General features: G+C 46.4%; 1 long non-coding RNA gene across 1 annotated transcript; it reads left to right on the plus strand.

Annotated features, from left to right (window-relative positions):
• Positions 1–828: 828 nt before the first annotated feature.
• LOC311585756 lies at positions 829–42,378 on the plus strand. Its single transcript, XR_014775340.1, has 4 exons — positions 829–979; positions 14,845–15,031; positions 40,676–40,875; positions 40,967–42,378. It is a non-coding gene; the product is annotated as an uncharacterized lncRNA (long non-coding RNA).
• Positions 42,379–72,089: the final 29,711 nt, after the last annotated feature.

Consider the following 72,089-nt stretch of genomic DNA (forward strand, 5'->3'; position numbering starts at 1 on the left):
ACCTAGTTCAAAGCCACCTTTTTATGCAGAAGGAAGACTGTGTGACCTCCCTCTAAGTAAATGTGTTTTGTAAGCCCTGGGAATGAATGCTTAAAAAAATGGTCCTGGGCTATATTTCATGTCCAGTCCAACGTGTGGTGTGTGCACAGCTGTTCTGGGCTGGCATGTGGTAGCATATTAAAAGGAAGATTACCATTTCCAATTTTTCCCCTTCTGAAAGCTTGATATGCATATATGAAACTTGTAGAAAAAAAATAGGCATAATGAGACAGGGAAGCCAGGTCTCAAGGCACTAGCCAGCACACATCTGGAGTTTCAGCATTCTACAGATAGTTACGTATTCCCAGGAGCCGCTGCTGCCGCCGCCGGAGTGGGAATGGTAGCCTGGTATCCATGGCGAACATCCCTATCTCGCTGTGCCAGGTGTGCATGTGTGTTATTTCTTGAAAAGGCTGTCCTCTGTGGGGGCGGGGAAGAGAGAGGACGAGAGAGGAGAGGAAGGGAAAAAAACAGAAGTGAGGTAATTAGGCGCCACCTTGTCCAGTGGAACTTGTGCCGGCGTCTGGAAAAGGCTGGCTACGGAAGGGCCAGTGCAGTCAGATGATGCGCTCCGAGCCTTCTTGCCTGCCGCCTGCCAATCCACAGTTGTTTCTATGGGTACAAGGCCAGCGAAGAGAAACCCTGGGGTCAGAGAAAAAAACGAACACAAAACAAGCAGGATAGGCCCTGCCGCTTGGTTCTTGTGTACGTTGATATTAGGAATCTGGAAATGTTTTAAACCCCAGAGTCCCTTATTTAAAAGAAGACTTCGAGGGACAGCTTTGAAAATGTGTTCTTATTTTTTACTTTAAAAATCATTTAAGTTTTTGTTGTTGTTGTTGTTTATTTGTTTTTGTTCTTCTGTTTTGACAGTCTTACAATGCAGCCCAGGCTGGACTTCCTGCTTCAGTTTCCTGCCTCCTGAGTGTTGGGATTTCAGGTGTGTGTCCCCACCCTGAGCTTAAGAGTTGTTGCTTATATGGTGGGTGATTGATACAGCAGAATCAGCTAATTGCAAGACAGGGTGGGGGTGGGGGGGTGGTAGTGCAGAAAGAGGAGAGAGAGGAGATGAGGAGGGTCGATAGAGAAAGAGATGAGAGAGCAGAGGGGGGAGAGAGAGGGGTGGGAAGGGGGAGGGAGGGAGGGAGGGAGGGACGGAGGGAGGAGAGAACCAAGATGTCTGGGTTTTATAGTAAAGGGAAGCCCCTGTCCCTGCGCTGGAAAGTTCGGGACGGGGGTGGGGGTGTGTATGTGTGGGGGTGTGTGTGGGGGTGTGTGTGGGTGGGGGTGTGTGTGTGGGGGGTGTGGGGTCCATGCCCTGCAGCAGGTAGAGACCGAGGGATGCCTGAAACTAAACATCCCTGTGACTGATAGGCAGAATTTTATATTCCATTTAACAGAGAGCAAGAGGGAGGAGTTGGGACCTGTGTGTGATCCTACCTCAAAGGAGCAGGAGCAGTTTCCCCAGGAACAGTACATTAGATTCAGAGGATTCATAGATTTTGATTAAGAAAGAAAGAAAGAAAGAAAGAAAGGAAAAAGAAAGAAAGAAAGGAAAAAGAAAGAAAATGAAAAGAGCCACAGGACCACGAGGTTCCAGATGCTTCGTGTAAAACAATGCCCCACAGGGAGGGGAAGTGTGGGGTCCGGCTGGAGGCCACCCTTAGAAGGGCTATAAACAGCAGCTGCTTCTATTGTGTGTGCCAAGCGCTGCCTATTAGGAGAGAGCTCCCAACTCCTTGTTTCTTTCTCTTCAACCAGATGTGACCAAGCAGGAGTTTGTCAATTCAGGGATGGAGGAGTGGACCCCAGATGGTGGGAACCAGGAAGTGGGGCGGCACAGGGAGCTTTCAGGGAAGGCCCTCAGCTCTTCTACTCTGCTTCCTGTCACAGCAGCGCATCTGTATTCCCTCAGCTCAGCTCTCTGCAGCTGAGGCCGAGGGGGAAAGGGTTGCCTGATATGTGTGATCTCCGAGCTCAGATATGGACTGATAAAGGCTACCGGGTGGTTCCCTAAATGGAGAAGTGGTGACGGAAAAACAACTGAAAGGGCCCTGCCGCCCCCTCAGGTGGAGGGCTGCAGAGGCATAAACAAAAGAGCCCCCATTGCTGGGACCAAGCAGGTCCCAGATGATGCAACAGGAGGATGTGGGCTGGAAAAGACAGAGAGGCTTCAGCCAGCTAGCTGCACCTGGCTAAGGCTTCATCAATTCCCTGTTGGCAGGGGCACAGACGTCAACCTCAGAGTGCCACCGCCTCTAGCTAATTAAGCAAGTGTGTTTACTTGTTTGCCATTTAAGAAACGGTGACTTCAGACACTCTTAATCTCTCTTCTCTCAAGGTAGGGGACCTTGGAGGCATACATGAAAACAGCCTTCTAGATAAGTTGCCCGGTGCTAGGATAGCCAAGGGCCAACTCGGAGGAAGAGGTGGCAGAGCTGTTCCTCACAGAGACCACTCCTGCCTTCAGTGCCTGGGGCAGGTCAATGGTCCGTCAGGTGTTTTTCTTTTTCTTTCTTTTTTCTTTCTTTCTTTTTTTTTTTTTTTTTTTGGTTCATCTTATGGAGGTACTCTTCTGAGGTGCCCAAGAATGCTTCATGCTTCCACATCCTTTTTTTTTTTTTTTTGTTCTAGCAATTTCCCAATCACATAGTAGAGGGCTGGGTAGGAATAATTCACAAGCATATTATAGCCAGACTATAGATTTATAGAGGCCTTCATGCAGATCCCAAGAGGTATCAGGACAGCTCTTGCACAAACATTTTATGCTATTCCCAAGAGCATTATTTTGGGTCTCAGATTTGGAGCATGTGTGTGTGTGTGTGTGTGTGTGTGTGTGCAAGCACGTGTGCTCACGTGTGTGCATGATTAAAGATAAAATGTGGTCAACATGATGCTAATTTCAATTTCGTCACTATGAGGCCGGGGAATAGATGAGAAGTAGAAGCCTAACTCTTTCCCCAGGACCCACAGAATGAAAGAGGGCAATCTTGGATAAACAAGTTTACAGGATGAACGATGCATTCACCTCACAGTGTAAGAGGCTTTGTGCATCACAGCAGAGGGGAAGCGGGGCAGCTCATGTCACGATGGCCGGCAAGGAGACACAAGGATTAAAGAATGGAGCCAGGGTAAGACACAGCCTACAAGGACGTCTCCACTTCCCCGCTCGTTGGCACCGCCTCTCAATAAAGCCAGTGTCCAATGACTCCATCATGCAGTCAATTCATCCGACAGACCAGGGTTCTAAGGATCTGATCCCTTCCCAAAATCCCATCATCTGGTCAGCAAGCCCCAACTCTATGGGCCTGTGGGGGGGACATTTCATGTTCATACCAAATGCCACGCAGCAACTGAGGAAAGAAAGAAAACAGATTTGGAAAGACGTTTCCTGAAAATGTAAGAAAGGAAACGAGACCCCCTAGAACACTGTATTAGTCCCATGTAGTAATAGATAAGATAAAAAAGCATTTCAGTAAGAGGAGTGAGCACCGTGGACAGGTCCTCATCACCCAGTGATCCTCCTGGCTACTGCCCCCTCATAACACTGGGCTAAGGTGCACGTGATGTGACCGACTACAGCCAGCTTTTTACATGGGTCCTGGAAATCTGAATTAAGCCCTTCATGCTTACGCAGCCAACTATGTTTCCTACAAGACTGAGGCAGGAGAATTGTGAGTTCAAACCGAACAGACAAATCTGTTCCTTCTCCTGTTCTTTAGACCTATGTGTAATATGAGTTAGGCATGATGGGCCCACTTAAGATCACATGGTGTTATTCTTGCTCCTAGCATGCGCATTGTTAAGTTGTGTGTGAAAAGTACCATCAGTTTCACTCAACTATAGGCACTTGAAGATGGACCACTCAAACTATACGCAATTTATTGTATTTGTCTGTGTGTGTGCATGTGTGTGTGTGCGCGCGCGCGCGCGTGCGCGCGTGTAGTGTGGTCCATTGTCTGGGGGCCTGAGGAGGATGTCAAGCATCCTGTTCTGTTATTCTTCACTTTGTTCGTTTTGCACAAGGTTTCTTCCTGAGCCTGGATCCAGGTGGGTGGCTAGGGAGCCCTAGTAATCCTCCTGGCTGTCACCCCCTCATGGCACTGAGGGTTATGGGAACATGTGGCCATGACTGGCTTTTTACATGGGTCAAACTCTATTGCCTACCCTCCAGCTTTAAGATTAAAAAACAATAGCAACAAATTAAAGAGATCGGTGTGGGTAAGAGCCAAGAGGAAATGCCCCATGGTAAAAGCTCTGCCCTGGCCTTTGGGGGCCAGGAGAGGGGAGGAGCTTGGAGTTGTGGGTGCTGATGCTGGTCTGCATAGACTCGTAGGTGTGGGAAGGGGCTGTCGTGCCTACCTGTCTTGGGACCTAGTGTGCCTGGCCTCTGTAGGCGGCCCTTTCCCCAACCACTCAGGCCTTCCTTCTTCAGAGTGTAGCACGCAGAACTTGAGGATGGGTTTGGCTTTGAACAAGATGATGCCGGCATCATCCCTTTTTACCAGCATCTCTTTTACTTCACTGCCTCTGAGTCTTGGGGCCACCTCCCGGATGGGGGGGGGCACTGTCTTTGTTCTCTCAGTAAGAAGAAAGGAGGAGGGTTTAATGTGAGAGTCACGTATTCGCAGTGCTACGCTGCAGCCTTTCCACTTCTGTGACAGGCTTCCAGTGATCCTGTTAAAACCATCTGATGAGTCAAAATCACATATGGACAAACTTAAATCTAAGAAGTCAACCAAGCAAACACCATCAAGCTTGTTAGGAACGTAGGAGTCTTGAGTCCTCCTCCCTCCATCTCGCCCTACTTTAGAGCCAGCCACTTAGGGCTATGTTTCAGTATTCTTTTTGTATTTAACTTCTGTCTTTCTATTTAATGGGGTAAAATTTTTATTTCATTTTTGTTTGTTTCAAGCAACTGTCTTAGTTTTCTCTGTGTTTTGGCCCACCACCCGGACAGAAATAGCTTAGAAGAGGAAGGACATATTTTGTCCTTCGGTTTTGAGGGCTGTCAGTCTTTCACGGCAAGGAAAGTGACAAGGCAGGTGTGGCACGTGAGGCTGCAGCAGCCTGTGGTGGAGGCCCTGTGTATTTTGGCCTAGAGGGCTCCAGATGGAATAGAGGTGGCGATAGCACTCAAGGCCTGCCACAGCCAGTAGGCTCTGCTAGCTAGGTCACGGCTCACAAAGAGAGCCACCCGCTGGGGACCAGGTGTTCTAACACATGAGCCTGTGGGGGACACTTAGGGTCCAAGTCATAAAGGTACTACCCATGGATGAAGGGACCAAACTTCCTTTTCACTTCTTCCCTTGAGGAAACATTTCCTCTGTGCCATCTTCCCAGGGTAGTTTGCATTATATTGTGGTTCAGTATTAGAATACGTTACTCAAAAACAAGTCTTTCAGGAATTATGATAGTTTTTCTATTTCTCTCTTTGTTTCCCTGGGCCTCATAGGAACAGCTAACAGCCACATGGCCCCTTAGGTACTTGAAATATGAATATGGTGGCTGTATAACTACTTCTTTTAAAAATATACTTGCCTTTATTTTATGTGCATTGTGTTTTGCTTGCATGTTTATCTTGCATGGGTGAAGGGGTCAGATCTTGGAGTTACAGACAGTTGTGAGCTGCCATGTGGGTGCTGGGATTTGAACCTAGGTCCTCTGGAAGAGCCAACTCCTTAACAGCTCAACTATCTCTCCAGCCCCTTGAACTATTTCTTAGTGTTGTTTAATTTGAATTCTTTTACAACTAAATTAAAAACCTTGACAGCTTTTAGTAATGTTTGGAATACCTTTGTTATGTAAATCACCTTCCATTTGTGAATTTAATGAACGCTCTGTACAGCAGAAATCAAGTCTTTCTGAGAAACCTGGGTGGGCGACTTGAGATGGCTGCTAAATGCATATGCACCCTGAAGCTCAACTATTTCATTTGGGAAAAAAAAAAAAGAATATAAGATATCTCCTAACATGTTTATACCAATATTATGCTGAAATAATATTTTGGATAATAGGGAATTGAATATGGTTTGTTGTGAAACTGAATCTGAGCTCAATTTTTAAGATGACAAAGCATTGGAAGTTACACCTGGTGTGCATGTTACATTTTGCAGGAAAGTGCTGTGCCGAGCTAGACTTGTTTTGTTTGGCCTTTTGGTTGCTACGCATTTATCAACCTTTGATTTCATGCCAGTGTTCTGGATCTCCTCTTGGGGTGGCACTGTGTGTCCTCTGACCTTGAAGGGCTCTCCTCTGGCCTGGCAGCTGTCACGCTGATGTCCCTCATTGCCGAGATCTTGGGAATTCCTTTATTTATCTACGTTGCTAAAGCCTAGTTCCTGGCTCTGACTGTCTTTTTTTTCTCCTTGAGCCTCTTGTTTAACGAAGCACCCTTTCCAGTAGTGACCTGAAAAAAAGTTCGTGGGAAGCTATTTTTTTCTTTTTTTCTTTTCAGCATCCTATGTCTTAGAGTGCTGCGCACGCTCTGACACAGCAGTTTAGGGAGGTGAGCCCCAGTATGGAAACAATTATTCAGAAATTGGAAGTCACTGCACCATTGTCTTAGAGCGACTTCGTGCCATTGAGAAATCTCATCCCTTGACTTGTACCAATTGTATGCGCACTTTCTCCAGCAAATGTCCTTCCCTGTCCCTCTGATGGTGTGACTTGCTGTGGGTCATGACTTCCAATTCTGGGAAATGCTCCTGATCTACTTGATCAGTGATTTCTTCTTATTTATTTATTTATTTATTTATTTATTTATTTATTTAAATCCTTGCTCTTGGGAAATCTTTACGGTTTGGATGAACTAGAGAATTATTGGTCTGTCCTGTTCCTTTAGCCATCTCATCATTTTGATTTCCCACCTATGTCTTTTTCTTTCTAAAAATATTTCTGGATCATTCCTTCTTGCTTGTCTGCTCAGCGTATATTACTATACTCTCAAGGCTCTGAAACTCTCTTCAGCTGGTCATCAGCTACTTTTCCTTTTTGACTGCATCACGCTGTGCTGCTCTTGTTGCATGGGCGTTACGTTATCTGGGTCTTGTTTTCAAAAAGAATAGTGATGGTTTTACTATTTTTTTTCCTCTTTCTACTCATTCCCATCTCTGTTTTAGGTCTGCTACTCTCTTTAGAAAGGTAGTAGTGCTCACTTGCTTGGGCAGTTGACTGCCAAGGGTGGGGTCAAGCTTCCTGGCAGGGCAGCTTAGGGGAATTCCCTCAGGACAGCTGCTGTTTTAGGTGTGTTTCCTCCAGAGCTGGTCAGAGTTTCCAGTAGAGACTCTGCCAGCCTCCAGCCTTGGGGGTAGTAGCATCCTGGAAGCCAGCACTGTGGGAGCCAAAGCAGGGGGAGAGCTAGGAATTTCAACACTCAGCACTCACGGCTGTCTGCTTCTTTGAGGCACTCCACACGGCTGTTGGCTACCCCTGCCACAGAGTCTATTTCTGCAACTGCAGAATGCCCCCACAGCTCTGAGGCCCGGGAAAATAATTTTTTATTTGCTTATGACTTTTCGAATCAGGCTTTTGGTGAGCTTGGCTGAATGGTGTGCCTGATCACACGGATGCAGGGACATAGAGCCTGTTCTGTCCCTCCCATGCAGATACTCCTTGGTTTCTCTGTCTCTCAGTCTCTCTCTCTCTCTCTCTCTCTCTCTCTCTCTCTCTCTCTCTCTCTCTCTCTGCTTCTGTCTGTCTTTCCCCATGCTCTCACCTGAGAACACATCTGGCCTGGGTTCCTCACAGCCCGAGGGGGTCTCAATGTAGTCACACTTTGTCACCCTGCCAACTCCCAATGGGCATGAAGCAGAAGCTCCTAGCTGAAGACTGTGGCCACAGAAGACACAGTGTCATTTACAGCCCATCAAACTGGTCAGAGAAATCATAGGCCCTCTCTTTCCTTGACCTGCCCCCTCCCCAGACTTAAGGATGTGAAAAGTAGACTCCTGTTCTTGATGAAAAGAAAGTCACTTGTCAATGACCATGTGGTTATAGGGAGTGTCATCTTTAGAGTTCAATCTGCCTTGATGAGTGCGTGCGTGCGTGCATGCGTGAGAGAGAGAGAGAGAGAGAGAGAGAGAGAGAGAGAGAGAGAGAGAGAGAGAGAGAGTGTGTGTGTGTGTGTGTGTGTGTGTGTATGACATGATGCTTGGATAGGGAGTGTCTTGCAAGGAGTTGGTTCTTTCTTTGCACCAGGACATAGTTCTACTGTTGTGAAGAGACACTATGACCACAGCAACTCTTATAAAAGGAAGCATTTAGTTAGCCGGGCTTACAGGTTCAGAGCTGCTGTCTATTATCATCATGGCAGAAAGCATGGCGGCACACAGGCAGGGCTTGGAGAGGAGCTGAGAGTTCTACATCTAGATCAGCAGGAAGAGAAAGAGAGAGAGAGAGAGAGAGAGAGAGACTGGGCCTATCTTGAGAATCTAAAACCTCAAAGCCCACTCCCAGCGACATGCTTCCTTTAACAAGGCCACACCTCCTAATAGTGCCACTTCCTCTGGGACTATGGAGGCCAATTGGTCCCAAGGATCCAATTGAGGTCATCAGGCAGGGTGACAAGCATTTTTACTCGCTGAGCCATTTTTCTGGCCTGATTCCATCTTTTTTTTTTAAGGAATACAAGGTTCGTTTGGTAGGAGTATTTATTGTTTCTTCTTTATATTGAAAATCCAAAAGAATATTTGTATTGTACCAGCTCATTGACACACACTCATAATACAGCTACTCAGGAAGCTAAGGCAGGGCGATTCTTAGAGTCTGCGATTTCTTTTGTCATGTGCATGTGTGTGACTATATGTGGGTGCATGTATGTTTCAGTATGCATACACATATGTGCACAGGTGTGGTGTGCAGAGGCCAGGGGTTCCTGTTGGGTGTCTTTCTCAATTGTTCTACACTTTACTCACTGAGCTAGCTTTTCTCACTGACCCTAAAGCCTGCTTCCTAATTTGCCAGCTTGCTTCAGGGATCCATCCTGTCTCTGCTTCTGGAGCTCTAGGGTTGCTGGCGGCTCTGTCTTCCCAGTTCTTATGGATGTGCTGGGGAGCCTCAGTGCTTTACCCACTGAGTCACTGCCTCAATCCCTAAATCCAAGAATTTTATGCTATCCTAGGTAACATTGGGAGATCCAGTCTCTGTCTTTCTGTCTCTTTGTCTGTCTCTCTCTGTCTCTGTCTCTCTCTGTCTCTCAGTCTCTCTGTCTCTCACTGTCTCTCTCTGTCTCTCTGTCTCTCACTGTCTCTCTCTGTCTCTGTCTCTCTGTCTCTCTGTCTCTCTCTCTCCCTCTCTGTCTCTCTCTCTCCCTCTCTGGCTCTCTCTCCCTCTCTGTCTCTGTCTCTCTCCCTCTCTGGCTCTCTCTCTGTCTCTGTCTCTCTGTCTCTCTCTCTCCCTCTCTGTCTCTCTGTCTCTGTCTCTCTCTCTCTCTCTCTGTCTCTCTCTTTCTTTCCCTCTCTGTCTCTCTCTCTCCCTCTCTGTCTCTCTCTCCCTCTCTGTCTCTCTCTCTCCCTCTCTGTCTCTCTCTCTGTCTCTGTCTTCAAAGTATATTCTCTCTTTTTGTCTACTAAATCTTTTAAGATAGCCCCATCTCCTTCCTTCTGGTTTTTTGAGACAGGCTTTCTCTGTATCCTTGTCTGTCTTGGAACTCACTCAGTAGACCAGGCTGGCCTTGAACTCACAGAGATCTGCCTGCCTCTGCCTCCTCCGAGTGCTGGGATAAAAGGCATGCACTCCCCCCACCCCAAGGCTTGTGCTCTCTTCTTTTTGAAGGAGATAAGAATTTGTTTATTTGGAGGTTAGAGTGTCTTATCCCTAATTGTCTTAGTTTCTGTTTTCCTCAAGCCAAAGGGGAAATTTTACACTTTTATTAATTTGGTGGTTTTATGTCCCTTATTTGGGAGTCTATTCAGCTGTGAGACAGACAGATGTTGGTCAGCAGACAGATTTGCCTTCAGATACCCCACAGTCTCATTCCCTTCTAGCTCAAGTCTGAGAACGTCTTATCTTTGGGGAGTGTTTTCCTAACTTATCTCTTATATGGTCCTTCTTTGTTGATTTTGAATAGTGGTTGTCAATACTTTGAATTTTATTTTATTATTTAAAAGAGCGCGCACGTGTGTATGTGTGTGTGTGTGTGTGTGTGTGTGTGTGTGTGTGTGTGTGAATGTCAGTGCAGAAGTCTGTGGAGTCCAGAAGCAGGAATCATATCTCATGGAGCTGGAGACTCTTGTGAGCTGCCTGGGTTGTCAGTATGAACTGACCTCTTTCCATCAGCACCAGGGCTCACAGACTTCCTCCAAGTTGCTAGGTATCTGGTACCATATTTTATTTTTTATGTTTGCCTATAGATTTTAAAGCCTTCCATTGGTATAATCCTTATGCACCTTTCATTAGGTTTTTGGGAAGTGGAAAACCTTTAAAACACTCAAATTATCATCTTTCATTTTCATTGGTTATTTTTTATAACCAGGTTAGGTTAGCCAGGCTAGACACAGTCTTTCTAAGAAATGCTTCAAAAACGTGATTATACCAGAGTGGACAGTTTCTCTCTAATGGCTAAGAGGAGGGCAAAGGTCCAAAGCAGTAATTCTACACTAGGATTAGCCCAGCAACACCTAGAGGGCCCAGGGAGTGCTGAGGATAAGATGCCCATTACCAGGCCATACCAAAGAAGCCGTGCTTTTATTGACCCAGTCAGCTTTGTCCTTTGTGTGACCTTGGAATAGTGGTGCATGTTTGTGCCCATGGATGCTTTTGAAATTGAGGAAGAAGCAAGAAAATAGTAGGAGTAAAAAAGGATAACATTACAAGGGAGGAAAAATGCAGAGGGCTTTTCAGGAAGAGAGCTCAGTGCCCCGAGAGGTGCAGAAGTCTCAGGTCTGTGAAAGGTTCGGCCCCCCAGTTGAGCTTTGCATGTTAGTCACATTCTAACTTTACTAGTTATTTTCATTGTTGCTGTGACAGAATACCTGAGAGATGCAAAATCAAAAAAGGAAGGGATTACTTTGACCCACCACAGACAGGAAGAGATGACAGTGGCAGCAGTGTGCGCAGCCAGTAGCATCTGCAGACGGGAAGCAGAGAATGTTGGAGCTTGGCTCACGCTCTCCTTTTCTCCTTCCACTCAGTCAGAGCTCCAGGCCATGGCGGAGATGCTGCCCACACTCATGTTGGGTCTTCTTTGGAAACACCTTCACAGAGATGCCCAGAGGTGTTCTCCTAGGTGACTCTAAATCCCTTCAAGCTGATAACAAACACTGACCATCGTAACTTTATTCCTTCTCATTTTGTCATCCAAGGACATCATTTTACTTTGTAACACTGCATGGCCATAGTGACACATGCTTTCAATCCCAGCATCCTGGCGGCAAAACAGCCAGGCCTCTGGGAGATTCAGGCCAATCGTATCTACACAGGAAGTTCTAGGCCAGCCAAGGCTGCGTTGTGAGCATCTCCCTCAATATAACAACAAAAATAAGCTATAACATCCCATATCTATTCCTTCTCATAATGCAAAAGAAAAAAAAAAAGAAAAAAGAAAAAAGTTTAAAGTCTTCTGAGACTCAAGGCATTTTCCTAGCTGTGAAGTCATATAAAATAAGTAAATTACATACTTCTAAAAACACAGTGACAGTGAATAAACATTCCATTATAAAATGCAGGAATTAGATCACAGCAAGGAAAGACAGGGACAAAACAAGGATGAAACCCAGTCGGGAGCACCTCAAGTCCCACACCTTCCTCTCCCTAGCTTCTGGGGTCTTAGTGACATCATCTGGGTAGCCCCACACTGTTAGTTCTGCTCCCTGAGTCACATAGAGTCACAGAGTCTAGTTTTGGGCTTATTTCACTCTGTGCCTACAGCAGATGTTTCGAAGTTCTGGCATCCCAAGCATCCTTCAGTGTCTGTAGTAATGTAGGCTTCACCTCCCTAGCTTCGTGTAATGGCTTTTCAGAGCCCTCTTGCAGAGAGTCCAAACTGCCACACATTGTTTGAACTCATCGTAGACTTATTACCTTGGTACTGAGGCAGAAGAAACTCAAAATAATAAAACTGATGTTATAAAGGATTTACTAATAGATTATTTTATGCAACATTAAGCCACATAAATGGAATATAGCTAAAGGAGCACCAAAGATAAGTAATATGCAAACTAGGCCTATTATAGACAAGTGAAATTTAGGATGCTAGGATGTAAAGGCCTATTCACCAGTATTGACCAACTATTAGGCTCCATTTCCTGAAGGAAGCTGACTCTGACAGGCAGGTCAACCATTGTTAGGTTCTGGTGTGCCTTTAAGGCCCCTGTGCTTACCAGAAAATACATAACTTTTCCAAGTGAGCAAGATGTCTCTGGTTAACAACTATGCAAAAAGAAAAAGAAAAGAAAAGAAAAGAAAGAGAAAAAACATAGCAACACTGGCATACTTAAAATGATTCTAGCAATATCTTTGCTGTATGAATCTCTGTCCAAGCAGCCACACTTGCAGTTTTCCAACTCTGATGAAATTGTTCAAAGTGTCATCTGAGGTTGGGACCTGAAAGAGATTGAGGGATGACAATGTTGGTGGATTGCTTAAGCCTAAGGTGTATGGATATACCTTAGTAAAATCTTCTGTTGAAGGCCAGCTCTTTCTTGGTCATTAGCCCCACCTGGACAAACACTATTAAAGAGCTTTTCCTTAGTTCCTGACTCCTCCCTGGGAAGGAACAATATTTCTATTATAGTAGAAGGATCTAGAAACCCATAACTTATGACTACAAAACCAGTACCATGTGAATGACATTCCAACTTCTCTTACCAACTGGAAGTGCTGTCTGTCATACTTGTGGTAGACCTTTGCATTTTGCTGGCTGATTTTGGGAAAACATTTCTTTCTCTAGGCAGTTTTTTTTCCCCCAAATGGGATCTCACTTAGCACAGGCTGGCCTTGATCTCACTGTATCACAAGAGCTCCTGACCTTTTTGGTTCTGCTTTCTGAGCACTGAGATTGCCAGTGTGCACAGCCATGTTCAGTTGAGGCAGGGTTTTTGTTTTGTTTTTAAGCAGAAATTTACTGAACAAAACAAAGCAAAGTAGGCAATCCACAGAGAGACTGGAACAGGTTGTTTTGACTGTCCTGGAGGAACAAAGCATCCTTGAAATTGCTTATAAAGAAGCCTCAGTGGCAAATTAGTTTGCATATTTATAAGCTAGAACCTTTGACCAGTGGGGCTTTGCCCTCAAAGCACCTTTCCTCTTGTCGCAGTGCAAACCCAGATTTTCTCCTAATTGGGTCTCTGCTAATCTCTTGAACAGTTCCGCATGCTTCGCAGAGCTTAAACTGAGGCACACTCTCCTTTCTTGCTGGTTGCACTGTCTATACCTTCTGTTTTCAATTTTTTTGTAAACTTTAGTGAACAGTGAGCCATAACCATGTCACAGCCCTGTGGTTATGTTGTTTTGAAATTTCCTCCTCGGCCAAACAACTTAGTCTATCACTTTTAAGTCCATTTTCACTCTGGTACTCAGGACACAGATAGATGCAGCTAGATTTCCTGCTAGACTACAACATGAACAGCCCCTAGTTCAGGTCCCAGTAGCATCTTTATTTACCTCTGAAAGCTCAAGAGCCCGGATTTACTGTCTGCATTTCAGTTGGCAGCCTGGGCTTTCCAACTCCATCCAGAATGCCCCATCAAGCTCTGCTTATAGCCAGGCCCTATGTGGCTCACAACTTCAAATGCTTCCCGAAAGCCATTTCAGAAGGCTCTAGAACCATGTTGGCCAACCTTCTCACAGCCACCCCACTCCTCACCACTACTAAGTTTCTTATTAGTTTTTTCATTGCTGTCACCAGATACTTGACAAAAAGAAACTGAAAGGGGGCTTATGGTGGCTCACAGTTCAAAGGAATGTTACCCATCAGGGCAAAGACGGGGTGAGGCTTGTGGTTTGGCCACAAAGCTGAGTTCCCAGCCTCTCTGAGGGAGGTGGAAAATGAACTCCCACACTAGGTATTACAGTTCGCTCTTTTTAGAATGACACTGCAAGGCTCGGAGACTCAGGAGCTCTACCGGTGTTTCAGCTCCTCATGCCAAGGTCACGGCATAGAAAGCTGACCAACACCCAAAAGCAGCCAAAAGACAGCGGAGTTGTTGGTACCAGAAGGCAATGGAAACTCAGGTGTTCCACAGGCCTGCGATGGTACTGCAGTGTTACAGCTCTCTGGTCTGTCTACCATACCAGGTAGGGCAAGAGAAGCAGGCAGATGCCTGAAGGCAGGTTCTGTGAGATGCAGGCTATCCACAGTGGTTGAGTGGGTCCCAGCAAAGGCAGTTCTGCCATTGCTGCCTGCACCAGGCATTCAGTGGTGGTTTCCCCTCCCCTGCCTTGGAATAAATGGAGTCTCAGATGGTCATGGCAGAGGAAAGATGAGCAACAAAGCCTGAGCTCAAGCACAAGCATGTGAGAAAGACCCCTGCAAGCCAGTTGGCCTTTACTTATAATCCTTGGCCAGTGGGGAGGGGCTTTCTGGGTGTATGTGTCTGATTCGCTAGGGCTAATGGTGCCAGGATACTTAATCTACTGGCAGTGGTACAGTAGCTCATTTACATGCAGTAATACTACGGGGCCCTATCACAAAAAGGAGAGAACAGTACTTGATTATCCTATGTGTGAGGAGATGACTCCTAGGTACAGTTAAGGGCCTTTTGCTAGAAGCTAGGAACTCAGCATTGGGTAGGGGTACTTCCGGGAATTCCCTGTGCTTGTAAAAGTTCTTTATCAAGAAAGGGTCGAGCTCATATTTTTTTTTAGGACTATGTGATGCTCCTTACAAAATCTGGGGTTACCAGATAAGGTGGGGTGAGAACCCAGCTGAGAAAGGAAGTCCAACCTTCATAGATAGAGCTCGAAATGGATATCTGGAGAAGTCAGACTTCGACCTTATCCAGCAGAGTTCCACAAGAGGGCATTTGCGAGAATGGATGCATACAGAGCTCTGGTGAGGCCCATTACGGGAAAATTATTTTTTCCTGGTCAAAAGAATAGAATTTACCTTTGGTCCTGGGTGGAGACATGGCACTTAAAAAAATCATTTTATTACAAATATGTGTGTTTTGCCTGCATGCGTGTTAGTGTACCACAGTGTGCCTGATGCCTGTCGAGGCCAGAAAAAGGTATAATATCCACTAAAACTGGAGCTACAGATGGTTGTGGGCTACCAGGTAAGTGCTGGGTCCTCCAGAAGAGCATCCAGTACTCAATCACTGAGCTGTCACTCCATCTCCAACACACGGCATTTTGATTTTCTCCAAAGACCAGAACGTTGTACACTTTATCTTCTTCCTTAAGAGTTAATCTAGCTAGGCTGGTGAATCACCTGGCCAACAGACCACACTTTGAGAAAGCTGACTCACCTAGACCAAGTTAAGGAGATGGGCAAAATAGCTGTTCAATGAGACAGCACACATCTTCCCAGACACCTTCCCCTATGCAGCCTTTTATGGAGTCCCCATGATTTAGGCTGCCCACTTATCTGAGTCCTAACTCAGAAAAGCACAACTTTTCCTTTTCTTACTGTCTCCTTTTCCTTCATATAGTGGCCACAAGCCTGAGTGCTCTTCCTTGACACTTTGGACTTATTCTCTGAAGCTGCCCCACTTTCCTCCATGTGATTGTTGGTGGTTTTTTTTTTTTTCCCTGAATCTGCTGGACTTACACAAACACACAGACTTCTTTCTTTCTCTCTTTCATCACCAAGTTTGGCTGCCAGCACAAGGAACAACCTCAGTCACCTCTGAAAACAGCTTCTGTGGGGTGACCCCAAGGAAACACTTCCCAGAATATTTCACCTCGATGACGCCGGCAGGTCTCTTCTTAATCACAGCTGATTCTTCAGCCCTAAGTGATCAACATCTATTGTCCCAGCAAAGAAATGCTTTTTACTTTAGTGGTTCTGCTCTGTTGTCAGTCACAGCTGATGCTTCAGCACCAGCCGACCAGATACCAAAGATTCTTCATGCAGAAAGCCCTTTAGAGCTTTTCCTTCCTTCTGAGGTTTCACACACCAGGCCTTCATTGTTTACATCACTCTCAACATTCTTGCTTGGAAGCAAGCTCCTACAGAACAGCTTACTAAGATGACAACACTCAATAGCTTTTCTGGCCCCAAGTTCCAAAGTCATCTCACCATCCACTCCCAAATAATATGGCCAGGTCTGTCACAGCGGTACCTCATTATATTGGTACCAACTTCATTCTGTCTTAGTCACTGCTGTACTGCTCTGAAGACACACCATGATCAAAGCATTTAATTGGGGGCCTTTCCTACAGTTTCAAAGGTGCAATCCATTGTCATCATGGTGGGGACACACCATGCCTGTATGGTGACACATAGGTAGACATGGTGCTGGAGGAGGAGCTGAGAGTTCTACGTCCTGATGCACAAGCAGTGGGAGAAGAGAAAACTGGACTTGGTATGGGCTTCTGAAAACTCCAAACCACCCCACAGTGACATACTTCCTCTAATAAGACCACACTCACTCCAACAAGGCCACACCTCCTAATCCTTCCAAGTCTTCTAAAATAGTGCCATTCCTAAGGACTTTAAATATATGAGCCTATGGGGGCCTGTGGGCTTGGGTTTTTTTCAAACCTATTTTATTTGGAGTTTTTTAATTCCTATACTTCCCTTCCAACTCGCCTACCCTAGCTAGGAGAGAGAAGAGGTTAATGGGAACAGGAGAAGGAGACTTTTTTCAGACTCAGTTCCTTGAACAGATTCCACTCTTCATCATGGTCAGGATTCCAGCAGACCTGTTAAACAGCAAACCATCAATTCAGCAAAAGCAACAGCAACATCAGCAGCTCGAACCCAGAACCTCAAAGCATTCTCCGGAGCGTTTCTCTTTAGGAGCGCCTGAAAGCAGAGAGTGGAACATCCAAGCAGTTAAAAGGCCCAAAACCAAAAAGCCAAGCCTCTGTTGGGTTTGGGTCAAGGGGTTCATATTTACTGCCTCTCAGAGTCCATACCAAGATGTTTATCAGCTGGCAAAGACCGTGTGCCCACATACGGCAGTTCCTCTTGTATCAGACAAACACCACGTGCCCTCTCACAAGTCTGTTTGCAGTGGACAAACATCACACACCCTCACACAAGTCTGTTTCACATTCCACACTTGGGATCAAAACAAAAACATGTTTATATGCACTACAGGGGACATTCTTATTCAAACTACTATACCCAATAATCAAGTTTGTTAAAGACCTCATCTCTAGCCAAAGGCAAAGGAAGTCTCCATCAAAGACATCCTTTATCTTCTCTATGAGATGTTTTCTTAAGTTGATTCCATAAACAACATCCATTGATGTAATTACTATGTGCTTAATACTATTAGACTTTGTGGGTAAGCAAAGATTTTTACCTCTTTCCCTACTTTCCCCAGTGTGGATTGAAAAGACATGTTCTAACTTTTGTGCAGTGTTTGTTATGACACTAAACAGATCTCTTATCCTACAACACCAACTTTGGATATCCAAAGAATAATTAAGGTCTAGAACTGCCTGGAGTTAGTGTAGGTCCCACTGTTACAGGTTCAAGCTCACAGCAGGCTTCTCCACTCAGGGTGCTTGTTGCAAATCTCAAGCTACCAGTATTCTTGCTACCCAACTATAAGTTAAATGCCAAACAGGACCACAGGATGGAGTTCCACAAGCTACCAGGCAGCTGAGAGCTAAGGGAACAGTAAGTATAGGAAGGCTGTGGGGGAACCGCCTTTGTCCTAGATTCAGTGTTGCTTTTGATCAAATATTTCTTGATCCTGAGAATTAGATTACCCTCTTGATGCCTTACAAGGTATGACTGTAAGCAAGGAAGATGATTCTGCAGGTCAGGTGCTTGTCATAGAAGTGTGAGGACCAGAATTTGGTCCTCAGATAAATACTCAGTGGTCACAGTACCCTACCTGGAACTCTAGCCCTGGGGAGTGGACACAGAGGCTCTCTGAAGCAAGTTGGCCAACAGACTAGCCACATTGCCAAGCTGTAGGTTCAAGTGAGAGCGAGATTCTGCCTTAATCTGTAAGGTAGAGAGTGAGTGAGGAAGATGTGTCACATCAACCTCTGGTCTCTGTAGCCGTGTACACACGTGCTGTGTGTACACCCCACATATGAGAGAATGCATATACACACCACATCCACATCCACATGCAGCTCACTCAGTGACGTCGCTTTAGTCTTTCACTTCTGAGCCTCAACTTAGACTCTCACTTTTTTTTCCAAGTCACATTTACAGAATATTTGTCCTCTTCCTGTCTTCTAAAGACAGGAATTTAAAGAAGATAAGTGGTTTAAAGATGGCTGATAAAAACAAAGAGAAAACCAAAACAAAATAAAACAAATCATAGCAACAAAAACCCTGGAGTTATTATGTTAGTTCCCTGTGCGGTATCATGAGAAAAGCCTCCTAGACTCCCACCCACCTCCCAGCATAGGTCCACTGGGGGCATACTCTAGTCACCCGTAAACTAGTCAGTGTTGAACCTGATTAACTTAAAAGCCCTGCCTCTCTTAATGATAAAACACCAAGGTTTGAAAGCGGTTGCTCTCTACAGGGTATGTGCTCTGAATGGAAAAGCAGAATATGGAGATCTCTATCTACTCATCCCAACGCACATGTGGATTGTCAGAGGCTAGTTTTAAAAGACATGAAAGCGGGGCTGGTAAGATGGCTCTGTGGTCCTGAGTTCAATTCCCAGCAACCACATGGTGGCTTACAACCATCTACAGTGTGGTCTGATGCCTCCTTCTGGCCTGCGGGTGTATATGCAGGCAGAGCTCTGTATATATAATAGTAAATAAATCTTTAAAAAGGAGAGATGAAAGCATCACATAGCAGGAGCTTTGAGGTAGGACTTAGTAGATTTCACACACACACACACACACACACACACACACGAATCCCGGTTTAAAGAACCCACATAATACATGTCTCTATCTCTAGCCATATCATCTACATATACTTCCCTAGGTGAGTGAGCAACTGTTACTTGGAACCATCAGTTCTGAATAACATCACAGAAGGGGAGGGGTAGTTAGGGCAGGAAACAAGGTTTCTGGGTCAGAGGGTTCACCGTACTATCGGGCTGCCAAATTCAAATCATATCTCTCTGTCTGTTCTTCCCTCCCTTCCTTCCTCTTTTTCCTTCTTTCATTTGACAAAATATCATGTCTTCCAGGTTGGCCTCAAACTCGTTCTGCAGCTAAGAGTCACATCAAACTCCTGGTCCTCCTGCCTCTACCTCCCAGGTGCTGGGATTGCAGGCATGAGCCACCACATTCTCTTTCCATTTTCTTTCTCCTTTTCTACCTTTCTTTCTTTTTTAATTTAAGTAATTTATTTAGTTCACATCTCAATCGTTATCCTCTTACTTGCGTCTTCCCATTCCCCCTCCCTCCCTCTTTCACCCTCTTTCTATTTCTTTCTGGAAAGAAGCAGGCTATTCTTTTTGGACCTGGGTCCAGGTCTGGTATATACGACTGGAATAGTTTTGTCTCACTCAGTAGCTTTCCAAGCTCCTGTTGAAGTTAGACTAGCTAGCTTCCCCTTGTCCTAGTTAACTGAAAACAAAACAAAACAAAATGAACCCTCCTCCCCCCCATCTCAACAAATCACCCTTGCCCATCTCAGTTCTGGCTAGCAACATAGGTTCCTCGTTCAGTGTTTCAGAACACACAAACACTGCACCTTCAGGGCAGGAGGAGAGAAGGGAGAAGAGAAACCATGACTCAGGCCCCAGACCCAGGATGTATTCAGGGCCAGTAGTGCACAGAGCTGGCAGACAGGTTTGCTTTAGTCATCTGTCCTGTGCCCTAGCCTAGGCAATGGTGAAGACAGCTGCGGAAGCATGCCGCCATTCCTCTGAAGGTCGCATTGACTCACAGCTGATCACAGATGGTCCTCAACTTATGGTGCTGTGACAATGATTATTTAACTTTACAGTTCAAAGTCGATATCCATTTAATAGAATTATGGTTTTGAATTTTGCTCTTCTCTCAGGCTGGAGATTCATAGTATGAGCCTTTCTCCTAACTTGGGCGGTAGCAGGGCACTTGGGTTCCCACTCAGTGCCTGATTCCAAGGGGGCAATGCCATCCGCAGTGACTTGTGTTGCTAAGTTGGGTCAACGATCAGCAAGGTGGAGTCAGTGCTTTCGAGTCAGGGAGAAGACGTTCACTAGGAAGTAAGCCCTACGCAACACAGGGGCACTTATTAGTAACGGCTTAGCCACGGGCGTCTGTTTTTACTTGGCTCCGGCTTTATCATACCTTGGAAATAACTGTATATCACTTACATCATAAGGTTTGCCAATGTCAGAGCTGAATGGCCAATAAAAGATTAAACACAGATTAGTACTGTAAACACTATAAACAAAACAAAACTTACCGCCAGGGAAGCCCTAGGCCCTAGTGGGGCGTTCACTACTGTTGTTTCACTAAATTGACATGATGCCAAAATGCATCCTAAATGCTTGATGTAACCATAAACAAATGCTACTCTCTTCCTTATCCTTATAGACAAACATTAATCTGCAACCACAGAAGCTTCTCCTTATGGGGCGCAGTGATGAGCGCAGAGGCTCACGGCTGCTCATGGATGCTGAGAATAAGAGACCCCTGAGTGCTCAGGCCTAAACGGGACATTTCTAACATTTCCTTTAAGGCCCAGGGACCACCAAGAAAGAGGAGTCAAGAAGAACAAAAGAGCTCAGAGATGGCAAGAAGAGCTGCGAAGCGCATGTATGGCATGACGTAGCCATGGCAAACATGAGTTCGCAATATCTGCAGTTGCCCACACTGGGCCTGCATGAGACTGGCACAGCCAACAGCCAGTCATGAGTCACAGATGGAGTCAGTCATTGCCTTCTGGTGTGTTCTCAAGATGGGCCTGCCAGGTCCCCAAACATAGTTCCAAACCTGTGGCTTCTCAGAGTCTTATGCTTAATATCTACAGGTCTCAAAACAAACAGACAGACAGACAGACAGACAGACAGACAGACAGACAAAGAAGACACAAATGGGAAAGGCCTTCTAGAGAAAAGGAGGAAAGAGACAGGGGTGGGAGAGTTTAAAAAAAAGGGTAGGTGTGGGAATAATCAGAATGTACACATGTGAAGTTATCAAAGATCAAATTTAATCAATAGAAAGGACACACACACACACACACACACACACACACACACACACACACAGCAACTACAACAACAGCACAAAGAATGAGGCACAGGGCATAACCATGTTCATTCTAACCCCTGGAACCGGTTGTCTTATTTAGACAAAAGGTCTTTGTACGTGTGATCTAGGTGAAGAGGTAATTATTCTTTGATGAGCTCCAAATATCATTAGATAAAGTAGCATCATAGACCGGGATGAAGTTTAGTGGCCCCATGTTCTGTCCTTCGCATGCACACATTTGCACAGACAGACAGACAGACATGGAATCTTTATAAATGAGAAGCAAAGGAAGGTGACACAGAGAGTTTTGGGAGGCATGAAAACAAGCAGGCAGAGGTTGGGATGAAGAGGCCAAGAGCAAAGGTATGTGACAAGAAGAGAGAGGGGGCTGTTTCTTCTAGAGACCCTGGAAGGGTGACTTGGATACTGGCAGAGTGATGTTGATTTTGGACTTCTGGCCTCTAGAACTGTGTCCGGATGAGTTTCTGCTGTTTGATTGAGCTACTTGTTATAGCAGCCACAGGAAACTAATACAATGAAAAAAAAAAAAGCTTGTGCTCTAGCATTCAGCTGTCTGGGAAAAGCCAAAGGATTCCTGCTCAGATAAACTGGTTTTTTAATCATAAAATAAAAACACAGAGAATTATGTAGCATGCCAAATATATTAAAATGCAGTTACCAGAACATAAGAACACAAAGAAGTACTGCTCCGAACACATTAACTGGAATGATGCATTTCAAGCATAGGCACACAGCAGATTATTTTATTTTTGAAAAACATAAGGGTGCTTAATGACTGGCTGCCGTGGCTCTGCTCGAGTCAACACTCTGAACAGAGGGGAGGCTTCAGGAGAAAGGGCGGAGGCAGAGTACCATCCACTGTGGGGGCTCAGCCTCATCACCGCCTGGAAATAGTCATGAGGGGCAACTGTCCCAAGACTTTTACAGTGACCAAGACATAACTGGGAAGATATCTGGAGTTCTCTGAAGACTGAGTCACAGGGGCTTCTCTGTGTGTTTTTTTGTTTTGTTTTGTTTTGTTTTGTTTTGTTTTGTTTTGCCTACATTCTTAATAGGAGACAAATTTTTAGGTCATGAACTTCAGGCAAAATGAAAGGAGGAAATGCCTGCTTGCCAGGGGACGGAGAGTGCGGGCCCAGGTCTGTAGCGAGCCAGAGGAGGGCTGGACTGTGAGTGTGCATCAGTGAGGATGGCAGCTTGGACAGACGTGGGCTCTCCTGTGCAGCCACTCTGCAAGGCAGCAAGCAATAAGGCAGGCACGGCAAATTGGACAGCGCGTCAGCTTGACTATGAAATATGACGGATTAACAGGGTAGGATGGTGGTGTGACCTGTTTTCAGACACTTCATTTAGAAGCTATCATATTGCTGGATGCTTCCTATAATTTGTGATGATGCTGATTGTGATAAATCGTGAGTTTCTGGCGAACTCTGCTAGCCTGCTCCAATGGCTGAACAGAGAAAATGTGTAATTCTCTGGGAACATTCATGCCACGAACTAGAGAGAGGGTCTGGCAGTAACCACAGAGTGCTCAGTCAGTGAACAAAGTAATTAAATCAAGCTAATTAAATCACAATAAAAATAATTTTAATTTAATTAATTTCTCTGCACTGATGGAACATTATGTGGAAACCAAGAACCTTTGTGAGCACTAATAGAATTTAGGAGCTGGGACACCAAAGTTGTGGTCACTGGTGTGGTACATAGGTTAATGTTGAGGGAATGAAATTAAATACACTTAATGAGCTGCTGATATGTTGACTGAACTACAAATGGAAAATGATTTTGGAAGCAAGATAATGGAGTCTCTCCTTTTCCCGGTTCTTTTTGGTGCTAACTGAGCCAGTAAATGTCAAATTCTGTACAATTTGTGAGTAATTAGAAATTTAGAATTGGTGGACATCCTTAGGTCAGCGTGAAAATACTGTGCCAGGGACACTTATTCACCCTACTGTCAGTGCTATCCTCAGCCCCTGGTATCTAATATGGACCCTAATGCATTACTACAGAGATCCTGTGTGGTCCCCAGGCAAGGTTAACCAAATGCTGATAAGTTTTTAATAGTATCTTGGAAGAGCTAAGTGAGCCATACAGAAGGACTTCTTGTCTGAAGCAGGTGCGAACCAAAAGCAAGTTACTATTCCTTGAGGACATGCACAGTATCTTGCCTCCATCCCCCCAACCCTTTTCTCTCAGGGCAAAGCTGAAAGTACATAAGCTGGAACTCAAATAATTATTAAATTAAACCATTGAGGGCTCCTAAGGAATTCTTCCCCTCAGGACTTGAATGTTAGATGAATGATCTTCCTCTGGCATTTAGACATTGTTCAGCTTACAAGGAAGGGAATGTGCCACCAGATGACCCCTCAAGGTCATGGCCCAGAGACTAATTTTGTTATATAAGCAACACTGGCGTTCTAAGAGTGATTTAGCAGCCGCACGCGTAATTACCGACTGCGATTTTAGAGGCCTTCTGTGCTTTGGGTCTCAATGTTATTTAGCATGCATGTTGTTTTAATTAATATGTCACGTGTGTGCCAACACTTGAGGCCGACTTCGCTCTGACTCGTCCGGGCAGAGCATTGTTTGCACAGTGGTATTGTTTTCGGGGTGCAGGTGCTTTCCCCTCTTCCACATCTGGGGTGAGCCAGGAAGCCGCACAGCCAGCCTTGATACAGTGGACAACCACCCTGTCTTGGACCACTGTGCAATGAGGGATTGCTTCACCCTCAGAAGGGTGTGGCGATGCCCACAGTTGGGGGGATTTGCAAGCAGGTTGAAGCAGGAAGAAGGAAGAGCAGTTGAAACACTGCTCGCAGCCAGTCAGTTGGCTGATGTTCCAGCTTGGGAAGCCCCGTAGCCTCCCCTTGGCGTTTCCGGAGTTCCTCCCACCTGTCCTCCGGAAGGAAGACAGGGTGTGTGTGTGAGAGAGAAATCCTGAGGCAATCCGTTTCTTACTTGGACAGATTTCCATGTCAGTATCTGTGCCTCCCTCTGACGGGACACTTAATGTTTTTTAAAGCTTTCCCCCACTCCCATCGAATTCTGTTTTAAAGTAATGCTGTGGCCTCCGTTTAAGGCCGTCGAAGGGTCAAGCCACAAGCCACGACCTCATCACCTCATCGCTGTGTTAACTCCTCTCAGGGACTCTGCCGCCCGGGCTGGGGCTGTTGTAGTTCCTTCCTGGAGATGAATAAATGTCGGTGTGGAGGAGTTACAGAGCTTGTTCCCAGGCACACTGAGGTAGTGACAGGGCTGCACCTGGCATCCAGGCCCCTCCATTTCAAAGCCCTTGTCCTGTTCTGTCATGTAGTTCCATCTGTGAACCCTCTGTTCATTGCTTCCCCACCACCGGTGCCCTGCAGGACACACTGGCTCACGGGCACCACTGCCCAGATGCCCTTTTCCCACCTGAATTATTATATCCAAAAGGAACATTTCGGATGAATTTGGAATGTTAGAACTGACTCTTGCCATTGGAGGAAATATCTTTACAAGGGAGCCAAAGATGACTTGAACACTGGATTTTAATCAGCTTTGAGTCTCTGGTCCCTGTGTATACTCTGTGGATACTCTGTGTCCACAGGTGCTTTAGGGGTAGCCAGGACAAGTCACAGGGAAGAGATGCCCCAGGTATCACCCTAGGAGCCTCACCTTTATCACCATTGGTCCCTCCTCTAATTTTTGTCCCTCTTCTGTCCAAATTGGCTTTTTGTCCTCTCATTCCCGTCCCTGTGCCTGCCTGAATCTTCTTTTCTTGCCATCCCGACAATACAGGTGGCTTCACACCACGATTCTTCGGGCAGCCTTTGCCTGCTTTATCATTCTTTGCTGACAATGAATAATAACGGGAAAACCACAAAAGAGAAAATATTTATTGGTCCTGAAATGGCTTGAATTAATGAGCTCATGCTTCGGGGCATTTAGATCGAACCTGTGTAATTGCAGGTTACAAAGAGTAATAGTAGCTCATGCAGGGATATCATTTCGAGCTATTTTACTTTCGGGTTTTTTTTTTTTTTGTTAATCTGGTGGGTTTGGTGGAATTAGAGGGCTGCTGTGAAAAAAAAAAAAGCCAAGCAGCCTGCTGGGATGAGCTCAGCTTTGTCAAGCTCGTGCGTAGCTGCCCGGTCAGACTTTATGCGGCTCACAATCAGGCCAATCACCAGGGCCTGCCAAAGGAGTATTGAGCAGCAGACACAGGACATTTTTGTTGAAAGTAGTCCTTTGATTTCATCTTTCCTGGCTAATGTAATAAAAACAGGCATTATGGGATGCATTCATCTCAGTTTGATAGGGGTCGACGTGAATGCCCGGCAATGTGTGCAGTCGTAAAGGTTACCTGACTGTAAGGAGATGATTCCGATGCAGGGCTTGAGGAACCCAATACCAGACAAAGATGAATGCTATCCCGTGAGCAGGCAGGCTAGTGCCAACTCAGAACTGCCACACTGTTCCCACTTAGCAACATCTCACTTCTAAACCATCCTAAGTATGAGCCACAGGTCTGATTTCTCTAATTAGCGAAACCTTCATTGTTTACCTCCACATAAGAAGAAAGGAAAACAAAGCGGACTTGAACTTACTTTTGCTGAGTGGATGTCTGTTTCTATGGAGACAGAAGCAGAGGCCGGAACCAGCCTTGCACTGCTAGGGTCAGGGGGCCTGGCTCATGTCAGCCGCAGTATGTGTGTGAATTCCGTCCTCTGGGTCTGTAAGTTTATGACCTCAGTAGGGACCATTTGCAGAGGAAAAACACTTCACACAATTGCCAGTTGCCTCTCAAACAAAAGGCTTGCAGATGTTAAGCTGACGCTGGTCTCTGAGAGGATCCAAACTTATTGAATGTGATCTCTTTACTACTTGAAGCATTTCAAGTTTGCGGTAGCATGGACAGCAGTGCCCTCAGCAATGGTTCTGGGACTTCCGGGGCACCATTTCCCACGCACTTGATGAAGAGCAATGGGAGGAGTTGCTTATGCTCCACCAGTTACATCCTCTCACGAGAGTTAGTGGTCATACTGTTGCGGCTATTAGAGAGGAAGCAGGACAGTGGTAGTCAACTGGATCTGAAACATATAAGTAGGATGTAAAATAGGCTTCATCAGACTGAATAAAAGACCTGGCCTGGTACGTTCTCCAGACCCAAAAGTCTATATCTCACTGTTTTAATAGTTGCTGTTGAGTTCACGGTGCTTTACAGCACATATTCACTCATGAACGCAAGCAGCAAGCCATCACTAAGAAACCCGTGTGCTGAGATTCAGGCACTGGATTCCCAGTCACAGATTAAAGATGTGATCTCTGCCCTGGGGTTAGTTACTCTTAGGAGGAGAATCTGAGTCAAGGCGGATGGGATGGATACCGTTAGCAAGGAGGGAGTACGATCCAGGGACAGTGCGAGCCAGGCGGGAAGCCGTCACCGTGTGTTGCGTGAATGGGTGTCTGTGCTCACATGGGTGCATGGCCCGGTGCTCATGGGTGTTTGGAAGTGTTCAAGAGCAGAATCTCTGATAAATGTATCTAGAATAAGTCTTGAGGGATATGCAGACATCAGACAACGGAAAGAAAGCCGTGGCATTTTAGATACGAGGAACACCAGCTTCTCTGTGAACAAAGCTACCCTTCTTGGACTAGAGGATGCTGTAGTCTGGAGACACTGGTGCTTCATCTCAAGGAGTTCACTTGTTGAATGAAGGAAGAAGGAGAAGACAGAACCATGGCCGGGGTGGGGGTGGGGCGGGGCGTGTGTGTGTCATTGAACAACAGGGGAGGACCTGAGATTTGTTCTCTGTGTGCCTAGCAGTTTTCAAAAGCACATTTGTTCTCTTAATATTTAACCTTAGAACCTCAGTTTCTAAAGACAGACAGACAGACAGACAGACAGACACACACACACACACACACACACACACACACACACACACAGAGAGAGAGAGAGAGAGAGAGAGAGAGAGAGAGAGAGAGAGAGAGAGAGAGAGATCCAAGAGATGATCTGAGGGTCAAATGAGGCACCAATTCCAGAAACTAAGCACAGCCTGCTACGTGATTCACACTCAGGGACAGTGGCCATTATTGTCACCAGATATGCAGAGGAAAAAGGCTACAATTAAAGTGTCAGGAATGGAAAATTAAGGACTGACAAGGGTTGAGGAGAAAATCAAGGTCAGCCAGGCATAGTGATACACACCTTTAATCCCAACACTTGGGAAAGAGAAGAAAAGGGATCTCTGTGAGTCTGAGGCCAGCCTGGCCTACAGAGTGAGTTCCAGGACAACCAGAGCTATATAGTGAGACCCTGGAGAGAGAGAGAGAGAGAGAGAGAGAGAGAGAGAGAGAGAGAGAGAGAGAGAGAGAGAGAGAATAACAAAGTCTGACATGCCCTCTGTGAGAGTTTGTGGGTCAGTATCTGCAAGGTTGGTGAATGGGGAGTTGTGCGGATAATGGGAGAGAGGGGAGCCAAAAGCAATACACATGTGTGCAACAGGGCACATGCAGTCCCTTCCCCGAGGTGGCCATAGGCACCTGTGGGGAATAGGCCCAAGGCAAACTACCACAGAGCACTAGCTGTTTCATGTTGTTCTCTCTGGCCCATAAGCTGACACTTTACAGTGAGCAGTAAGTTTGTTGGCTCATGGCTCTAAAGGTGAGGAAGTCTGAGGTCAAGGTGGGGGAAAACCTAGTGTGGGGGCTTTCCTGGTACGTTACCATGTGGTAGAAATGTGGACAAGAGCCACAAGGAGGCCAGGCCTTTGATAAAGTAGCATCAATTTTCATGACATGTTTCCCCCTCCCCCACCCAAGCCTTGGCTCCACCTCCCAAATCCTGTCACATGAGAGATGAAATTTCCATCACCCAAACTTCAATCATCTTTAATCTGCTGAGCTCAGTTTTGCAAATGGGACTAAGTGAGGAGCTTGCAGAGCCATGGGCTGTGCTTGTTGCCAACCAGGAGACATTTCAGGTAGAGTGGGGGGTGGGGGGAGAGGTCACAGTGTCACAGACTGCTCTTCACCCCAACATAGCAGGCATTACCATCCTGACCCTCAGGATTCGGCCTGTTGGTGTTTCCTCGTAGAAAGGAGTGGGGAGGGCCATGAGACCCTCACTTGAGAGTCCAGTCACCCTCTCTATAGCTTCCCACTAGGTATGTGGAATTATACCTTTGCTGCCCATGGTCTTCAGAGGGGCTGGATGCTGGAAGGTGAACTAAAGGGGGTGTTCTTGCTGAATACAGCCATCCAAACTAGGATGAGACTTTTCAACAATCCAGTTGCTATGGGGCATCTCAGAAGACCCCTCCCCCATGCCGAAGGACCACCTGCTTCTACCTAGTTTGTCCTCTGATAGGCAGGTTCACTATTCCATTACCCAAAAGCCCCTGTGAGAATGTAGCTTCTCCTGAGTCTCTGTTGCACCTGAACATATGACCTGTGACACCAATAACCTTTGCTCTTCCCTGCACACCAGACCCAGTGCCGTTAGATGTAAACCTAGTGCTGGGGAAAAAAAAACCCAACTCACAAGAGTTATGAATCCTGCCTCTTTGTGTTTCTGCCAAAGCAATAAAATTTATTCCCAATACTAATACTGCAATTTAAATTTATTATCTTTGTGTTTTACAGTATCCATAGCAGTAAAATCTGTTCCCAGGAGGATAATTCCAATTGCCAACTACTTAAGGAATTATTTTTGTTTATGTTTTAAAGCCACAGCAATAAAATTTAACACCAACAGTAATAGTACAACTTTGTTTGCCTTTAAAACTTGCCATAAATGACAATTGTGAGAAGAATGTCTGCAAGCATTTAGATGTTTCTCTAGAAGAAACAGTTTTGTGGGTGTTGTCACATAGTAACACCCAGGGTTTTTTTTATTGTTTATTTTTTGTTTGTTTGTTTTTTTAACAGAGCATAGAGAAGCCCAGTTCTTTTTAACTGGTCAGCACGCCTCACCAGTCTCCTCTTCTGCACACTTCTGGGGAAGCCCACTCCTTTTTCCTTGTAGCCTATCTTAGTCCAGGTTCCTATGGCTGTGATGAAGAACCATAAGCAAAACAACTTGAAGAGGAAAGGGTTTATTTGGCGTTCACCTCCACAACACTGTTCATTATTGAAGGAAGTCAAGACAGGAACTCAAGCAGGGCTGGAACCTGGAGGCAGGAGCTGATGCAGAGGCCATGGAGGGTACTTAAAAAAAAAAAAAAAAAAGAACCCTGGCTCACCAGCACAGGGATGGCACCACCCACTGTGGGCTGGGCCCTCCCCATCAGTCACTAATTAAGAAGATGTCCTGTAGAACAACTGGATCTTATGGAGGCATCTTCTCAGTTGAGGTTTCCTGTATTCAGATGACTCTAGCTTGTATCAAGTTGACATAAAACTATCCAGCACACTGCCCTTTGACCTACCTCCTAGTACCATAGTCCAGGGGGCACCAGTTTCCAGCCTGGGTGATTAACATGGCCTTTCCATTGCTTACTGTCATTTATAGGTGACTACACAGCATCTAAGAACTCCTTCAAATACAAATCATGCCAGCTTCCAGGAAAAAAGGAGGGAGGGAGGGAGGGAGGGAGGGAGGGAGGGAGAGAGAGAGAGAGAGAGAGAGAGAGAGAGAGAGAGAGAGAGAGAGAGAACACAATACTTCAAGAAAGCAATAAAAGAGATCTGAGATGGAACAGGACAAAAGAGGACCAACAGGCATATAAGAACCAAGTAACCCTTGAGGGCTATGCATGGCCTTGAACCCACAACATCATCTGTATAAAGGCACACTTGAGAAATGGAGGCACTGTGAGTGTGGCCTGGCCAGCCCATGATATTAAAGACCTACTCTTAACTTTGTTGGCATGCGGCTATATAATTAAAGGAAAGTCTTCGTCTACCCATGAGTCCTTGGTACCTGCAGAAGACACAATGTGTGGTATTTGTTTGAAACCACCTACCCTTTTTGTTCCCCAAGTGGATGGGTGGCAGAAAAGGATGAGAGTCAACACTGTGGAAAAGTTGGGGTTTGTGGAAGCATGTTGGGGGTGGGGGGTGGAGTGGATCCCTGGGAATTCATTAAGTATTTTTTCTACTTCTGGTACTCTTGGGGAAATGAAATAATTTAAAGTAAAATATTGGAAGGAAAAGGCCAGTGAAAGCATTTGTTCTTTTTGATAGTGAGGGATTTATTCAACAAGCATTTAGTTTCTTCTTTTCCATCATCTACTCCAATTAATGGATTAAAAAAAAAACTGATTACCTTTCCCTTGCAAAATAGGATACGATGTAGCATCTGTCCTCCAAGGCTTGCTATCTGCTGGGAGAGGGACTAGCTATACCAGGTCCAGGTTTATGACGCCAAGAGTAAAGAAACCAACACTATGCAGAACAGTCAAAAGTGAGCACAAAAACATTAAGGTACAGATCACCGTGTGGTGTGCAACTCCTTGAATATGCAAGGAGAAAAACAAGAGTTCCTGGCTGTTCTGCTTTGCTCTCTATTGCTGTGATAAACATTATGACCAAAAGAAACGCAGGGCAGAAAGAGTTTATTCAATCATTCCTGGCCCCCCGCCCCAAGGCCATACTCATCACTGAAGGAAGTCGGGAAAAACTCAAGGCAGGAACCTGGGCACAGACTGAAGTAAGGACCGCTGGAGGAGCGCCTCCAGCTTGCTGGCTCTTTGGCTCCTGCTCATCTGCCTTTCTTACGCAGCCCAGGCTCACCTGACTAGAGACAGAGCCACCCACAGTGGGCTGGGCTCTCCTATATCAATTCATAACTAAGACGATGCCCCACAGACACACCCACAGGCCAATCAGATGGAGGCAGTTTCCCAGTGGAAGCTCCCCCTTCTCGAGTGTGTCAAAGCTGAAAACTGAAGCTAACTATGACACTGGCCACACTTGTTTCAGCACAAAGATGGGAATGAGACCTAAGAAGCTGTTGTGATTTAGGAAAGAGGAGAACCAACCCAAGAGGGGCTTCTTAATATGTAGTTTTTATACTTCTTGAACAAGATATGAACACATTCCATACTCAGTAAGGGTGGAGGCCATTAAGATAGGGTCTCCGGTCACCTAGGCTGGCTTCAACTTGCTATGTAGTTGAGGATGGTCTTGGATTCCTGATCTTCTGGTCTCTTCCTTCTAGATGTTAGGATTACATACAGGTCTCAAAATGTAAAATTCAAATAGTACTTTAGTAGACGTAAAGTTCAGTGACAGAGCTCTTGTCCTACATGAAGACACTCCTGGATTCAATCCCCAACATTACACACACACAAACACACACACAGGCACACCCAGACACACCCAGACACACACACATACACAGACACACACAGACACAGACACACACACACACACACACACACACACACACACACACACACACGAAGGAGGATGCTCTTGGTTTCTCTTCTAAGAGTACTTATTCCGTCTCCATTACCTGTGGTACACAATCTGAAGTCTTTTTGTGGCTTTCCTGTCCTCTGTTCCCTCTCCTCTTGGGTGATGTGCTCCCCACACTGTGTTCTGCTGGCACCCAGCTCTGCCCTGTTCCTTCTGGTGCCATAACATCATGGGCCCAACGCTAGGAGTTTTCATGTCCTTCCTCTTGTAAGCTGCCCGGCTGCTTCCCATTCTTGGTCAGAGATTTTCCTCACCTCCTTGGCTTCTGTGAGCAGACACAGGTCCTTGCTTTAGGTCTCTGTGCTGCATGCTTCCAGAGAACCCCTGAGCTCTCTCTTGGGAGGGTAATATATCTGACCTGAAAGTGATTGTCCGATGTTATCTTTTTCCTTGTGTCTAAGGGAGCCCCACTGGCTCATTCTCTCCCCCACACCCACCACCTCTTTCTGAGTTTCATATCTGCGTTCTATATGGAATGCTTAGGTGAATAAGCAGCCACTTGCTTGTTCATGACAGAGAGCAGGAGCAGAGAGAGAATCAAGAAGAAAGATGGGGGGGGGTGTTGGGGGGGAAGCCTGCTGGATGGTCAGAGAGAAAGGACAGCAAGCAGTGGGCAAGCTCTGAGTGAGAGGAACTCTGGGAAGTGAAGATCATCCTAGGCTTCAGCTACCCATGGGAAGACAAGTATGTTGGAGAGAAGGCAGCTGTGGGGGCAAAATGACGAGGAGGAGAGAGAAAACTTTTGAAGTTTATAAAAAAAGAAAAGGGGACTAGCTAGCTTGTGTGGTCGTCTTTAAAGAGACATCCTTGTCTTTGGAGCTCTACCACTTCCCTCAGAAGCTTCTCTGTTTTGTGAGGATTCTAACAATGTGAATAATACACTTAAAAAAAACTAAAGAGAAAAAAATTAACATAATGCAAGAGAGCTGGAAGGTGACTTGGGGAGGACAGCAACTTGCCAAGTTGTCTTAATTATGATTTCTACTGCTGTGATAAAACCATGACCAGATAAGAAGGCAGGCTGGATAAGCTACGGTGAGCAGGCCAGTAAGCGGCACTCCTCCATGGCCTCTGTATCGGCTTCTCCCTTGAATTCCTGCCCTGACTTCACTGGATAATAAACCACAAGCTGTAAGATGACATAAATTTAAAACATGATGGTCATGCCTGGGTTACAGGCAGGGAGGCCAAGGTGGTGTACAGCATCTCAGGCAGGGCAGTGTACAGCATCTCAGGCAGGGCAGTGTACAGCATCTCAGGCAGGGTGGTGTACAGCATTTCAGGCAGGGCAGTGTACAGTATCTCAGGCAGGGCAGTGTACAGCATCTCAGGCAGGGCAGTGTACAGCATCTCAGGCAGGGCAGTGTACAGCATCTTCTGCAGGGCAGTGTACAGCATCTCAGGCAGTGTGGTGTACATAGAGCATCTCAGGCAGGGTGGTGTACAGCATCTCAGGCTGGGCAGTGTACAGCATCTCAGGCAGGGCAGTGTACAGCATCTCAGGCAGGGCAGTGTACAGTATCTCAGGCAGGGCAGTCTACAGCATCTTCTGCAGGGCAGTGTACAGTATTTCAGGCAGGGCAGTGTACAGCATCTCAGGCAGGGCAGTGTACAGCATCTCAGGCAGGGCAGTGTACAGCATCTCAGGCAGGGCAGTCTACAGCATCTCAGGCAGGGCAGTCTACAGCATCTCAGGCAGGGCAGTGTACAGTATTTCAGGCAGGGCAGTGTACAGCATCTCAGGCAGGGCAGTGTACAGCATCTCAGGCAGGGCAGTCTACAGCATCTCAGGCAGGGCAGTGTACAGTATTTCAGGCAGGGCAGTGTACAGCATCTCAGGCAGGGCGGTGTACAGCATCTTCTGCAGGGCAGTGTACAGCATCTTCTGCAGGGCAGTGTACAGCATCTCAGGCAGCGTGGTGTACATAGAGCATCTCAGGCAGGGCAGTCTACAGCATCTCAGGCAGGGCGGTGTACAGCATCTCAGGTAGGGCGGTGTACAGCATCTTCTGCAGGGCAGTGTACAGCATCTCAGGCAGCGTGGTGTACATAAAGCATCTCAGGCAGGGCAGTGTACAGCATCTCAGGCAGGGTGGTGTACAGCATCTCAGGCAGGGCAGTGTACAGCATCTTCTGCAGGGCAGTGTATAGCATCTCAGGCAGCGTGGTGTACATAGAGCATCTCAGGCAGGGCAGTCTACAGCATCTCAGGCAGGGGGGTGTACAGCATCTCAGGCAGGGGGGTGTACAGCATCTCAGGCAGGGTGGTGTACAGCATCTTCTGCAGGGCAGTGTACAGCATCTCAGGCAGCTCGGTGTACATAGAGCATCTCAGGCAGCTCGATGTCCAGCATCTTGGGCAGTGTCTCGGTCAGGTGCTTCTCCCAGACACATTGCCTCTGAACAACAACAAGATATCTGAGATGAAGAATAGTTTATTCTTTGCATTCAGTCTCCTCGAAAGACTTTTATGGTTGTGCTGGTGCTGGAGGCCACACTGATGTCCGTGATTCATGGTTCAGCACGTTGATGTCCACATTCTGTATTGCTGCTGGAAATCACCTGCAAGTCCATGATCCATGCCGCTGCCAGCAGCTATGGGCAAGGAAACTTCTTTTACAGTAGTATCATTGACTGCAGACTAATGACAGAGGATGAGAGATATTGAAGGCTTCTGTGATAACCAGGCCCCCACCCCCAAGAAACAATCCAGACAGGAAGCTACTGAAGAGAGTCCTTAAAAATGGTGAAAACAATGCTGAAGTGTAGTTCTTCGCAGCTGATGGCTCCTGGAGGCAGGGTGCTGCTGGAAAGGACTGAGTTTTCTTTAATGAGCTGGTGGCCACTGGTGGTTTGACCATGTTCCACTGAGTATATGAACAGCACAAACTGAACTTAGTGTTTTGTTTTTGTTTACTTGTTTTGGGTTTTTTGGGGGAAGTGCACAAGGGTCAGATAGTGGATCTGGGAGGGATGGGAAGCAAAGTGTGATTGGGGTGCATTATATGAAAATTTGAGATAATTAATGAAAATATTATGTTGGGAAAGTTTAAAAGAAGCAAGGGAAATCAACTAATCAAATAAACAAAGCAAACCCACCATGACCAAAAGCAACTTGAGGAAGAAAGGATTTACCTCTTCATGCAGGTCAGGTGGAGGGAAGTCAGGAACCTGAAGGCAGGAACCGAAGCAGAAGCCATGGAAGATACTACTTACTCAGCCCACTTTCTTATACATCTCAGGACTGCCTGCCTAAGGGTGGCATCACCCACAGTGGGCTAGACTCTTTTACATGAGTTACTAATCAAGAACTAGACCAATCTGATGATGACATTTTCTCAACTAAGAGTCCCTCTTCCCAAATGAGTCTAACTTGTGTGAAGTTGGCAAAAACAAAACAAGACAACAACAAAACCAACCAGCACACAAGGCTGCTTCAGAAAGGCAGCCTTGGCAAAGAGGAGATCAATGGAGGGACTTATGGAAGGTCCCAGAAGGATATTGAAACCTATGTGACACATATGGCATGCCTGGATTCCTCATGTATCATTTGACTCACTAGATCCTCATAAAATCTCTTCCTTTTCTGAAGTTACATAAGAAATAAAGAATTGATGAGGCAAGGGGTGGGCACATAGGCACGCCAGTAGAATAGCTGCTTATAAGTAACCTAGGAGACTTCCCAATCATGCGACTGCTTTTGAGCAACCCATGTTCCTATAGGCAATCCCAATAAACTTATTGGTTCACCAAGCTGTACTGGTCAGAATCTTTTCCTTGGTTTATTGGTGCCTTCTCTATCTGGAGTGGATGGGTAATTCTTTTGGTTTCCCTGGGAGAAGTCTCGCATCACCATCTTGGATGTCAGATCAGCAGTCTCAGTACTGCAATGTTTGTGTTAAGTAACCTTTATTTCACTTAATCATGAGTTCAGATTGCAAAAGTGGTGATGATGGTACTTTAAAAAGTTCAGAGAGAAACTATAAAGTACTTCCTTACATGGAACTGTGGGGTAAGGAAAGAGGAAGAAACGCACTTAAGTTGTTACAATCTGTGGGAAGAATAAGTCTCTCTGTGGAACCTTGATGGAGTTGGGGGCGGGGCTTACTGCTTCTTTTGCCATCACACTTTAAACTGCAAGAGCTGTTGGCCACGTGTGAGTGCTTGGCTGAGATGAGAGGGACAGTGAATTTATGCTTCTGTGCATAAACAAGAAACAAAGTGTCATTGGGATTCGGTTCTGTCTGAAGTTTCAGGCATTGACTGGGGAGTTTAGAACATCGTCCTGAGGATAAAGCAAACTTCGCATTGTCAATTTCGAAAGGCCTTGTAGTTTCCGGCAAGGATTGTGCCCTAGCCCACTTCATGTCCGAGTACTTTAAGGCCGTTGGCAGCTCATATGCTGGCGGGGCAGGCAGGTTGGTGCTCCATTCTGTCTCCTGTTGACATGTGCCAGTTGTTCTGCTACTGTGCCTCGAGCGTCTCCTCTGTCCAATGGACCAACAGTAGGCCAGGGCCCACAGGATGTTATGAAGATTTTCTGGTTTATTACTCATAAATGCCTTAGGGGGCCCTACGCACCTTAGAGATGCTCGCTTTGGCTGAGCCACAGTTCTCTGCCTGGATCAGCCTTCACATGACACCTGCAGTGCAGCCATCCCAGGCTTCACTGACCATCTGCTGCCAGGTTTAAGGGTCCAGTGGATGATCAGAGCCATTTCTACCCAGTGTGCATCCTGGGAAACACCATTTTCATTTCAAAGCTTTGAGTCAAAATTGGGATCATTTCTATTCAAATTGGATCTGACATCCAAGACGGTGATATATGACTTCTCCCAGGTGGACCAAATGAATTATCTCTTCACTCCAGATAGAGAAGGCACCGATACACAAGGAAAGGATTCTGCCCAGTATGGCTTGGTGAACCAACACATTTATCGGAGTTGCCTATGGAAACATGAGGTGCTGAAAAGAAGTCAGTTCTTTACTTTGGGGTTGCCAACAAGTTACTTTCAATCACCAAGTCTTTGTATCTTCACATCTACACTGAAATGTGGATGCCTCTTAGGCTCTCCATTTTACATTGGTGTGAAAGCTGTGTGCATTCAGTAGAAAATATACTTTACAATTTGATTTTGGGTGCTTCTCAGAGGCAGGGGACTCTCTCAAGATGTAAAGCAGAGGTTCCCAGTCAGCCTTGGGGGGTCATTCAGAGGACACCTGACAGTCCACAGTGCATGGTGTTGCTAAGCAGGGACACTTGGCAATTGTAAGTGGACAAAATGCAGTTTTGAATTATGATATTTTCAGTTAATAATGGGATGGTTGGGGTGGAGCCTGTTGTAATCAAAGAGAGGTACCATATAGGCCAATGGGGAGATATAGTCATTTGCTCAGCCAATAACTAAGTGCCACAGTCCACATGGCTTAAATAGAATAATGTGCTTCTTCCCCATTCTGGAAGCTGAAAGACCAAGACTAAGGTGGGACAGGCTGTCTTCTCTACTTGTGACTCATGGATGACCATCCTCTCCCTGTGTCTTCTATGGCCTTTCTCTGCATAGACCTGTGTATAGTCTCTCAGTTTTATTAGGACACAGCTGTGTTGGGTTGCTGCCCATCCACGAGACTTCATTCTAACTTAATGAGCACTTTAATGGTCCTGTCAGCATGTACAGGCAACATTCTGAGGCACTAGGAGGTTTTTGGGTTTTGGCTTTTTTTTTTTTTTTTTTGGCAGGGGACGTGGGTGGGCGTGTGGGTGGGGCACATAACCTAGGCATAATAGAATGCTAACTGAGAAAGTGTATATTGAAACTGCTAAAAACAGGTACGTCATAAGTGGTAGTAAAATATGTTGGTGTATTTTCTACACTACCAGTGAGTGGTTCATGCCTGGGTGGGGCAATTCCTCGGATTGACAATAAGGTCTTATTTTCTTCCATTTTGCATTGTTATTTTCTTATGTCAGTTCCTTCCCACTGGTGGGGGTGACTGAAGAACTAAGAACTTATTTTCTTAATGCTTCTTTTATTTTATGTGCATGAATGTTTTGCTTGCATTGTATGTCTGTGCACCACACACATGCCTGGTGGCTACAGAAGTCAGAAAAGGGCATTGGATTCCCTGAGGCTGAAGTTACAGATGGGTATGTGTCTCCTTGTGGGTGCTGGGACTCAACTCTGGGTTCTCTGGAAGAACAGGCAGTGTTCTTACCTGGTAAGCCATCTCTCTAGCCCCAGCTAAGAACTTTATAAAGGAGCCAGGTGGTGCCAGCACACGCTTTTAATGTTAGCATTTGGGAGACAGAGGCAGGCAGATCTCTGTGAATTGAAGGCCAGCTTGGTCTACAGAGCTAATTCCAGGGCAGTCAAGGATACACAAAGAAGCCCTCTCTCAAACAAACAAACAAACAAACAAACAACAGAAAGCCCCACCCACAAACAAGCAAATAAACAACACCAACGCCCCCCAAAAAACCCCAAAACAAAAACAAGACCCAACCCCACCCCAAATTGTAAGGAGTAATTTCTTGCTGTGACCAGCATAACGGAAAATGAATTTAGTAAGTGTCTTTAGGCCAGATATTCTTAGGGGTCAAAGGTATCATGCCTCTTGCTTGGAATTTGTTTTGCTGGTTATATATTGGAACACAGGGTCACAGTTGGTACTTTATGAACAGAGGGAAGAGCTGAGATATTTGGGTTGTGACACCATTAGCAAATTGATTTGCACTGATTAGTAAATAGTATTACTCCGATGAAAGCACAAGCACATGAGAAGGGGGGAAAGAAGAGGGATGAAGAGCCAGTTAGATCCAGATGAGGAGGATGTCCCTTTAAGGCAGGCCTCCGTGTTCTTTTCTGGCTTCGGAGCCCCAGTTTCCTCTATAATACACATGTCCCTACTAGTTGAATATCTCTTTGCATGGTGCTCTGATTGCTTTCTGTCACTCAAAATGTCCCTGTAGCCAAGGTTAATGACTGTGAGCAAGGACTCACTGGTGGACACCTTCCTCCTGTAGGGACAAAGCCGTCAGAGGCATGCAAGGCCCGCACTGTTGCCTGTCACCTCCTACTCTCCAGGGACCCTGGGTTCTGACCTTCTCTGCTCTTTCAGATAATGACAATTACAAATGTTCAAGAGACACACCACCAAGGCAAGAGGCTTCAGCTAATTGGGCACTGTCATTAAATGCGGGTAGATTTTGTCCCCCTCCCATCCTTGTCTTCATCCATGTATATTTCAACAGGGGAAATAATAAATTGGAGAAAGAGAGGCTGAGACCAAGTGAAATTTTAAATGGAGAAATTTTTCTAGATCTTGGCTACACACCCACACCCACACACATACACACACACCCACACACACACACAACCACACCTACCCACCCCCCCATACACATTCTTGGTTGCATATATACCCATATATTCTATATAAACATATATGCTATATACATATGTGTGTATGTTGAATATATGTGTGTGTGATATATATGTATGTGTGTGTATACAGGGGAAGGTGGGGTACAGCTACAGTGCAGACAGGCCAGTGGGGTTGCAAGGAACCAGTGGAAACTCAGGGGACTGTAACATAGGACAGCCCTCGAAGGGCTTTTAGAGAGTGAGCAGACACGCTGAGAATCCAGGCAGCTGCCACGATTAGCATCTAGAAATGACATCTTTGTTGAAAACAAAGGTCCACAGTGCCATGGACATCCAGAGCATGTGTTCAACGTAAGCACAGGCAAACCAACTACTTTGTATATTTAGCATATATGTGTGTGTGTGCATACATAGTGTATAAGTTACATATTAATGAGATTGATATGTGTTTGTTAAGTCTAGGCTGATTATAACAAAATTAAGCAAGGGTGGAGGCAATGGGTTACACATCTGTAGCCTCCATCTTCTGTAAACTCGCCCATGTTGCTGTGAGGAAGGAGGCCCTGGGTTAAACCTGAAATGTCCCCCACATGCACATGTTTTGAGTGTGTGCCCTCTGGCTTCCGTTTCTACAGGCTGCAGAATCTTTAGGAGTCAGTGCCTAGCTGGTAGAGGTATGGCAGCTAGGAAAGGGCCCTTGAAGATTATAACTGGCCTCCTGGTTCCAGCTGCGAAGTACACCAGTCCACTGTGACATGAGAAACCTCCTTCATTTGTTCCTGTTGTCATGAACTCTGCTGTGCCCCCCTCACAGGATGAACTGATACCCTCTAAAGTCATTAGCCAAAATATGTTATCCCTCCCTTGTTTATGTCAGGTATTGGATAAAGGTGATACACAAATGACTAATATAGAAGAGAACAGATTCCTGAAGCCACAGGGAGGACCCAACCATTTGCAGGCTAAGGCTGTATTGAGATTTCTGTGGATTTGGACCAGCAACAAAATGAAAGCTGCTGTCATTCCTGAAATCTAAGCTTTCTCTTCCTGAGCTGTGGTGTGCCCAGGATATTTTCTTATAAATACTTGAAAACATCTCAGAAGGTCAAGTGGTCATGGTCAAAAGAAGATATCCACATGTGCAAGCCCAGTTCACCCAGAAAGATCTTAGAGCCACTGGGGCCCTCAAGGTGCTTCTGGGTGAGTGTCTGCTCATGGGCGTTGAGTGTGGAGCATGACCAGAAGGGTGTGAGGAGGGTGGAAGGCCCCTGAGAATGGCTCATCACTGTCAACTTGCCTAGGCGAGAATCTAGGACACGAATTTCCAAGTGTACTATGTTGATGAGAGTGTTTACAGAGAGGATTAACTGAGGCAGGGAGATCCACCCTGAATTCAGGCACCATCTTCTCTTGGGCTGGACCGAATTACAAAGGGGAAGGTGGACTGAGCATTCCCGACTGTGGGTACCATGTGACCAGCCACTTCGTGCTTCTGTTGCCATGCCCTTCCCTGTCAAGATGGACAGCATTCTTTTAGACATGAACAAAATAAACCCCACCTCTCTTGTTACTTCTTCTTCCTTTCCCCATCCCCCATCCCCTAGCCCCTAGGGCACAGAACCGTTGAGGATTGGCAATTTGCCTGGTGTCTCCCATAAGCAACGGACTCATGTAGGGGACCCCTGGCTGATAACTCTCTCACGGAGGACAGAAGATGAAAGGACAGAGTGCCTGGTCCTGCTCTAGCAATAGCGCTGATGCTGACGGACAACAGTTCAAGAAGAGGAGACGTAGATGGAGAGCGGTACTCAGTCAATGGGGACAGGGGGATACTAGCCTTATTCCACATGGGCTACTTAAGCCTGCTCATCCCTCTACTGTTTTTTTTTTTTCAGACTTAAGCTCCCCCAGCCATGGATGGCATGTTGGACCTTGATGACATGACCTCTATGGTTCAGTGTCTAGTGGTGGCCTGGCTTCTGAATCTGGTGGGCTGGTCCAGGTGCTGCTTGTTTCCAGGGGAGAACAGACAGACCTCCAGATCAAAGGTCCAAAGGTTCAGTTTCTCATTCATGGGCCAGGGGCAGCTTAGAGTACTAAGGCGCAGGCTCCTGGTCTCATGGGGGCCAAGGTGGGTGGGTAGAGGTGGAAATTGAGTTTCCCACTGGGTGTTACAGTTTATCTCTTGTAGAATGAAATAGCCAGTATCAGACAGGAGTGGAAACTCAGGCGTTCCAAAGGCCTTTGATGATACTGCAGTGTTACAGCTCTTTGGTTAAGCTGCTGTGCTAAGTAAGGCAGAGGATGTGGGCTGACACCCCTCTTCCCCCAAGACAGGTCCAGTGAGATGCAGGCCCTGCACCAGCTGTCAGCACTAATCTTACTGCAATGGAGTGGGCTTCAGGCATTGCTACTCCAGGCATCTAGCAGTGATTCTCCAGGGAGGAGGGGAACCCTCCCTTCTCCAGAATATAAGGAGTCTCAGACAGTCATGGTGAAGCAATGTTGCCAGTGCAAGAGAGAGCAAGCCAGCTAACCTTTATTCATGAACCAGGCATTTATAAGCCTGGGACAGTGGGGAGGGTTTTGTGGGTGAATGTGTCTGATTGGCTAGGAATAGAGATGCCAGGATACATGATGTATATGCAGTGGCTGAGTACATCATTTACAGGCAGTAGCCAGGGTCCTATCACAAGAAGGAGAACACAGTACTTAATTACCTATGGGTGGGGGAAGAACTTCCAGGTACTATTAAAGGTCATTTCCTGAAGGCTAGAATCTCCTTAGCATAGGGTGGGGTATTTCTAGGAGTCCACAGGTGCTTGATGAACAGATTCTATCAGAAAAGGGTAATTTTCCCTGAGAGCTATGTGACGATCCTTAGGGGACCTGGGGGTGCCCAGACCAGGCAAAGAGAACCCCATTGAAAAAAGGAGTTGTTCATAATAGACCAAGTTCAGCTGGCTATCCAGAAACAACAGACTTCAACCTTAAAAAGCAGGGTACCCCAGTCCTCAATGTCATTCTAAAACACTCAACAACAGTTCCATGTGAAGACAATGCCCGCCCTGGTGGTGACTGACTCTCCAGTGGCATGATCACAGGGGAGGCAGCCGTTTTCAGTAGGCAGAATGCTACTGCTATGCTTAATGACTTGGGGAGTGGATTAGGTACAAATATATTCCTGCCAAACTTTGGGTAACAGGAATTCTATGTGCTATCCCCACCTGCTAATTGGACATTTTAGAACAGTATTCCATTTCCTGATATTTAGATTTGTGGCTGGTTCTTGGAGGGAAATTGTTGAATTTGGTCCCTCAATTAAAAAAAAAACTTTTTTATTGATTCTTTGTGAATTTCACATCAAGCAACTTAACCTCTCTCATCTTCCCATCCCTTCATATCTACCCTCTGCCCTTGCAATCCCGCACCCCACGAAAATAAAATAAGGTATAATAAAAGAAAGCAAAGAAAAACAAAACAAAATAAACATTTTGTTATGGAAGCTGTAGTGTGTCACACAGTCTACCTTTTTGTCCATATATCTTTACTTGCAAATCTTCATTGCAATGGGTCATTGGCCTATTTCAAGGTCTCTGGCTTCTGCTACACCATCAATACTGGATCCTTACTGGGACTCCTCTCAGATCTCCTGTTGTTGTCCTGTGTCAAGGAGATCTTGCAGCTTTGGGCCTGCAGGACTTTTCACATGCTCCAGCACTTTATCAGTAGTGTAGATACTGGGGTGGACCAACCCAAGGCTTTGGATCTGGGCCTGAGAGGTAGCTTGGCCAGCTCTCCTGTGCCTGAACCACCAGGTGATCTCTCTGGCACTGCCGTGGATAATCCAATGCTCTAGCTGGCAAGGGGCAGGCTCACTTGTGCATTCACCACCAGGGCCAACTCTTGTTATTTTGCCCAGGTGAAGTGCAGAAGATGCAGGGCCTGCTCTCCCAAGTGCTGCGAGTCCTTGAGAGGACCAGCTTTCCCACTCTCGTGACCTGAGGATAGCTTTCCTGCCTGCTTTGAGGAGCAAGGGGCTGGGAGGGCTTTTCTCTTTCACCCAAGCTACCCTGTGGCCAGCTCACCTGTGTTCATGCCCTGGGGGGAACACTCACCTGCTCTCCCTGTCATCAGGGTGAGCTCTACTGTGCTGTTCAGGCAAGGAGCTGGGCCAGCTCACAATAGTGACTCAAGCTACAACCAGACCAGGGACATCTGTATAGCCTTTGGTGGTAATACGGGCCTAAGACATCAACACAGACCCCTGGTGCCTTAGTACCCAGACCTCTAGCATCAGCATGGGCCTGGATGTTTCTATGGCCTCAGGTGGCTGCACAGGCCACTCAGATCAGCATGTCCCACTGCAGCAGAAGTGTAGCCTCCACCATCCACATGGTCTCCAGTGACAACCCAGACCATGGACACCTGCTTGGCCACAGACAGGGACACAGACCCCGGCTTCAGCAGGACTGTGGACTCAGATACAGTCCTTGGCAGCAGCCTGGGCAGGACCTCCCCGTGGCTTCCTCAAAGCTGCCTGTTCCTCGTGGCAGGTCAAGCTTCAGTTCCCCCCTTCTCCATACTGCAAGAACCCCTTCACTCTGCTTTCTCTTCCATCTCCCCACCACGCACCCGATCTTCCTTGTCTCTCCGTCATATATTTGTCCATCGTAGATGCCTGAGGCCAGTGCTTGGGTGTCTTTCTTTGGACCCCCCCAGGCTGGAGTGTGTGCTTGGGTGTCTCTGGTCAATACATGTTATTTTAAAAAGAAACAACTTATGCTAAAAACAGCTAATTGATTGTAGCATTTTCCTTTATTGGCAGCTTGCTGATGGCTTCACATGGTTTCAGGCATAGGTACAATCACTTAGGCTACCGGGGACTCTGTCACGGGGTCTTTTGATTTCTGTTTTACGCCCATGTTGCTTTGCCGCAGGGAGTGCTGCAAAACACATGGAGTTTGAGGGAATAAGATGGGCTTCTAAGATTTTCCAGCTTCAGTGGGTTGGGAAGACTCTGAAGAGCACTGCTAAGTGGAGGCCATCTTAGGGGCAATGCATGTGGGGGGGGCAGAGGTGGTGGGCTACGAAAGAGGATGTGATGACCGTGACAGCTTGGAGGCAAAGTCCTCCCCAGGAGAGAGTTGATAGCCACCCCAGGGTGCCAAGAGTTAAGGTGGAACAGGACTTGCGGCAGATTCATTTCTCTCAATGGTGTAGCGAGTAATGGTAGTCACTGTACAGGAATCAAGAGGAGGAAAAACAACATGGGGGAAGCCAGCTTGAGAAGTCTGATGATAGAGGCAACGTCGCAGGAGTCAGAACCGAGAGTGAGGAGGGATGGCCGATGAGGAACTGAAAGACCATGCCATGGAGTGTGCTTCAGAGGCAGAAGACTTGCGTCCCCTCTGCCCTTCGTCGTCTGGGAAGCTGGGAGAAGTGGGTATTTTTGTTGTCTGTAAAATGTAGCTGGTGATGTCCTCAGCCTCCCTACCACGCAAGGGTGCATTGTGTGTGTGAGTTAAATGAAAGCATTAAAGCCCTACAACACAGAAAGTTGCCCAATTGACCCTGGGGCAGATTTGGTTGAAGATACAAATAAGTAGGTGAGCAGAAAAGGGAAAGACAAAGGTGAGGCGAATAGTCAAAACAAGCAAGAAGGAGCAAAGAGCTACGTCCCAAATTCAGTGGTGCTGACAGAGGCACCGGGCTCAGGCAAAGTAGCAGCACTGGGATGCTAAGCGCTAATGAGCCTGCAGCAGCACACTCGGTGTGAGGAGACGGAGTGCCTACTACTGTGTGACATGTAACAGGAGGCAGCCAGAGAAGGTGGGTCATAGGGAAACCACAAGGTGGCTGAGGCAAAGCCAAGGCACAGGCTCTTTACTAAGTGGTCTAGATGTCAAGTATCTCCTGAAAGCCTGTATGCTGAAGGCCCATTCTTCAGCTGATGTTGCAAGTAGGTAGAGTCGGGTGGTGGTGGCGGTGGCGCACGCCTTTAATCCCAACACTTGGGAGGTAGAGGCAGGTGGATCGCTGTGAGTTCAAGGCCAGTGTGGTCTACAGAGCAAGTCCAGGATAGTCAAGGCTACACAGAGAAACCCTGTCTGAAAAAAGCAACCAACCAACCAAACAAACAAAAGCAAGTAGGAGGTAGTGGGGACTTTAGTGAGTGGGACTTAACAGAAGGAAGTGAGGCAACTGGAGGCCTGTCCATGAAGGAGATATTCCTTCTTGAAGGCCACTGCTTCCTGACTGCACTGATGTGACCATCGCTGTTCCATCACTTACGGCCTGCCATGATGCTCTGTCCTGGAACAACAGATCAGACTGGTCATGAACAGAAACCTCTGAAATTACAAGCTAGAATTAAATATGCTTTCCTTTCAGGGTGCATCACCTTAGGCATCTGTCTCAGCAACGGGAAGCTTGCCTGATGCAGAGGTTGCAGGCTGATGGAGGAGGAGCCCTCTGAAGGGTGAGACACAGAGTAAGAAAGGAGGGCTGCATTTGAAGACTTACCTTATGTGATATTTAGGATGGGTGAGAGCTTGACTCAGAACAGCAACTGAAAAGGACTGCTACTTTGCTTTTTTTTTTCCCCTCCAAGAGTGACAGCATTCACTTCCTTTTTCTGAATCTAATGATTTGGTTCCAGCCGGATGTTGGAGCAAATGTAAGAGAGGAGAGGGAAAAGGTCCCATTCCTAGGTAGAGGGACGCTTCTGTGGTACAGCGTCCTGAGGGGTGAAGGAAAAGGTTGCGGGAGGAGGTGACAACACTGATCAGGCCTTTCAGGAAGGGAGCTGGTGAAAACGGGATGATGGCGCTTGATTTAGGGGTGAAGTTGAGCGGCAGAAGACAATGGGGGGCTGAAAGGGCTCTGCCGAGCAGTTCTTTTGTTTGTGGGCAAGATGTTGCTGCTGAAGGGTTCAAGGGGAGTGGGAGGGCAGGGGAAAAGTGGGAGGGATGATGGATAGCCGATGAACCTGTGAAGAATGAGGCAAAGCAGCATGAAACCATTTGTTTGGGCTTTATAGATTTTCTAATAAAAACGTCAAGGTTTTCCACACCATTTTGAAAATGTCATCAAATGCAAAGCAGTTCTCCTTGTGCTGGTGACAAAGGCTGCATTTCCAACGGTAAATTCCAGCTTGCGATGTAATAACAAACCTTGTCGGGTTTCCTCCAGCTCAAACCAGGGGTCAGGTTTGGTCCAAGACCCTTCAAGTTGACCTTTGACCCCTCACAGTAACTGAAAACCTCCCAATAGAACCCAGAACTTTCTTTGCTGTTGAGCATAGGGAGCGCAATTAAGGTTTAGGATTTAGCTGGATGGAAACATCTTTAAAGGCAGGAATCAGACTTCTGAGTCATACCTGGGGGGGATGGGCGACCTATGTCTGAGTCACCAGCATGAGTAGCCATGACACAGTCGGCCACAGACTCTTGCCTCTAGCCTCCTGTCCCGCACCCACTGTCACACATTTCCTTGTAGGCACTTGTCTAGCTATTTTAGAGACTCTTTGCTCACATGACAGGCCAGCTCAAAACCTTGGATAGCTTTTCTTTGCCTTGCTTTCCTTGTTCCCTTTTCATAACAGTTTTCTTCAACCCAAGACATTCCAAGAACTACCATTTCAAAACAGAATGCATCTTGGACTGAGAGGGGTGTTTGATACCATTTCACCACACAGAACTCAACTCCAGTGTGCGTCACCAGCTGCGGAACACCTTAAAGTGGAAGTGAAATCCTATCACATACACTTGATCTTGATTTGGCTTTTGTAAGACTCACAAACCAAAACCAAATGTACACTAGGATTCGCCAACAACTGCATGAAATATCGGGTTTTCAGAGCGCAACTGATGCTTGATAAATTTTAATTTAAAAAATCCTTCTCTTTATTGCAGAATAATGTCCCATTACAGAAACAGATCACTTACTTTCCCCCTTCAAATTAAATGCGAGTTCAGTTGACTGGCTGTCTATACCCTCATCCTTCAGAGCTACTCCTTTTTTCTTTCTTTCTTTCTTTCTTTCTTTCTTTCTTTCTTTCTTTCTTTCTTGACAGGGTCTTATATAGGTCAGGTTTGTCTCCAACTCATAGGATAGTCAAGAATGATCTTGAACTCACCACCCTTTTTTTTTAGACCACCAAGTGATAGGATTATAAGTGTGTACCACCATACCCAAACTTTGCTTAGTTTTGGTAAGTTTGTTACATGGCTCCTGTGCTTGCCAAGTTCAGCCAGCCTCTGCCCCAATCCTATACTCTGTACACTTTCGGTACCTGCTGCAACACTGTTGGTGTGCTTCTGCCTAAAGGAACCCTGTCATCCCTTCGGGGTTTGTCTTCATAGCCACATCTTTCATGTAGTCATACTTGATTGCCTCAGTCTGTCAGCCACGACTTCACCTTCCTTTGGAACCTTTGATTCCCCAATGGAAATCAAACCAATGTGCCCTTAGTCATTCCATTTCAACATGTGTGTATTCTAGGTTCTGCTTTCTGGTCTAATACAAACTACCTTGTGTCTATAAAGTAGTGACTCTTGCCTCATACGTTTTTGAACCCCTGTGGTTGCCCTTGAATCTGGAGAGAAAAGACACTGAAGGTTACTCCTGCCTGACAGGACGGTGGTAGCACCAGTGCAATGAGTTGGTTGCTATCTGCTTCCCTGAGCCTCCCAAGTGTTGGCAGACAGGGCAGGGCTGTATAGGCAAAGACAGAACTTTGAGAAGTTCTGTGAAGCAGTTTCTAGCCACAGTTTTGTGCCATGTAGGAAATCATTACAAGGATGTTTGGAAATAGCTCAATTTATTAGTCATACAGATTGGATAAGCTAGTCTTTATATACTAATGGATTATGATAAAAGTCCTTGGTAGGGGTTTAAGGTTTACCGCCTGTATTGTCCTTGGCTGGTGCCTTAGTTTGAGTGGGACCCCTGAGCCCAAATCTGCCTATCATAATGTTCTACTTGTAGGCTTCTAGGACCCTCTGGATCCTTCTACTTTGCCATTCTCCCATGCTTCTCTCATCTAGAGTCCCACTAGAATGTCCTCTCCTCTGTCTCAGTTTCCTGGTAAGTGAAGGCTTTCGTGGGACATGCCCGTTGGGCTAATATGCAGATATAAGTGAGTATATACCATTTGAGTCTTTCTGCTTCTGGGTTACTCACTCATTATGATCATTTCTAGCTCAATCCATTTATCCACAAATTTCAGGAATTCCTTGTTTTTAATAGCTGAATAAACCACCCAGATCTAGCCAATGGACAGAACACTCTCCACAGTAGAGTGGAGAGTGGGATATTACTTTCTCACATACTCTGGTGCCTCACCTTTGACCATGTCCCCTGGAAGGGGAGACCTGGTGGCACTTAGAGGAAGGACAGCAGGTTACCAAGAAGAGACTTGATACCCTATGAACATATACAGGGGAAGGTAATCCCGCTCAGGAACAGTCATAGAGGAGGGGAATAAGGGGAAAATGGGAGGGAGGGAAGAATGGGAGGATACAAGGGATGGAATAACCATTGAGATGTAACAAGAATAAATTAATAAAGGAGAAAAAAAAAGAAAAAAAAAGAGTCCTGACATATCCCTCTCTGAAGAAGGAACTATTGCTTGTCACTTATGATAACCTGACCAAACATTATGACATTTTTAGCTATAAACTAGAACACAGTCTTTTTATGTATATCCATTCATCGGTCCATAAATCCATCCATCCATCCATCCATCCATCTACCAACCATCCATCACCTATTCATTCATTAATTCATTGAACAGATTTCAAGTACCTGCCGCATACCAGGAGAATGCATAAGTATGAAAGCAGTCGCTGCCCTCATGCATACACCAGGGTCATGTGCATACTCATCAGCTGTTGTATCCACAGGATCCTCATCCTCTTAGTGAAGCACCTCCAGATAGAAAATATGCCAGAAAGAAAGATAAGCATATAGAACTTACACAGACACTGTTGTTGTCATTCTCCAAATGATCTGCTGCAACAGCTATTTACACCGTACTTACCTTGAGGTGGGTGTTATAAGCCATCTAGAAAAGTCTTAAAGATAAGTAAGGACATGCATTGGTTATAGGCCAGTACTAAGGGATCTGACAGACCTTGGATTTTGGCTTCCTCTGGAAATCCTGGAACCAACATATAGATATTAGAGACAAATACACACACACACACACACACACACACACACACACACACACACACACACACACATAGTTCCAAAGAAAAAGGCAGATGAGAAGACCAAAAGCCACAGACTACTGTTTGAAACAAAGCAGGCTATCAAACCCTCTGGGGCGATAGCATTTGAGCACAGACCTAGATGAAGCAAGTGTGTCACTGGGGCAGCTGCATGGTACCTGTAGAGAGAAGAGTTGAGGGAGACAAATATGTCAGGCGTGTGACCTTGATGGGATGAGATAATAGAAACTTGGAATCAGACTAATGAGGCTAATCTTTCAAAGTGCTTGCGCAAATTAGATGCAGAGACACACACCAAGTGCTTAGCATATGGTAAAGGGGACCTGGGTGCTTATCACAAACAAGGCCTTTTCTTGATGCAGCCTTGTGGGCAGCCTGGGAATGCCTTCTGTATTTCGGTGTCTTTTAAAAAATCTGTAAATAGGGCAAAAAATCTTTGTTCCCCTCCTCAAAAAACCACCACCACCACCATTACCATCACCACCACCATCACCACCACCACCACCACCACCACCACCATCACCACCACCATCACCACCACCATCACCACCACCACCATCACCACCACCATCACCACCACCACCATCACTACCACCACCATCACCACCACCATCACCACCACCACCATCACCACCACTACCACAATCACTACCACCACCACCACTACTAGCACCTCCACCACCACCATCACCATCATTATCACTGCCACCACCACCACCACTACCATCACCATGACTACCAATACCACCAGCATCACTACCACTATCACCATCAACACCGCAAGCAATAACAAAAGTAGGAGGCCAAGTGAGAAAGCAAAGATGAGAATCATTGCGCTAGCCCTTTAGATTTTGGTCTGAAGGAAGCCAGAGCGCGTACAAGGCCAATTCTTAACACAGAGACAGCTGAAGGCCCTGGCTTTGAAGACTGGGGCTTGGACCCTCAGGGACAGATTGGCAAGCACACCAGAACACTGGGAAGTGAGCCAGCCTGAGGTGGGGGCCGGCTGAAAGGCAGCCTACAGTGACCGCTGCGAAGCAACAAAAACAGTGACACAAACAGGAAGCTGGTGAGGCCATGTGGTCTTGTGAGATCAGAAGGAGCCGGCATGAGGGTGGGGTGGGGGCTGGGACAGGAATGTAGAAATGGTGAGGCCTTCCTAGGAAGAAAGCCCTCTGCTCGTGACTGGAAATTAATGCTGCTATTGAAGTATGGAATAAAGCTTCTACTCTGTATTACTTATTTTGTTTTTGAAAGGAACAATGGGAACCTGCCTATTTACAACTCCCTCTCCTCTCCCCGCCCCAATTTCTGTTGGGAAAGGGTTTTCCTACTGCTGTCTCTCCTTCACGCTCAGGCATCCACTTGGTAATTAGTGGACTCCCACTCAATCTCTGGACATGATTTCACCCCAGCTGATTCCAGATGCTGGAGACTCTGCCTTATTATTTTAGAAAACGGCCCAGTAGAAGCATCTAGTGGATGATTGACTCCCGGTGACAACAGGATCTTCGCCCCAAATAGTATGAGGAGATTGCAGATTGATTCACGGGATGGAGCACCCAGCTGCCCAAACTCAGTCCTGTCTCCTGAGAGCTCCAATCTCTCCCGTCAGTGTCAGGGACCAACAGAACAGCCTCACATCATTCAATGGAGTTAGCTCAGTAATCACCTTCCTAATTCTTGCATATAGGTGTCAATATGTCAGGAGGACCCCAGCAAAGGGACAACAGGGTGGCTTTATTTAGTATTATGACAAGCAAATGCTTGAATACCAAGGAGCTCATGAGCTTTACAGCAGCAGGGGGAAGTGGAAGAGAGGCCCCCTACCCCATGACGCCTGCTTCCAATTCCAGTAGCTCTGTACAGCGCTAAAGGAGACTGCTAACAAAGAGGTTATTCAATAGTTCTCCGAACAAACCCAAAGGTAACAAGTATGGACCGAGCAGACGTCAGGAGACTGAGCACTACTTTGGAAAACTGCCGAGATATTTAAAAATAGCGCTTTCTTATTAACCCAAGCACAATGCTGAAAGTCCTTTAAAATAAACCCCCAGATGCCACCTGCATCTGACATGGCAATAGGATGAATGCCAGCACCGTCCACTGATACTGGAAATGCTCTTAAGGAACAGCCTCGACTGATTGTTCTGGCACAAACAAATCACAAACTAATTTATGTATTCCTGCAGCTGCAGCCCAGGCGAGGCGGGTGGAGGAGTCGGACCAATTCACAGTTGACTAGTGCTGCCTCGCTCTTTGCAGATTTTTGGCATTTAACTATAATTAAGATTTATTGTTCACTAGCTTGCAGGTCAGGGCAAGCATGACAATACGGGTAACTTTTCTGTTTACTAGTGAAATGTCTGGTAGGAGGAAGCCTCAACCCTTCCACGCAGCAGCGTCTGACAGGAATAAAGAGTGCCTCTCCACTCCAGGACCCTCGCATTACCGATTTTAATCAGACGGTGTGGAGTCACTCTTAGGGAGGGCAGGGACAGATCGGAAGCAGCCAGTGAACTGTGCTGTCGCCTTTGCACCAGAAGGGTACGGGCCAGAAGCCAAATCAATTATTGCTGATCTTCTGGATTTGAGGAGAGGACTGTCGGCTTGATGTGGGAGGGAGAGGGCCCTTGATGCTGACAAAGGTTATGCAGAAACCAGGACCTATGGGTTTCTACTACCCCTCCCCGACACCCAGACAAGGGCACTTCTTCATGCCACTTCATTCTCAAGGATGCCCTTGGATTAAATCTGATGGCCGGAGGAGGAGGAGGAGGAGGAGGAGGGAGGTGAGGGTGAGCAGCCCGCAGCAGCCACGCACCTGCCTTCATCTTTTGTCGGCTGAGGTCCTGTGCAGGTGACCCAGGACACTCAGTGGGCGTGAGTGCACAGACTCTGTGAAGGGGGCGGAGGAAGGAGGCAGCACTGCCCGCCCCACTGGCTTACTGAAGGAGAAATGCTAAAACATAATAAACTTCTATTTCTCGCATCTATAATTTATTGACACTGTTGTTTGGCTCCTTGGTATATTTTTCCCGTGACTGTATAAATCAGAAAAGCACCCCTTCTGTGGGCCAGAGATGTGGACTCAGAGCATTGTTGTCTTGTCACCTTCCCAGAGAATGAAGGAAAAAAATCCTTGGCTTTTTTTTTTTTTTTGAGGGGGTAGTATCGCTGAAAATAGAATGTAATTTTACTAGATAATATAAAAATCTCTTTGTATCTCACCTCATTCTATAACAGATTTAAAATGGGGCTTTGCAAAGGATGGAATGCTTTAGGTGAGGAATTAAGAAGAAAATAACTCACAAGACTGCACAGTCCCTGCACCCTGTCTGGTGGTAGCCCAGCTAGCAGTTGGTGGGGGCTCAGGGGGATGTGTACATTGAGGTTGCCTGGTCTCACATTTGTTTCCCTCCTTACCAGAAAACAGATTTGGGGCTTCTAAGAAGTAAAGAGAAGCTTTGTTTGGACATTTAAGAGAGGCTGTGAGAGCATCACTGTTCCTGAAGTTGAAATGGGTATGAAATTCAGGTTAGTAGCGGACAGACATGAGCTCTGAGCATGGATTTAAAGAAAAGCCTTCAACCATTTTTCACAATGGAAGCTTTCTAATACTGTGGGATCCAGTTCACTTATGGTGCTGCTGAATCATGGGAGAGGAAGACGTCACTGTGGGTGGTAGATGTAGATGTATATATTTAGACCTTGGCAGTTTTCACAACCTTAAAGGGTGAATTCTCGGTCCCACTGAAGTCTGTCTTCAGTGTAATGCTCAGATCTTGACAGTTCAAATGAGCTTTGTCCCATCCTGAAGTGCATGTCAGTGTCACAGAGGGCAAACTTGACCCATATGCAAGGCTCATTTACCAAGCCTTGGAATTTTGAACTTGGTAGCACACGCAAGGTCATTTCTAGTGAACACAGCCACCGAACGGCTCCCTCACACTGCTGACACAAGCAAAAACAGCTTCACAAACACACGCTTCTGCCACCATGGACGCGGATGCATGGAAAGGACGTGTAGGACACGGAAGCCATTTAGTGCACAGGACATGGGGGATCTGCTGCCCTTAGGTGCACAAGGAAGGGAGGAGGGGAGCTGCCCACGCTCAGAACAGGTGGGCAGCCGGAGGAAAATCACTCTGCTCTCAGCTGGGGAGGGCTTTGTGGAGGAAGCAGGGTTTCAGGAGCTGCTGGAATGATTGTAGGAGACAGCTTGACAGGGTGGGATGGGGCAGGCGTCCAAGCGCAAGGGACTCTTGCCCAGGAACGAAGGGAAGCTTGAAGGAGGGAATATGTGCTTAGTTGAAAGGGCAGTGGGAACAATTCCAAGGATGAAAGAAGATGAACAGGTGACTCGAGTGCTCGGGGTTGGAGGAGGCCCCTCTTCCGCTCACACACAATTACGCGGTCCTGGATGTTTGAACTTGGTATTGAAAGGATAGTATGGGTGGCTGGGCATGTAGCATGGTGGTGGGGCTTGCTTCGTGTGCACGGGGTCCTGGGTTTGATCCGCAGAGCAGAGTTAAGAAAAATAGTGGCTCGGGGTGTGACTCCATGAGAGTGTCCCTATTAGCATAGGTCCCTCTCCCCCAGCATAACATGAAAGAAAGGAAGGGAGGATGGAGGGAGGGAAGGAAGGAAGGGAGGGAGGAAGGGGGAGAGGGAAGGGAAGGAAGGAAGGGAGGAGGGGGGAGGGAAGGCGGGAAAGAGGGAAGAAAGAAAGAAGGAAAGGCTGTTGAATTGATTAAAAGATGAGAGACAATAGCCAGAGTATGGATCAAAACAGGGAAATAATTCCGCTGTTTAAAATGTTAAAAAAAATAACAAAGCAGCAGAAAGAACTGGGAAGTTACTTTTAAGAGGAGTACAAGTAAAAGTTTTCTGTCTTCAAGGAAGAAACACAAATGTCAAAGATCTCACGTTCTTTTTGCTGATGTTGCTGGGCTAGCCTCCAAAAAAGCTGCAAGAATATTTATTTAGCTAGTTAACTGTTTGCTGACAGACTGGCTCTGACTCCCGAGCCCTTCTCCGTTACTTAGCTTTCTGATGCTACAGTGAAATACCTGAGTTAACTGACTCAGAAAAAAAAAAAAGGGTTATTTTTGCCTTACAATTCTAAGATTCCAGTCCCAGGTCATATGGCCCCATAGGTTTGGACCTTTGGCAATGGAACACGGGTCACACATTAGACACATTTTTGCAGGGCAACAATGCTATTGTACCGTTGTCTAAATTAGTGTTCTGTTTCTGTGAAGGGACACCATGACCGTGGCAACTCTTATAAAGGAAAACACTTAATTGGGTCTATAGCCTACGGTTTCAGAGCTTTAGTCCATTGTCATCATGGCGGGAAGCATGGCAGCATGCAGGCAGACATGGTGCTGGAGAAGGAGCTGAGAGTGCTACATCCAGATGCAAAGGCAGCAGGGACATAGAGACAGCAGGCCTGGGTTGGGCTTCTGAAACCTCAAAGGCCACCTCCAGTGACACACTTCCTTCACCAAGGCTACACCTACTCCACCAACGCCTCCCCTCCCAAACCTTTTAAGTAGTACCAATCCCTAAAGACTAAGTATTCACATATACGCGCCTACGGCAATCATTCTTATTCAACCACTGCAATCATGGACCATGAAGCCTCGCCTCAGTGACTAGCTGTGGTTCCACAAGTTGTTCTGGGGTTTACCCACCTTGACCTAAGAACCTCAGTCTATCCAATCCACAACAGCATGCCAGGAGTAGAAGCTATCCATATGTATGATGTCAAAGGCCAAGGACTGGCACTTTGCTTTGCTCTTCCCTGATCGTGATGGAGAACATGTCTTTGTATCTCAATCATCTTTATATCTGAGTATCTGCATCTCACCTGTGTTAGTCACCTGTGCCTGTCCTCAGAGTTGCTTATTCAAATTCATTGTCCGTTTTTTGTGGGCATCTTGTTGTTTTACGGAAGTTCTTTGCATATTAAGGATACATGTCTCATTGGTGCAAGGCAGCCATACTTGTCTGTACCCTTGTCAATATTCACTTGGATTGACTTTCTTAGTTTGCCAAGTTAACAATCTAAAAAGGGTATTTTAGTATTTTTGCACAATTATACTTGCTTATTAATGAGGCTGAAAGTTTTTCTCACGTGTGTGTTAAGGCATACATCCTTTTAAAAGTATCCTGCTGCCTACTTTTGTAGAGTATTAACAGTACTCATTGCTATATATCATCTCTCTCTCTCTCTCTCTCTCTCATCTAGATAGCTAGCTATCATCATCTATCTGTCATCATCTATCTATTATTATTATTGTTGTTGTTGTTGTTATTTATCATCTACCTACCTATTATCTATCTATCTATCTATCTATCTATCTATCTATCTATCTATCTACCTATCTATAATCTACCTACCTAGCCTAGTCTCTATTACTTGTTATAATATTTTGTCATGGAAAACATGTCCCAGCTTACCGTCCAATGTGCTTTTCTGCCTGTTTTTCGGTGAAACTGCTGAGAACGTAAGTGGCCTTCCGAGTCTTGTCGTTCTTCACTCTCCCCCTCTGTTCCCTGTGCTGTGACATCATCGATGTGAAGAGGATGGCTTGCTTGGACTTCTCTAATATATTCTCCCAATTCATCTGGCACCCAGCGCACTTTAGAAGGCACTACACACTGAGTGGGCACAAATTCCGTATAGAACCCCTAGTATTTGCGATGCAATTTTCTCTAGATACCCTGCTTTCATGTCACCATGGTTACCAGACACCCAACACTTGAGAAGACATATAGAAGCTTCTCCTTTTGACTTTTTCAGGTTTAGCTTCTCCAAGCATCATTCTCATATGGCCCCGTCACTGCTCAGCCCCATGCCCATGCAGGTAGCCAGTGTGTGCAGGCACACATGGCCTGGAGCAAGAGGAGCCAATGCTGCTGGGTCAGGACCAGTAATGACTGGATGAGGCTCACTCTGAGGGCCTGAACGCAAACACTCAAGGGTACTGGCCCTTCAGAGGGCAGAGGGATCATGGCTTTCCCTTTTATTGCCTTCTGCTTGCACTTCTTGGCTTTCCTCTCCCTCTTTCCCAAGTCTCCCCACCTCCGTACTTTGTCCTTCCCCCATCTATAGTTTTGCTTCCCCCTGATCTTTCCATTTACTTCCCCGAGCTTCCTCCATCTCTATCGTTCTGGCAAGTTTACAGCATAAAGCATTTGGTTCCACTTTAAAGGTGAAAAATAAAAATGCAAGGAAAGGGGGACATCTTGAAGTGGTCCAGAGAGGGAGTGATGGAAGTGGAATTTGGACCCAAAGCCCTTGACTGCAGAGTCCGCACTGGAGCGCCCTGTGCCTCTAAGCCCTAAGAGGATGGGGTTTCTGAGGGTACGATCTGCGCCTTGGAGGAGAGGTGCAGAACTCATGGCAGGAGTTGGCACTATGCTCCCCTTCCTTGTTCCACTGGGCCAACCCCCCCCCCTCCACCCTGCAGGCACTTGGCTGTCACCTGTCTTCATTGTGCTCCTGTTTTTCAGCCCTTACCCTGTAGGTCTGCTGTGTCTTGCCCACATGGTGGGGAGGGGGTGGCGGGGGGGGGGGGAGGGAGGGCATCATTACTTTGCAAACAAAACATGTCCTGCTCTCCCTGCAAGATAGGCTGTCTGCAGAGACTTCCTGCAGACTACTGTGCTCATCCTGGCTCAGGATTCTTGTAAACTGCAGTCACAGAGGGTGGCACTTCCTGCCAGAGGGAACCGTGTCCTCTCCCTGACCTCTGTCTTATTATCCCTTGTTGTCCGTCTTAGAATCCCTCCCCCCCATTGCACTGAGGCCCTCGTCCTCCCCACATCAGGCCACCTCAGGCGGAGGAGAGAGACTATGTCATTTGGAGGTGACAGGGGACACACTGACATTGCGGAGCGGGCCCTGTTCCTGGCTCTGTGTTCACTGACCACCCAGATCCTTTCCCAGAACCAATGAAAGCCAGGGCTTACCGCTAGTAAGGCTCAGTTCTTTTCCCAACACACAAAGGTAGAGTGAGCTGGCAGTTCCTGCCCAGCTTCTGCAAGAAAAGATTTTTGAAATAGCAGAATTCTTGCTTTCAGCTGGAGCTGGTGTGAGGCAGAGACCGCATCTCAGGCTGCCCTGGCTAGTCTCTTCTTCCCCAGCTCCAAGCTGCCTTTTGCCTCTAGCATAGAAATCTTTAGGGGCTCTCTTCTGAAAGCTCTGTCTCGCCTGGCTCTTTGGTCATTCTCTTTTAGGGCTTTAAGAAGGGTAGGAACTGAGAAACATATTCGAACTGCATTTTTGGAGTGAGGCAAACCTTTCTCATGAAGAAATAAAAGAACAGACATTAATAGCTTGGAAAACAATGGTAATATTTAATTAACCTTTGGAAATGGCTGGTGTGCACATCTGCATGTGTCGGCTCATCCTCAGAACAGAGGCGCTGTGTGTGCCCAGGCCAAGATCAACACACCGGGCCACGCATTTCCTCCAGTGGGATTTCACAGGGGGGGGGGGAATATGTACCAATATAGCCCCTCCCCCCTCCTCCTAAATCAGTTGTTTTGCTTTAAAAAATTCATGCGATCCAGCTGCCCCATTGAGGCTGAACATGGCCTGTTGTGCTCACATCTGAGCACCCCAGGTTGAAGGCTGGCTCCTTTCCCTGTCATTGTAGCAGACAGGCTGGAGGCCTCCTGGGGGAATGGAAGGTCAGTTCTGATGACAGCGAGAATCAGCTCGGTGTGCATGGAGTCCTCCCAACACGGCATGCATCCACGGGACACAGGGAATTAGACTCATCTGCAAGTGTCAAATCACAGCTTCTTTGGTGACTTTTTTTTTTCTCTCTCTCTCTCTCTTGCCAAGGTGGTGTGCTCTGTTAGTTTGAGAACTAATGTCACCTATAGAGCAAGAAGGTTGGCTCATTAACATATCACCTGGGTAAAGTAAATCGATGTTGATGGAATTGTTTAACGCATTCCCTTTCCGCAGGGCTGGGTGAGCCTCGCAGATCGCGCCTGTGAGTTCCACTACAGCTAAAAGCAAACCCTTCGCGTCTACTCTGTATCCCAATAGCTGCTTTGAGGAGCGGGTCTCATGATGGATGCCTGGGCTGATGAGTGAGGACCGACAACACACTTCCTTTTATCAATAGCCAAAGAAGAGAGAATTAGGGAGGGTACTATTTTCCTCTTTGGCACGTTGGAACTTAAAGAGGGTAGACATCAAGACAGTGATGGAAATAAAGATGGGTGTCTCTGGCTGTATGACACATCAGTCAACCGGAGTCCTTAGTGGTGGCACATCTCTGTAATCTCAGCACGCTGGAGTCAGAGGTAGGAGAATTAAAATTGAGACCACAATTCTACATAGTGAATTCCCATCCATCCTGGGCTATAGTGAGAGCCTGCCTTTCAAAAAAAAAAAAGTCTTAAAAGAATAACTACACTCAGCAATAATTCTTTAGTTTTTTCTCTGTATTCTCTGAGCGATGAAGAAGTCTGGGACTTCAAAACTAGCTTCCTCCTCTTCTTCCTCCTCCTTTTCTTTTCATAATGCTTTTTTAAACTTTTATTTGTATTTTATGTGAATGTGTGTTCTGTCTACGTGTGTGTGTGTTTGTGTGTGTGTGTGTGTGTGTGTGTGTGTGTGTGTGTACACCATGTATATATCAGAACTCTTAAGGCTGAAGTTATAGAGTTGTGAGCTGCTATGTGGTTGCTGGGAATTAAACCCAGGCCCCCTGGAAGAGCAGCCAGTGCTCTTAACCACTGAGCCATGCATCTCCGTATCCCCCAAACAAGCCTTTAGGTAAGACTAAAGGCAAATGAAAACTTGATTAAGATGAAAAGACATGCAGCTGGTTGTTAAATTCACCCTTTCCTGATCAGAAGGACATGCCGTCATTGGCACAGCAATTGCAAAATGATTTTATTTTTTGGTGTTCTAGCAAGACCGACACATGGTAGAGATGAAGGAATTAGTCTAGGGTATGTGAGAACTTGGAAAGAATGGTGAGCGAGCACTTCTCCATGGGTGCAGGTGTGACCATCAGTGATACAGCTCTTTTGGCAAGGACAAGAAAGGCAATGGGCCACAAGTGCCACAACTGTGAAGTCTACCTGTGACAATTGCATTGAGAGTGAAAGTCTTTTGGCTCCATGAAATTACAGAAATTTGGTTTCTAGTAGATTAAAAAAAAACAAAACCAAACAACAACAACAACCAACATATGTTGATCACGAGCCTACATTTAGATAGCATTTGTGGGGCTGGGGAGGTGGCTCAGGGGTTAAGAGCATACACTGCTCTTCTAGAAAACTCAGGCTCCATTCACAGCATCCATGTGCGGTAGCTCACCAGCTTGAAACTATAGTTCCAGGGGATCAGACGCCCTCCTCTGGTTTCCAAGGACACTGCCTGCAATATGATGATTTGGCCAATTACTCAGTAAGGAAAGTGCATATGGATTTGATGATGTGGGATTCTATACTGCAAAGGGTCTTGTATGTGGGCCAGTCTTAGCCTTGTTTCTGCTACTATAACAGAACACACAAGACTGTAGATGCTATAAATAGTTTATTTGGCACATGAGTCTAGAGCAAGGGAAACTTGGCAATATGGCCGAGGCACCTGGTGAAGACCTGGGTACTGTGTTATTCAGTGGATGGAGTCCGAGGGGCCAAGTGAGTATATAAAACAGAGAAATCATGGCAGGCCTGTTTATTGTTTTTTTGTTGTTTTGCTTTGTTTTTCAAGACCGGATTTCTCTGTGTAGCCTTGGCTGTCCTGGACATTCCTACAGCAACTAACTCCCTCTCTCAGGATAACAGCATTGATCCAGTCATGAACTAGAGCCCTCTCAACTTGGTCACCTCTTAGAGGTCCCACTCCTCAACCCTTTTCCAGTGGCAGCTCTGGTGCAGCCTGAGTTATGGAGAGGACTTGAAACCCACAGAAGGGATCCATATCAGCAGGCTCAACGCAGTCTACCAGGAAGCAGCCTTTGACACTGAAGCGAGAGGCCACCACATGGCAAGGTGACATGCCAATGACACCAAAGCCAGCTGCGAATGCTGATGCCAGAGCTTGCCACTGATGGGAGAGGGTGCTCTTCAGTGTCCCATGTATTCATGCCTATCCAATGCCCCGTGCTAAGCTCCCACTTCCCGTGATTAGCTCCCTCATAAAATCTAAGTTGACTCCCAGGAGGAGGGAAGGACACTGTATGTGCCTGCATAAGAGTGGAGGCAGTAGAAGTGTGTGTGTGTGTGTGTGTGTGTGTGTGTGTGTGTGTGTGTGTGTGTGCACGCACATGCGTTTTTGCATGCAAGTGGTGAGAGGCTGAGGGTCTGAGCGGTTTTCCAAGATTCCCCAGAATACAGAAGGCTTGCGGTGCGTTTGGGAGAACTGACAAGAACAGCAGAAGGTGAGGAAATGGCTGGAAGCAACACTAATGCCACTCCATCTGGAAAGAGGGGTACTGTTTAGTACGTCTGGAAAGCATTATTTCTGCAAATAGCTCAACCTCTATCAACTTTCAGGCAGGGATCCCGGTCTGCTGCCAAAATGAGATCTCCCTGACGGCAATGTGGTGGGAGACACTGAGCAAATGAACTAATAGCACAAAGCAGGAAATCTGTAGAGATGGCAGCCGCGAAGGTACCACACAGCAAGCACCTGCCTCTCTCCAAAAAGACAGCCGGGGCTTCACGTCACATTAGGCTGGGGCCGCACTGGGGGAGGGCTCAACCTGGTGGGATTTGGAGCTCAGCAGCCATTTCCAACAATTTCTCACAATTTCTGGGCTCAGAAAAGCCCCAAATAGAGTTAGCCAAATGGCTTTCCTGCATTGATTTTTATACCCGTGGGTATTTTGAAGGAAATTAAATCCATGTGTTTCTGATTCGGTTGCCATTAGCACATGAAAACGCTGGGGTTTTTTTTTTTTTGAGAGTTATGGTGTGCAGTGGGTGCCTTCGCACTGTGCAGCTTAAATGCCATAAAACCGTCTAGCCAGACATGGAGGTGCAAGAAACCGGGTGTGCTGCTGCAAGCCATTTCTCTGCCCGTCCAGAAGGCAACATGTTTTTGTCATTTGCATCCTCTCTGAATGTAGCACAACATGTTTTCTCGTGCCTGTTAATCATCTATCATTTCCAATTTGAATGAAACAGTATTAGTATAGATGATGAGAAATTGCCCTTAACCACTAAGAGCTGGATGGGAAGCGGCCAAAAAGACCGGCACTGGTTTTTCACTGGTACCCAGGCAAAAAAGTCAGTGGAGGCTGTAGCCCAGGAGGCTTCCTGAGGGCAAGAGGGCTAGGCACTGCATCACCTCAGCAGGTGAGCCTGTTTGGGAAGAGGCTGTGTGGGAAATACAACAGCTCCTGCCTCTTGCCTTTTGTTTGTCTGTTTTTTGTTTATTTGTTTGTTTGAGACAGGGTTTCTCTGTGTAACCGCCATTGGCTGTCCTGAAACCAAGCTGGCGTCAAACTTATTCTAGAGATTCACCTGCCTCTGCCTCCAAAGTGCTGGGATTAAACACCTGCTCCACCACACCTGGCTTTTGAATTTTTTTCTTTCTTTCTTTCTTTCTTTCTTTCTTTCTTTCTTTCTTTCTTTCTTTTATTCTTTCTGTTGTTGTTCTTGATTGTCAGATTGAATACCTTTGGTTAGGGCTCTTTAAGGAAAAAAAAGGTTTATTTTTTTTCACAATGCACATGTGTGTGGATATGAGCACATGAGTATAGGTGCCTATGAAGGCCCGAAGAGGGTGTCGGATCCCCTGGAGCTAGAGTAATAGGTGGTTGTGAACCCCCTGAGGTGGGTTCTGGGACCCAAACGCAGGCACACATTCTTCGACACTGAACCATCTCTCCACTTTTCATAGACAGACAGACAGACAGACAAAGATGCCATTAGTCTTAGTTATCCATCCTTTGCATGATTGCCTATGCTTAAAAGGGATCTACACCTTCAGTAGAAACTGTACTTTGATTTTTGGTCTTTACCAAGATTGCTGCTCTGCCATCTGAGACTCTGCTGTGCTGCTGGACAGACAGTGAGCCACGGCTCATCCTGTATGGCTAAGCCATGATGTGCAGGAGGTTATATGAATTCAGTGCTTTTTCCATTTACAGCGTTATCAGTTCACAATGGGCAGACTGTCAAATGAGTCTAGTTAGGGCTTTTTCTAGTCCTCTAGTCTATGAATTACAAGCCAGAGTCGTAAGTAGAGGGACACTTATGTTAAGTCTCTACTGTGTTCAAGGTCTTGGGCTTGATTTTGAGAACTTTTCAAAGATGAGAGGAAGTGTTGGTCTCTGGAGGGAAGATGTAGGAGAAAGAGCACAGGGACTAATTTATTAAATATTGACAGTGAGGGAGGTGGAAGCAGGAGAATAGGGAATTCAAGGTCATCCTCAGATACATAGCAAGTTCAAGGCTAACCTGAGCTACTTGGGAACCTGTATCAAACACACACACACACACACACACACACACACACACACACACACACACACACACACTCACACACACTGCTATGGGCATTATTTGCTTGATTTCACTATCAAATAATTTGCTAAAGTAGATGCTATCACTCTCTTTTGTAAGAGCATTTTACTAAGGAAGCAGGAAGCTTTGGTAATTTGCCCAAGGACACAGAGCTTGTATGCAGAGGAGGCAGGACATAGAGTCTCTTTTCTCTGATTGAAAAGCGAGTGACATGTTCTCTCTGTGCTGTTCTTTACTATTTCATGTGACAATTGTTAAGTAGCTGTGTATACTAATATATGGGATTTGATATCTGGCATCATAGGAGGAGTATTTAACTTTGCCTTGGTGACCCTGTAAGACTTTACTGAGAAAATATTATAATGTTTGTTTGGGGTTTTGAAGGGATGATCAAGAGTGACCCAGCAGAGAGAAAGAATGGGTAGCAGATGACAAAGGGACTGACGGGCCCAAGGACACTGTTTCAGCACCGAAAATGTACTCTTTACTCCATTTGGACAGCACTGATTAGTATGTAAACTGCTGGCCAGGTCACACTTGTGTGGATACGATTGTAATGTAAGTGTAGATTCTCTGCACCCCCAGGCTCCTCTCACTGTTCTGTCCTCTGGGCAGTGGAGGCTCTTCACTGACACCTGGCATCTCAAGGAGTGTTTTGATTCTCCTTGACTTTTGTTAACCTTGACAATGCCACTGGAAAAACAAGTCCCCTCATTTCTCCTCTGTCCACACTGTCACCTGGGGTGCCTTGCTTCTTCTTTGCAATGGGGAAAGAAGGTCTGTTTCAAGCACAGCGGGTGGCAATTTTGCTCTGAATTCAGAGGCTGTGGGGCAAACTGGAGATTTCATGCTCCGGCCAAGGCAGTGGCCAACAGAGCATCAGTAACTCAAATGGTGTGCTCACAACCTGCTTCCCATGACATTGCCCGCGAGTGTGGATGAGCTGGGAAGTCGTCATTGAGCTGATTTCCGGGAGGCTTTCTAGATGTCCTGAGTCTGGTTCTCTCACTTTGTACAGCCTCAGTCTCTTTAGCATGGCTGTAGCCAAGCTTGCCCTATACCCTCTTCGGAAAGCCAGCAGTAGACAGTTTGTTTGCCAAGGCGGTCTGGCCTCATCACATCCCTTACCTAGCTCAGAAGCTGTGTGCCTGGCATGCTGCTCAGTGGGAGAATGTTTATTCAGGCCCCAGGTTTTGCCCCTAAACCCACAAAACTCAAAGCAAACATGAGCTACTGCAGATGTCCCTTATGTCCTGGCAAGGGCAGTGCTCCATATAGACTTAGTGGAGCAACTTGTGGTGCAGACTCAAAACTAAAAGGAAATCCAGACTGCCTTGTTGGTTAGGTGAAGAGGGTGGACTCAACTGTCACTAAGGATTTGCTGCGTCTGCCTTTCCTGATTGCTGCCAGACATTGAGACCAGTTGTTTCTTCTCCTCCAGTCAAAGATGAGCGCAGTCTCCTCTCTCTCTTGATTTCCTCCAGAGACTGTTTCACTGCTCTCTTCTCTTTGCTACATGGAAACAAATCCTAGTTTATTTTGCCTTTTCTCAGAAGGGCATTCACCACAACCATACACATCAGCCATATCTGTTGCATCGACTTTGCTGCGGAAGATGAACAGGCATCTAGTCACTTCTGATAGGGGACCAGTGAGTATAGCTGCAGACACAGTCACATATGTAACTTATGGGTGGCCCATGGTCAAGAAAATGCTTCCCCATCAACCACTCATACTGTCTATATCCTGGGGGAGAGGTGAGGCTGCATGGTACGCTACCCTCTCTCTCTCTAGGAATGTTGTTGAGCCCAATCTTGTGTGGATCACACTTGGGGGTCATAGCTGCTGAAGAGTTTAAGAAAGTGACGGGTGTGAGTGGGCCATAGCTTTCCACAATCACCCACATGCCCGTGAGTCTTTTGGGGGACCTTCTCCAAGGCCTCCGTGCCATTGTCCTGTCACACTACCCTAACAGAAACCCAGAAGAGGTCTAAATAGTGACTCTGTGGGGGCTGTATTGGGATATAATAGATTTGGCCTTTCCAAGCTGTGTTCAAAAAGCGAACTCTTGTCAGGGAGCTTGCAGCCCACCACCTTCTTTAATTGGGGCCTTTCTGAGTCGAGGCAACACTAACTGTGCTGTAAACATGGTGGCCAGCAATTAATGCCCTGGACCCAGTTCCCCTGGCTGTGCAGAGAGGCCAGTCAGGTGGCCTGGAGACATCATTGGCAGCCACCGCTCCTCCCTGTATTTGGGAATGAAGGACCCATAAAGGATGGCTGCCTTCCAATCTGCCAATAAATAAATAAATAAATGTAGGGAATGTTGACACTGCCGCCCCCCCCACACTCCCCCTCCCCGCCCCCCGCGCCAGACAGCAGCCATCTTCAGGGAGTTGAAAGAGAGAACGGGACTGAATAGGCTTTTGAGTAGTAGCCTCAACTCTGCTTGGAACCTCGCCTCGTTTTGGAAGTCTTTCAGTTGGCTTTCTGGCCCTTGTTGGAAAGTGAGACCGTTCTGTCAGACATGAGGTTGTGTGAGCTTATTCACAATAGTTATCAGCAATAGCCCAAGATGGAGTCATTTGTAAGGAGGAGCTGTTGTCAACAGATACTTCAGCTATGGTTTGGGAGGGTGGCTTAGCTCCTGGGAGAATGTGTGCTCAACCTGCAGCCTGCTCCCAGGCAGTGTAAGGCAATGGACACACACACACACACACACACACACACACACACACACACACACACACACACTAGGACTACTCAGTTCTGGGCGTTGATCTCAGCCCATAGGTTTGCAGCCTTTTTATTTCCCTCCAATTCTGTGCATTGAACAAATTGCAAGTCAGCCAAGAATGAGAGGAAATATATTTACTTTGCATGCCTAATGCTTCAGCTCAGAAGAAGAAGAAGAGGAAGAAGAAGAAGAAGAAGAAGAAGAAGAAGAAGAAGAAGAAGAAGAAGAAGAAGAAGAAGAAATAAAGCCGTGACAAATGAGTGAGTGAACCCGGGGGTGCGTGGCTTCTCTGTGCCCCACAACCTCATGCTGTTTCTGAATTTTGAATAAATCTGGAGCGACATTTCTAGGCTGCTTTGCTCTGAGTTCTTGCCACTTATTCACACAGGCATCTTGCTTTCTCCTTGGGACCCCTTAGCATCGCCATCATGTAGGGCTTCCCGTAGAGACTGCATTCACTTGGCACATGTGCCTCCTTTTCTTGTTCTGGAACAGGTGACTAAGGCATTCTCCAGGCTTCTCCCACCTTTACATTTTATCTCATTGCTTTCTCGTTCCTTTCTCCACTTTCCTTGAAAAAAATTTCAAGAAAGTTCAGTGCAAACAATTGAGAAACTCTAACAGAAACTAAGGGCGGAGAGGGCAAAGGGCTAAAGAGGCAGGCCAAGGCCAGTGGGAAGGCCAGACTCCTGGGCAGAGCCTCCAGGCCTAAGAGACCAGCATGCTGACAGCTGAGCGACTGTCCTCTATGATGTGCCCACTGCTTTTCTTTACCATGTCATGTCTTGTCCCCCTACATTGGCATAGGGGGAGGATCTACATCAGTATAACAAGCTGTATAGTATGCTACCAGTTTTGACCAGTTGAGACAACGCTGCTTTCCCAGAATGCTTTCACAGTACCTGAGCAGCTTCCTACTATCGGTTTCAAGATGAGATATTCCCATAAATAGAGAAATTCTGCTTTCCCAGAAGGGCTCTTGTCAGAACTCAGGTTCCAGAGAACCGAGGATTAGGTATGGAAGTTTCCATGGACCACTTCCGGTTTAGGGGCTGGTGTGGCATCCAATGCTATGCTGTTTCTTAGCATTTCCCCCACCTACTGAAGAGACACAAGATTCTCCCCTCCTCCACGGTTCTTTGTACGAATTTGCTACTTATTTTATTTAATTGTGTGAAAGTACCCAGAATTATAAAAACTGAGTAAAGAAGTAAATTTAAAAATTAAAAAAAAAATCCTAATTGGTGATGCCTGATTTCTTCTCTTCATGTTGTTGCTACTCTTGTTGCTTTCGGTTTTTGTTTTGCTTCTGGACTGTTGTTGTTTTCCAGGGAAGCTGTCGTTTATCGTGAGAACAAGAGCAGCCATGTGTTGATTTTTCTGGATTCCTTTTGGCTACTGTCCCAGTGCTAATGAAGGCCCCTTCCCAAGTGCTAACGAGCTGGTGCCAAAATCAGTTATGCCGAAAACAATGGAGGAGCAGTGTGCAGACAGCATGTATACTTTGCATATATGCGCGCGCGCGCGCGCGCACACACACACACACACACACACACACACACACACACTCACACACAGATATTTAAAATAATATGTGCATGTCCAACTTCCTGTTTGTGTAAATTAGATATACCCATTCGTGCAAACATGATGTGCATGCTGGAACGTCACAAAGGAGACTATAAGGGTTCCTTTTATGAAAAGATTTGTATTTGGTTGCAGAACTCATTCTTTGCTCAGAGAAGGAGCAAAGTTTCTAGATTTTTCTGAGCACAAATTTTCTATCTGGGAAACTAGTTAGAAATGTACTTTCACCAACTTGAACAACTTAAGGGGTAATACCAATGTGGCTATAGATCTTATTTTATTAAAAAGAAGGTCCTGCTATAAGAAGCAACTGCTTAGCTTGGGATTTGCTTCCGGGCTGATTTTAATAAAATCACCAGCATTGATCACTGAGCACTTTTGAGGTGGCTCATTAGCCGGAAGGGGTATATTTTGTGGCTTGGGCTCTCTCTGGCTTCCGCGGGTCCTCCCTGCCTTTCTCTCAGTGTGTAATTATTCTCGCCTCAATTTGTTTACACAGCTTGGAGATAGGGACAGAGTTCTCTGGCGACCGTGCAACTGCCTGCAATCACCCTAAAGAGAAGCATTTAGACTCTATAAAACCTAAACGCCCGGCATGCACCATTATATGGCCGTCATTGAAACTTAGTAAATTAAATTAAATAATTTTAAATAACTTGATTTCAGGGATTTAAAAATTTATCTCTGTGGAATCCAGTAGTCAATTTTATTATTATTATTGTTCATCAAGTACAATTTATGTTTTTTATGAATCAAAATCCCTCTCCTGCCTCGCGGTCCATGTAGCTCTCTGCACTCTCGACTGAGTCGGTAGCTTCGTGCGCCATCTACCGGCGGCGTCTAGTACCGCGGCAGCGAGGTCTCTCTCCAACCCTGGGTCGCAGATGGGGGGGGGGGGGGAGGGGGGAGGGGAGGCGCCGCGACAACCAGGGTGGCCACGTAGCACAGTCTCTTAAAAAAAAAAAAATCTCGGTTAGGACGATGCTCGAAGCTGCTGAGCAAACTGTTCCCGTGGGCTTTGTCACCTTGAAGCACGGGGAAAGCCCAGAGAGACTCTGGATGTCGAAGCTGCAGGTTTGTTTTCTGTCAGTGGACGCCTGCTCTTATTCTCCTTCATTAACGCCTAGATGTGACTGACCTGCTGTTTGCCCGACATCACCGGGAAACCAGCTGTCCCTCCACACCCACGGCCTTTCTCTGCTCAACCACAGCTCGGTTCCAAGGGGCCGTTGCCTGTGTAGACGCACAGCCCAGATAAATATTTTATTTCCTTTTTTGAAACAGTCAAATTCATGCGTGGTCGGGATAATGGCAAGCCACACTTTGTTTTTTAAGACTATTTTTACATTTATGTTCAATTTAACAAGTAAACAACCATCGGATGATAACTGATACTGGTGGAAGGCAGGAGGGAAGTCCCGTCCTAAGTCTGAAGCAATTCTTGGCGCCTTAGTTTGATGTATCTCATTTCGGTAAAGTGCCACCTACATCTCCCCCCCCCATCCCCGCGCCCCCCACAGTAGTCAGCCATCCAATGCACCCACATAAAATGGTTCCCCAACACCCACTGGCTAATAATCCAAGCACCCAGGAAAAGAGTCCTTCCCTCTAGTTTCAGCTCTCTTCTAGTTTGGAGGCTGAGGGCAGAGTGGGGAGCTGAGAGGCCGCCCTGCTCTCCAGTTTAACAACCGGCTTGGCTTGTCCCCTCCCCCACTAAAATGCTTCAGCAGAGCAACAGATGGTGGTGGGGGCTTTTTGCTCAGTTTAAGATGGTTCATTTCGTGCTTTCTCGGGAGAAAGATGACGAGAGCTCCACTCTGTAGTTAACAAGAGCAAAGGAGAAGATGAGACGTCCTCGAAAAGATTTCACTTCGTCTGGCCCTCCTGGTTCAGACTGTGTGGTTGGTGCGCTTTTTTTTTTGTCATCTCCAAGAGGAAGTCTCCTCCCTCTTCTTTAAAAGGAGACCCCTGTCCCGCCTTGCACCTCTGCTCTCTTCCTTCCTAGGCATGTACCTTCCATGTCTGTGCAGAAAAGAACTGTAAAGGAGAAGTTGTCAGACTGGAAGAAAAACATAATTTATAATTCTGTACACGTCAAGTTACGAATCTCTGGGGATTTTAAGGTCTTTTTCTTCTTTCGAGCAAAACACAAAACTAAGCAACGACAGCAGGAACAGGGCTGGAGAGATGGTTCAGCCGGGAAAGGCGGAAAGGCACGTTATCCCCAAGCCTGACAGCCTCTGTGATCCCAGAGTGCCGTGCGGTGGAAAGAACAGACTCCCAAGCTCTGTTCTGTGACTTTTCTCTACACATGCACTATGAAACTCAAGCACTCCCACCCCTGCCTCACCCTGTGAGAGAGGGAGTCACACATTAAATAAACGAAAATGTAATGAAAAATAGAAGTCCCACAAAGGAAAATATTCAATTCAAGAAAATCAGATTACAGCGGAGTGTGCTGGCTCATGGCCTTTAGCCCAGATATTGGAACACAGAGGAAGGAGGTTGGCTGTGAGTTTAAAGTCCACCTAAACTACAGAATGAGATCTCCCCCTCAGAAACAAACAAATCAACAAACCGTTTATGCTGGCATGGTAATGTGTGTCTATAAGTAATCCTAGCCCTTGGGAGGCGAAAGTAGAAGGTGCTGTTGGAAGCCATCTTGGTTTTATAATGACCTCAGAGTCAGCCTGAGCTGCAGGGCCTTAGGAAGAGAGAAAGAATCAGACCGAGGGCTGAGGACATACTTCAGTGGTACCACGTTCAAGTAGTGCTCATAGACATAAAATGAGGAGATGGTACCACATTGGTAATATTGCTACCAATATTACAATTATTTGTTTATTTAGAAATTTTTGAGATATTCTCACAATATAGCCCCAGGCTGGTCTCTAACTCACCACCTTTTTGTCTTAGTTCTCAGTGCTGTTATTTAAAAGTATGGGTCATCAAGACCAGCCTCTAACGTTGTATGTATTGCAGAAAACCCATCCTCAAAGGTCTGGGGGCCTTCCTCCTAGCTGCAGGACGAGCAGAACAAAACAAATAGCTCAAGAATCTGCTGAACCTCAAGGTTGAACTGCCTTTCCTCCATCTGCTAATTGAAGGCCAGCTCTTCTCAGCTCTGGTTTTGTATGTAGTTCATGAAATGTAGTGTCGTCACACTGTCATTAGAACGGCCCTGGTTCCAGACTTGCCTTGGTAGGCATGCTCCTGCCTCACACTTGGTCAGTCCCTGGGCTAATCTGAGAGCTTCAACCCTGCCATTCCAGTCCCCTCGGTGTTATGAACGGTGAGCTCTTAATCTCATGTAGGCATTTATTTGATTTCTTTTTTTTTTCTCTACTTGAAGAGGAAGCAAAGAAACCCAGGGGTAACCGAGCCCTTTCAGATTCCGTTTGTTTCTTTATGGAGCAAGCCAGAAACAAAGTGACTTTGTGCTTCCTGAAACCAGAACACCTACAGGAAAGCGGCCCAGGCTGAATGGAATCTCCGGCCTCGACTCTCATGCTGAGTTCTTCATTGGTAGCTCTGAAGGAGACCTTATCTGAAGGCAGGGTCTTTATAGAGACGGTCAAGCTAAAGTGAGGCCATTAGGGTCCCATCCAATCCAGTCTGAATGGCGTCCTCGTAAGAAGGGGAAGTTTAGACGTGGCTGTGTGACGCCAGAGGGAGAAGATGGTGGCCACTTGCAAGCTAAGGAAAGGGGCCTCGAGCAATTCCCTCATAGTCCTTAGAAGGAGACAACCTTGTCGACAGTCTGACTTCAGGTTTTTGGCCTCTGGAATGCGAGGCAGCCAGTTGTGTTGATACGCTGTGCCATTGCCGCGGCAGAATCATCTTCCGGGAGGAGAGCTTTGGATCCCTGTTTCAGAGGGCTTCGGCCGGTGTGGCAGGGTCAGGCATGGCAGAGCAGGCTGTTGCTGTGACTGCAGCATGTGGCAGAGGTTCCTCACATCAAGGAAGACGAGGAAGCAGGCAAGGAGGCTGAAAGCCGAGGCCAAGTGATGATTTTTCACAGTCGGTCTCCAGTAACCTACTTTGCAGCCTCCTAAAATAGTGCCAGCAGCTGAGGGCAAGCATTTAAACCACGAGCCTGTGGGGGATGTTTCAGGGTCAAATCACACCACCAACGCAGCATTTGTTAATGTCAGCCTTAGCAAACTGGTACACAAAGGGGGAGACAGTTTCTTGGGTGTTTATTTCTGTATTTCCAAAATAACTTCTCCAGCAGGGAACTGCGGTGTCTTTTGGGAAGTCCTCAAGAGTGTGCTAAAAGAGGCTTTCCAGCCTGACTCTGCCTAACTGAGCTGTACACTGTGCTACAGCCATAATCTATGTTCCTTGAGGTACATTTGCCATGTGCACACCATTCCTATACACGGAAAGAAACATCTTCTGTTCGGCTCGGGACACAAAAAGCACTTTCCTGATAACTAAAACCCCAAGACCATTGTGCTTTATGGGTTTCTCTCACAACCCGTTAATACCATTGAACAGAGCTCACCCGCCCCGCCTCCCCCCCTCCGCCCCCTGCCCCCAACTCCGACCTGTAAACCAAACCCCTGAGGCCCCTGGTGCATCTGCACAGGCCACCCAGATGGAAGGCTCAGGTGAGAGCTTTCTGTGAATGCACTTGAAAGGTGAGGCCCCACTAACAGATGCTCTCTGTAGGCCCGCCTGGCTAGTCTTTTCATCAGGGCAGCTGCGATCCCCAGGGAGTGCTTGGTCAAATGCTAATTCTTCGCTGGATGCTATGGCACTGGGTGGATTCCATATGGTGTTTGCGGCATCTTGCAGAAGCAGCCCAGCACACTTCGTATCTGTAGACACTCTCAGCAAAGCAGCAACAGGCTTGATTTGTAGGAAAGAAGCTATAGATTTTTAGCTTCGTTTGGTTGCTCTATTTTATTTTGCTTTGTGTGTGTGTGTGTGTGT

Source organism: Acomys minous (genome assembly GCF_964271855.1).
Source record: "Acomys minous genome assembly, chromosome: 1".
Lineage (NCBI taxonomy): Eukaryota > Metazoa > Chordata > Mammalia > Rodentia > Muridae > Acomys > Acomys minous.